Source organism: Oratosquilla oratoria, chromosome 42 (genome assembly GCF_046742065.1).
Source record: "Oratosquilla oratoria isolate Oo_2021 chromosome 42, ASM4674206v1, whole genome shotgun sequence".
NCBI lineage: Eukaryota > Metazoa > Arthropoda > Malacostraca > Stomatopoda > Squillidae > Oratosquilla > Oratosquilla oratoria.
In genome coordinates, this window is record NC_134818.1 from 35,245,901 (window position 1) to 35,317,989 (window position 72,089).

At 38.3% G+C, this 72,089-nt stretch overlaps 3 protein-coding genes across 5 annotated transcripts in view; 1 reads left to right on the forward strand and 2 right to left on the reverse strand.

The window, feature by feature from the left end:
* The first annotated feature begins 7,084 nt into the window (after positions 1 to 7,084).
* Positions 7,085 to 48,097, forward strand: LOC143021617 (uncharacterized). The gene is made up of 5 exons (XM_076179219.1): positions 7,085 to 7,239; positions 7,429 to 7,441; positions 7,558 to 7,676; positions 18,847 to 18,886; positions 44,477 to 48,097. Exons 1-5 carry the CDS (start codon positions 7,085 to 7,087, stop codon positions 46,055 to 46,057), a joined length of 1,908 nt encoding a protein of 635 aa, XP_076035334.1. The 3' UTR covers positions 46,058 to 48,097.
* LOC143021748 (uncharacterized) lies at positions 12,252 to 16,440 on the reverse strand. 2 transcript variants are annotated; one of them, XM_076179450.1, is made up of 5 exons: positions 15,624 to 16,440; positions 15,181 to 15,370; positions 14,609 to 15,062; positions 12,624 to 13,601; positions 12,252 to 12,417 (listed from the first exon to the last, which is right to left on the reverse strand). In XM_076179450.1, exons 3-4 carry the CDS (start codon positions 14,987 to 14,989, stop codon positions 12,639 to 12,641), a joined length of 1,344 nt encoding a protein of 447 aa, XP_076035565.1. In that variant the 5' UTR covers positions 14,990 to 15,062; positions 15,181 to 15,370; positions 15,624 to 16,440; the 3' UTR covers positions 12,252 to 12,417; positions 12,624 to 12,638. The 2 variants fall into 2 exon arrangements, with proteins under 2 accessions (XP_076035565.1, XP_076035566.1); XM_076179451.1 differs by lacking the exon at positions 15,624 to 16,440 and having other exon boundaries at positions 15,181 to 15,558.
* Positions 48,098 to 70,223: 22,126 nt separating the features above from the next.
* Adsl (adenylosuccinate lyase) overlaps positions 70,224 to 72,089 on the reverse strand; it is an 80,332-nt gene continuing 78,466 nt past the window's right edge. For both annotated transcript variants that reach the window (XM_076179448.1, XM_076179449.1), the window contains exon 10: positions 70,224 to 70,687. In XM_076179448.1, coding sequence (XP_076035563.1) covers positions 70,601 to 70,687 — 87 coding nt within the window. In that variant the 3' untranslated portion in view covers positions 70,224 to 70,600. The remainder of the gene's footprint in view (positions 70,688 to 72,089) is intronic.

A 72,089-nucleotide genomic window follows, 5' to 3' on the forward strand; every position in this document is an offset into this window, starting at 1 on the left:
GATTGGCCAAGAACGCTGATGTCACAGCAATGGAGATGATTGATTGGCCATGAGCGAAGGGCAGGGCGTGAAGCGCCCTCTCACAAAGCAGTCCAAGCGATACCAAGAGAGCGTAGACAGAGGCATAGACAGAAGCATCTATGGAAATGGCTAATGGCTACGAAGGGTATAATGAAGAAGACGTTCCAAGAAGATAAGGTGTTGTATGCTCATACCAAGACCTTTAAGGTGAAAGCATCTATACACGAGTTCCAAAGGAAGGTGATTGCCTTCAAATAAACTCTAGAGAACTAAAAACAACTTGAATACAGTGACAATATGTTTGACAAATTAGAGTTTTCGGACGATATGATATCCGATGAGGATTGAGAGGCATTCATGCAGCACTACTTCTCAGGATATAAGAAGTTCGTTAAAAATGGTGCAAAGCCTGATCACAGGAACTCATTTCAAATGATTCTGAAATGACCTCAGTGGTGACAGTGTTTGGGGGACACTTTCATAAGGCTGACTGACTATACAATATCGACTACCGATACGATGCCACATTCATACCCAAGTATCTAAAACACTTATGCCTTTACTTTTTTTTAGGAATGTCCCCTTTGGAGCTACAGGTAGCAGGATTCCTAGTCCTATCCCTGTTCCATTTTTTGTCACCTTGTATGACACATTTGGGAAGACTTGGTGGCAGCATTCTTTTCCCCCACCACAGGCTAGGCAAAAAAGGAAATGAATATTCAGAGAAATGGTACAGGACAGTAACAAGGGGTGGGGGGACAGCATAACAGAGCGACAGTCACAGTATAATAAAAGTGTCATCACATTCTCTATGAACAGAGACTTCCTCTATCACAGACAAAATGATGTGTTGCTCTGGTCCATAGGGGTACCCCATATAGACCCTAAAGTATCAACTGCATGCTACTTTGCCACAATAACATGCAGCCAATACCCCAGACAGAGTGTGTGTGTGTATATATACATGTATTTACCTAGTATTATACAGGAAGGGAGCTGTGCTCGTGGTGACCCATCTTTGTATCTTTCAGCCTCAAGGTTTTTATTAAAATCTTGAATAGTGTTTGCACACACTATTTCTCTAAATTATTCCAGGTATCCATTACTCTGTGTGGGAAGCTATTTCCATTGTCCTATTTTAGTAAATCATTCCTATCTAGGATTTCCATTCCTTTTATGATTCTATAGATAGGCAGCAGATCTCCTCTTTCTCTTCTTTGTTCCAGAGTTGGTAATTCCAATTTGGACAATCTTTGTATGTTAATTTGGAAAGAGTTGGTGCTAATTTTGTCATTGCTCTTTATATTCTTTCTAATTTCTTTATATTCTTTTTAGTACTGAGTGTCCATAGTGTTGCTGCATACTCCAGTTTTGATCTTATTAGTGTAATTAATATTTTTTAATCATTTCCTCATCCAAGTAGTCAAATACCACTTTCATTGACCTTAATAGGTTGGAGGTTTCTCTGACTATTTTATTGATATGTTTGTCTGGTGTCATGTCTTTGCTGATTGTTACTCCAAGGTCTCTTTCCAAGTTGACTTTTTTGACTTCTTCACCAATTTAATAATTGATATTCTGTTTTTACTTTTTCCAAACTCCATTATACTACATTTCTTGATATTGAAGTTCACTTCCCACTTTTGAGTCCATTTCCAGATTTTGTCCAGGCCCAACTGTAATGATTCACAATCTTCCTCTGTTCTTGCTTTCTTTAGTATTTTTGCATCATCTGCAAAAAATTCATATAACAATCTACTTCATGTCATTTATATATACAGGTAAACGTCGACTTACGATGGCATTAGGTTTCGATAGAGCCATCGTAAGACGATCTCATCGTAAGTCGATCCCCACTCTGTTCCGTGGTCACTGTACCTAGCCTACCTGTATATTAACCACCAGAGATACTGAATATAGCCTATTAAACATGTACAGTAGTTTATTTAATTATTTTTATCCTTTTTACCATATTCAAACACTATAATATGTATTTTCAGTACGGAACTTAAATCTCGCGGGCAGCAGCCAATGCCAGCCGTACGACGTGACGTAATAATACTCGCATCATAAAATATAGTCACCTCTTATATCGATCGTTCTCTCTTTCACCCGCGAATTTTGAAAAACACAGAGAATGGGATTTAGGGCACATTTGAGAGAATGTAAAAACACAGGGGCGACTACAATAAATATAATCAAGACGCCGATATGGCAGCGTCGCGAATCTACTTGCTCCTCATGACGCCTACGTGTGCGGCACCGTATGGAAGGGGTTAAATTATCATATCGTCGTCGTCGCCATCGTAAAGTCGAACAATCGTAAGTCGCGGCCATCGTAAGTCGACGTTTACCTGTATATGGCAAACATGATTGGAGCCAGTACGGAACCTTGATGGACCCCACTCATCATTTCTTCCCAATTCAAGTATTATCTCTAATTACTACCCTCATTTTTCTCCCAGTCAGGAAGTCTTCCATCCATTCCAATAATTTTCCTCTGATGCCACCTATTGATTCTATTTTTCTTATTAGTTTCTTGTGTGGTACCTTATCAAATGCTTTTTGTAGGTCTAGAAAGGCACAGTCTGCCCATCCATCCCTCTCTTGTATTATTTCTATTAGTCTCAAATAGAAGCAGATCAGGTTTGTTGTACATGATCTTTGTTGTCTAAATCCAAATTGATTTGGATTCAGAATAGTTTTTTCTTCCAGATGTTTAACCCATCTATTTTTGATAACCTTTTCACATATTCTTGCTATTATGCTTGTTAGGGAGACTGGTCTGAGTTGGATTTTCCTTGTTTCCTCCCTTGTATACTGGTACAATATTTGCATTTTTCCAGTCCTGTGGTACCTTTCCTTCTTTGAGTATTTAGTTATATTGTATATTTTATCTGTGTATTTACCTAGTAGTATTTTACAGGAAGGGGAGCTATGCTTGTGGTGTCCCGTCTTCATATCTCATTTTATCTATACTGTTTTTGTGTGTGTGTGTGAGTGAAGAAAGACTAGTAAAGGAGGTATGGAAGGCAGATGTGGGGGGAGTGAACATGAGGGGACGTCCTAGGATGAGATGGATGGATGGGGTGAAGGGGGCTTTGGGGAAGAGGGGAATGTCTGTTGAGGAAGGACGGGAGAGGACAGAAGACAGGGGTGAATGGAGAATGGATGTATATGGAAGATGTTGTGATGCATGAGGTGGAATGGACGGGGGGGATGGGGGGTGAGGTAGTGTGTGTGAGCAAAATTTTGACGCAGCCCGTAGGGCTTTCTCCCCATCCTCTCCTTTAAATGTGGGGACGGAGAGGGGCGGTCGCCGATTTAATGAAGCAGCCTTGCTGTGGATGTGCTGTGTCTTGCGACACTGCTTCTGACCCATGGCAGTGGACAGGGTGCAGGGATGACCCGTCATCTAGGAGGTGCTAAGATGGGAGGGAGGGTGGAGTGTTTTCAGGGATGGAATGGGTGGGAGTGATTTTATGCATTTTCCTTTTTGGCTATCTCCCTAGTAAGGGGGGAAAAGCCTTGGTATATGTATGTATGTGTGTACAAGGGGACAAAAAAAGGAGGACAAGTGTGAGTGAAGTAGTTTCAGAGGGGTTAGTTTGTTAAGTGTAGTTGGGAAGGCTCATTGGAGGGTCTTGATTGAGAGGATTAGGAAAGGAACAGAGGGAGTAATTGGTGAGAAACTGTGTGGTTTTAGGAAAGGTAGGGGTTGTGTAGATCAGATTTTTGTGGTAAGACAGATATGTGAGAAAGGTAAGGATTTTTGGGGGCTTTTATGGACTTGAAAAAAGGCTTATGACAGGGTAGACAGGAAGGCACTGTGGGAGGTATTGCAGATATATGGGATAGGAGGAAAGCTGTTAAGAGTAGTCAAGAGTTATTACAAGAGTAGTAAAGCTTGTGTTAGAATCAGAAATGGAGAGACTAAGTGGTTTGAGGTGAAGGTGGGACTTTGTCATGGATGTGTTATGTTGCCTTGGCTGTTCAATTTATACATGGATGGGGTGGTGTGAGAGGTAAATGCAAGGGTAATGGGTCAGGGATTGGAGGTGGTTAAAGAAAATGGAGAAAAGTGGGAAATAAGCCAGTTGTTTGCTGACAACACTTGTGGCAGGATCAGAGGAGGGATTGAGGAAGTTAGTGACAGAGTTTGGGAAGATGTGTGAAAGAAGGAAGTTGAAGAAAAATGTAGGTAAAAGTAAGGTGATAAGATGTATAAGGGGAGAAAGTGGCAGCAGACTGGAAATGAGTATTAAAGGAGAGAGACTGGGGGAAGTGGATAGCTTTAGATAATTGGGTGCGAATGTGACAGGAAAGGGAGGAGTGGAGGTAGAATGCAGATTGAGAGAAGCAAGTTAATGCCCTGGGGGACTAAAAAGTGTAATGAGAAATAGACATTTGGAAATGGATGCTTAGAGGAGATTGTATGGAGTGATTGTGCCAACAGCACTGTATGGGGCAGAAACATGGAACAGAGAGGTGGAGTGTGAATGTGTTTGAGATGAGGTGTCTGAGAAGTGTGATAGGGGTTACTAGGCAAGATGGAGGGAGAAATAAGGTGAGGAGGAGAGCAGGGATGGAAAGGGAGTTGGGAGATAGGGTAGATGAAAAAGTATTGGGATGGTTTGGACACATGAAAAGAACGAGTGAAAAAAGATGAGTAAAAGAGGTGTGGAAGGAGTGAACATGAGGGGATGATCAAGGATGAGATGGATGGATGGGGTAAAAGGGGCAACGGGAAAGAGGGGAATGTCTGTTGAGGAAGGACTAGAGAAGACAGAAGATAGGGGAGAATGGTTGTTTATGGTTGATGCTGTGATGCATGAAAGGGAGTGGGTGGGGAATGGGGGTGAGGGAGTATGTGTGAAAAATAAATTGATGCAGCCCGAAGGGATTTCTTCCTGTCTTCTCCATTTCTGCATGAGAGGATGGAGAGAGGCTCACCAATTTAATGAAGTGGCCTTGCTGTGGATGTGCTGTATATTGAGACACTGGTGACCCAGGACAGTGGGCAAGATGCAGGGATGACCCGTCATCCAGGAGGAGCCAAGATAAAAGAGAGGGGGGTGGATGGGTGTGGAGTATATGGGGATGGAATGGGTGGGAGTGTTTTTTTTTTTTTTGTTTTTTGCTACCTCCCTTGTAAGGAGGAAAAAGCAGCCTTTGGTATATTTACGTAATTGTATCTTAAAGGAAGGGGAGCTACGCTCATGGTGTCCCATCTTTGTATCTCGCAGTGGCTAGTTTGCTCTTAAATTTGTGCATAGTTTTTTCACTATTGTTTTGTCCAGTATAACTGACCTTCTTGAGTTTCTTTTCATGTCCCCTTGTAATTCTCTTATACCAATTTAGTAAGTATTTTCTATCAAGGACTTCCACATCTTTCATGATTCTATAGATCATTACCAAGTCCCCTCTTTCTCTTCTTTGTTTCAGTCTATAATTTCATTTTTAACAATCGCTCCTATTACAGTTTTGAAAGTGTTGGGGTTATCTTTGTAGTTGCTCTCTGGATTCTTTAATTTTTTTTTTATTCTTTTTGGTACTGGATGACCATAGTGTCACAGCATAGTGTCTAGGCCTTATCAGTATGACTAGTATTTTCTTCATTTCTTCATCCAAGTAGGTAAAACCCACCTTTATTGATCTTAGCAAATTGTAGGATTTTCTGACAATTTTGTTTATCTGTTTATCAGGAGACATGTCATTTGTGATGGTTACTCCCAGGTCGTTTTCAGATCCCACTTCCTTTGTACCAATTTTATATTGTCCTGATATTCTTTTTTTACTTTGTCTAAATTTCATTATGCTACACTTCTTAATATTGAAGTCCACTTCCCACTTCTGACTCCATTTCCAAACTTTGTTCAGATCTCTCTGCAGTGATTCACAATCCTTTTCAGTATTAACTTTCCTCAACAATTTTGCATCATCTACAAAGAAGTTCATGTAACATTCCACATCTTCATCCATGTTATTCACATAAATAGCAAACATTATTGGAGCCAATACTGATCCCTGTGGAACTCCACTAATCATATTTTCCCAAGTTGAACTCTTTTCTCTGAGCACTACTTTCATTCTTCTTCCATGCAAGAACTCCTCATTCCAGTTCAGTAGTTTACCTTGTATTCCTCCTATGGTTTCCAGTTTTCTTAATAATTTTTTGTGGCACTGGCTTTTTGTAAGTTAAGGAAAGCACAATCAGCCCATCCGTCCCTTTCTTGTATTATATATATGTATATGTATATATGTGCAGAAAAACCACCAAGGAAAATAAATGACCGAGCACTTAATTTGTCAACAGCTTAAATTCAAGTCAAGGAATGTACAAACTTGATCATTTTATTGTTAAAAAAGTGGTGGCCCAAATATCCACTGCCGTGATCAGTATAGGTTAACCATGAATGTCTCCCTCACAACCTTTTCCTGTTCACATCCATGACCTCCCACTTTGTATATATACTCATGTTTGTATCATCATTGTATATACCCTGAAGATGTCTAAAAAGACAAAAGCACTTAGTTATTATCTCATTATTTTCCTTGGTGGTTTTTCTGCATATTTAGAATCATGAGTTCATGTGATTTCTCATGCAGTATATATTGAGGACCCAAATATATCATATTAAAAGGGGACAAAGTCTGTCTGATAGAGATGAAGATATGATACACTGGGTTCTCAAAATTTGATAGGGTTAAGGTAATTTTTGAGGCATCAAAAAGCACCTTGTGTTGAATTTCGAGACCCCAGTGTATATAAAAAAAATTCCCAAGAATTACTAAAATGCTTCAAAAGCACAAATAAACATCATTTGTGCATACAAAAATTATTCAGTAGAGTACAGTATATCATCATGTATTAGATTAGAAAAAAACTGTATAGTTTATCTAGTACTTATAAGTACTACTAGTATCATCACTGTTCAGATTCTTATGAAACTCAAGTACTTGTCAACATGTGTGTGGGGCACTACTTGAATGCCTGGTAAACAGTGGAGTGTAGTCCACCAGCTGCTGTCTGCAACTGCTGTGCATGGGGGATTTGAATACCATGCCAATACCTATTGGACTTTTTGTAACCTACCAGCTAGAGTACACCAGTGAGGTGTATGAGCCAACATCTATTGTGTTTCTTGCTAAATTCTGTTGGTTGAAATATTTTAGTCCTGAAACTTATGCTGCAGACAGCATCCCAATAGGTAACAGGTTTGTAAATAAACTTTATGACTATTCCTGTCACTTAAATGCTATATTTTATATCAATATTTTACTTTATTATGACATTTCCAATTTAGCCTCTATGTCACAATCTTATTTCACTCTGCGTGCTTCTTTCCTACTCCTTTGTGTTTCTCCATTTTCTGTATTTTCTTAATATTTCTCTCTGAATTTCAGGTTTGAGGGGATTGTCTCACAATAACTTGTAGCTCCAGCACATTTCTCACTTACCTGTCACATTCTGTCCAATAATAATTATATAATATTTCTCATTAATTATCTTAACTGATTTTGGTTATCCCATAGATGGATGAAGTACCACTGTTTAAGCAACCATCAAAGATGTTGTCAATTTCATCACAGTCCATTGCTCGTAACCTAGTGAACTGCATGGGATGTCATATTGGAAACATCGCCTTTGATTGGTATTTTTTCAGATAATTTTCTTAGTACTTTGTATGTTTCACATACTTCATTAAATGAAGTTGAGCTTTTTATGAGTGGATAATTTTCAAAGTATACTGTGGTGCAAAATCTCATTTTAATGAAATATATCTTTTCTATATACATATATATATTAATAGTATATATGGGCAGGAGATTTTCTTGAAAGTGATGGCTAGTTGTGCATTTATTATTTTCTTGAATGTATTTTCCATATGTCTTACTATGGACTATGTTCATTTGAAAGGAGGTTTATGACTTCACTGTAGGTGATCATCTTTGCTATATCACAATTTCAGGTTCAAGAGACCCTTCATTAGGAGCTCTAAGGAATATTCTATCAGGTCAAGATAAGAATTATTCTGGTGTTATATTTAAATATGTTACTTTATATACTTAAATTTCTAAACTTGTTCTTCACTGGGGGAGGTCACTGGTCACCTGGGAGAGGTTACCTGGTAACTCAGGCAGTGATGAAATGTCACGTGCTAGGGGAAGCCTCCAACTTCATGTTGTGACATAATGTCCTGTGCTTGGGATTGTGGCATTTTTGTCTCAGGCTTTGATTTGTGGGGTTATGTCTCATGCTTGGGTTTGTGGCAATTTGTCTCATGCTTGAGAGGGCCCTAAGGTCATCTGCTTATATATTTAGATTTGGGCTTAACTCTTTAATGTATAATGCTTCTAAGATTGGGAGGCATCTATCATCTGTACATATTTCCAAAATCTCAGAGTTTTCTAGGATGTGTCTTGTTAATGTTGTGTCATGGATTTCTCTTAAATGATTTTAAGGGGCTCTTGATGTCAGGTGGTATGAGGCAATGGGGTAACCTCATTGTCATCATGCCAATATAGGTGGAGGGGAGGGCTTCACAGTTCCATCGTGCACAAGTAAACCTATAGGTGACATGTGATTTCTGAAGTTCCTTTATCTCTTGGTGGGGGCTGTTTTTCAGAAGGAGATGGCTGGTCTTCTTTGTCTTGTAATAGATCACCAATTTTATTAGTTTCTCTGGGTTAGTGATAAAAATATTAAATATTGAATACTCATGCCTTTTAAACAGTTACATTAATTTAACCAATAAGATTCTCACCCCTGTCCAAGAGAAGCTATTTAACTTGGGGCTTAACTGCCATATTGTGTCTAAACCAAAAAAGTTCCAAAAAAGAACATAATGTGAAGTCCTTATCGATGACGTAGAGAATTTAAGAATAAAAGATGAAGTAACTGTTGAGCCTTCCTTCAAACAAGAAGTAATTGCTGAAGCTAATAAATCAAGAGGAAATCACAACAGCAATTTGATCGAAAAGAAACATATCGAGGCTGCAAAGTAGTTAAAATCAGGCCCTAGTATTACCATCAGGAAAGCAGACAAAGTGGCAGCTTATGTACTCATGGACACCTCCGAGTACTTGGACAAGATTGAGACCATCCTCAGTGATACTACAAAGTTTAAAAAGATCAACAAAGACCGCTCAGAATTTACCAATGAAAAAAGTAAACAAACTAATAGAGGGGAATAATGCTGCCAGTAAAATAAAATTTTATCAACTTTCAGGCAAGTATGGTGTGGGTAACTGCTATCGGACAGTCAAAAAATACAAACCTGGTAATAAACTTTGATCCATTATCTCTGAAATCCCTGCATCAACATACAAACTTGCCAAGAAACTATGCACCATACTGACCCCTTACACTCCTACCACCTACAGTCTGCAATCTACATCCTACTTCCTAGACATCTTGAAGACAAACTTTGCTAAAGGAAGAATTGCCTCTCTCGATGTGGAAGGGTTATATACAAATGTTTCCATAAACCATACAATCAATTACATCATCAACCAAGTGTACCATGATGACACTACACCAAAACTAGATATCCCAGAATCTACACTACGTGGACTGCTTGAATGCTGCACTAAAGAGGTCATTTGCCCCCGTGGAAACAAGTACAGTACTGTCAAATTGATGGAGTGGCAATGGTATCCCCCCTTGGTGTTTTAATGGCAAACTTCTTCATGGGCAGCATAGAAGAAGAAGCGTTCAGAAAAACAGAGAAACCAGACATTTACTGTTGCTATATTGACATTTTCATAAAGACCAAGAACACTGATGAAGCTGAAAAACTATGACACCTACTACAAGAGACCTCTGAACTCACCTTCAATATGGAAGATAGTGTTGATGGAGCTTTGCCCTTCCTTGACATCTTAGTGAAACAAATTGAATATTCTTTTAACACAGAAGTTCACACTAAACCCACAAACCCTGGACGCTGCCTTAATTCTAGTGAGTGCCCTCAGCGATATAAGGACTCTGCTATCGGTGCCTACATCCAAAGAGCACTCACCCACTGTAGTACATGGTAACAAGTACACAATGAAATTGAATGCTCCACCCAAGTACTAATCAATAATGGCTTCAATGAGAAAGGTGTCAACCACCAGACCAAGAAAATTATGGATGGCTGGTACAAAGATAATAAAAATAATCAAAATGTAGAAAAAATTATTCTATTATAAATCTATATTCTCATCAGCTTGTAAAGAAGATGAACATATAATGAAACATATTGTAAAGAGGAACATCAAACCAACTAACCCAGAGAAAATAATAAAATTTATCTATTAGACAAAGAAGACCAGCCACCTTCTTAAAAACAGCCCCCATCAAGAGATAAAGAAACTTAAAAGATAACGTCATCTATAGGTTTACTTGTGCACGAGGGAACTGTGAAGCCCTCCCCTCCACCTATATTGGCATGATGACAATGAGGTTATCCTGTCACTTTTTATACCACCTGACATCAGGAGCACTAGAGAAGTCCATGGCACAACATTAACAAGAAATATCCTAGAGGAAAACTCAGAGATTTTGGAAATATGTACAGATGACAAATGCCTCCCAATCTTAGAGGCATTACAGTATACATTAACCCCTTCGATACGATGATGCCTACGTAGGCGTCATGAGGAGCAAGTGGGTACACGAGGATGTCTTAATTATATATATTGTAGTTGTACCTGCGTGACCCCCATACTCTGTAAACTGGCTTCATCATATTTTCTATGGTTATCAAAATTCACGGGTGAAAGAGAACAAGCAATACAGCAGTAACTTTATTTTTTATAATGCGAGTATTATGACGCAACATCGCACGTCTGACAGCTAATGCTGCCCCCGAGATTTTGGCCTGGAGTGAAGGGGTTAAAGAGTTGAGCCCAAATCTAAATATACAAGTAGATAACCTTAGGGCCCTCCCAAGCATGAGACAAATTGCCACAAACCCAAGCATGAGACATAACCCCACAAATCAAAGCCTGAGACAAAAATGCTACAATCCCAGGCACAGGATATTTTGTCACAACATGAAGTTGGAGGCTTCCCTTAGCACGTGACATTTCATCACTGCCTGAGTTACCAGGTAACCTCTCCCAGGTGACCGGTGACTTCCCCCAGTGAAGAACAAGTTTAGAAATTTAAGTATATAAAGTAACATATTTAAATATAACACCGGTATTATTCTTATCTTGACCAGATAGAATATTCCCGAGCTCCTGAAGAAGGGTCTTGAACCCAAAATTGTGATATAGCTAGCAGAACCACCTACAGTGAAGCCATAAACCTCCTTTCAAAAGGAACATAAGTCCATAGTAAGACATATGGAAAATACATTTAAGAAAATAATAAATGCACAATTAGCAGAGCTGGGATTCTGTAGAAAAAAATTTACCACCGGTATTGGTAGACGGTAGCGAGCCGCGTCCAATCAATATCGGTAGATTTTCAGAAATCTACCGATTGAAGGTGGTATTCGGTAGATTAAAAAAGCTCTATATATAATAAAAAATGCTTTTAAAGGCCCATAACACACTTTTTAAGTTATTTCTCTCTTATTTAGGTTCACTTAAGAATAGAAGTAAATTAGAGTTTTTTAATACCTTATTTAAGTTAAAAGATACATAACTTATTTAATAAATGAATTTCTCCCTCAAAAAATAAACATCAAACTGAAAAAAAGTTAAATTTAAACAAACTAGACAATACAGCATTATTTATTAACTTTTAAACATTTTATTAAACTATACAAAATGAATCACAAAATAAATTTCTTCCCAACACAAAAAAAAATACAACTGAAGCAGTCTTGAGCCTCCTGCTCCAGGTCGGTGTCGGCGCCCCTCTTGTGGTCCTCCTTGAGGAAGGTCTTGAACTTCTCGCTGTTGCCCTTCAACATCAACTGCTCAAAGTTGTTGGCAGTCAGGGAGGACCTCTTGGGGCGGAGGATGTTGATGGCGGTGCTGAACAACCTCTCAGCGGCAGCGGAACTGGGCAGGGAGGTGTTGTATTTGACAAACAACTTCACCCAGGCGTCGCGGTGGCCGGCAGGAAACTGCTCCTTCCTGACGACGTGGTCCCTGGCCCTGGCCCAGTTGATGACCTCCAGCTTGATGGCCTCCTCCAGCGTAGAGTTGTTGGCTGGGGTGGTGGAAGTAGAAGGCCCATAGAGGTCATCATAGCAGAAGTACTGATCGCCACCCTGATCAGCAGCTGCCTCCTGTGTAGGGGTTGGACTGACGATGTTGACCAACTCCCTGACAAGCCTCTCCTTGATGGTGGTGTAGTCCTGCTCCGCAAGGCAGTAGATGGCCTGGAGAGTGTGAGCTGGGTGGGTGGCGGTGGCCATCAACAGGTGCTCCTCCGCGAACAGGTGACCAAATCTAATATAAAAAAGCACATATAAATTTTTATTTATAAAAGTTCTTTAAAATCAATCATTTCTTTCAAGTTTTATCTAAGCGACTTAATTATAATTTTTTTTTTTTTTTAATTTTAGTTTTGAATAAAAGATAAAATTAAAAATGCTAAGGATTTTTTACAAGTTTTTAAAAGTTTATAAAAGTTTTTACAAGGGGTTTTATCTTACCTGTTGGCAAAGCCATTAGTGAGGTTGTCCTGGTCGAGGAGGTAGTCCACAAGCTTCTTGGCGTGCTTGAGGTTGCTGGAGCTTCTTCTTGAGGAGCATCAGGTCGGGCAGGAGGTTGCCCATGTAGGCCCACTTGTCTGACTGCATCCTGTCCAGGCAGGTGGCGACAGGCTCCATCATGTCCAGGTACTCCTTGATGATCTCAGCATCCTTCATGTCGAAGCCGGCGGAGCCCTGGTCGGCGAGGATGCGGTTGATGGCAACCTTGATGTCCTGCTTCTCCAGCACAAGCTCCATGAGGGCCTTCATGGAGTTGAAGTAGCTGTTCCACCTCGTAGCTACAGGGGTGACGAGCCTTCTGCCACCCAGAGCCTCCTTGATCTTGTTGGCGTAGACAAAGGACCTATTCTGCAGGTACCACAGGGCCTGGGCCTTGGCCCCAGGCCTCCTGAAGACAGCCCTGGGCCCCTTGTTCCACTCAGGCACCTCTGCTACGTCTGTCGTGGCCAGCAGGTTGAGGGTGTGAGCACTGCATCTGAAATGTGGCGGAAGCTGTGACTCATCATCCCCCCTGTTGCGCAGCATGTCCGAGACGTCGACGACCTCGCTGTTGACGATCGCCTCGTCGGTCTGCTCCTCGAGCTCCTCCTCTGTCAACTCTGGCCTGGTGGTGGTGTCGGCGGCAAAGTGCTCGAAGGCTGCCACGTAGTTGCGCCTGTTGTCGGTGGTGCAGTGGGTGATCTTTTTGCTGATGTCGAACTCTGCGAAGATGTCAGACAGGTTCCTTGCCAGAACTCGTCCTGTCTGCTTCTCCATCAGTTCCCTGCACGCAAGAGTTGCTGCCTTCCTCTCCAAAGTGATGGGGTCGATCCAGTGCACCGTGCAGCTGAGGAAGGCCCTCCTGTGGGACGTCCAGGAGTTGGCGGTGGTGGCCACAAGGTCGACGTCCTGCAGGGTGGCCTTGACCTCATCCTTGACCTGCCAAGGAAATTAGGCTTGATAGAATACTCTTTAAGAAATAAAAAGTTTTACTTTTAGTTATCATCCATATACAACCATTCTCCACTCACCTCTGTCTTCCGTCCTCTCCCTTCCTTCCTCAACAGACATTCCCCTCTTCCCCAAAGCCCCCTTCACCCCATCCATCCACCTCATCCTAGGACGTCCCCTCATGTTCACTCCCTCCACATCTGCCTTCCATACCTCTTTTACTAGTCTTTCTTCACTCATTCTTTCCATGTGTCCAAACCATCCTAATATTCTTTCATCAACCCTCTCTCCCAAATCCTTTTTCACCCCTGTTCTCCTCCTCACCTCCTCATTTCTCACTCTATCTAGCCTAGTAACCCCTACCATACTTCTCAGACACCTCATCTCAAACACATTCAAACTCCTTCTCTCTTCTTCTCTTATGTTCCACGTTTCTGCCCCATACAGTGCTGTTGGCACAATCACTCCTTCATACAGTCTCCTCTTTGCATCCATTCCCAAATGTCTATTTCTCATTACACTCTTTAAACCACCAAGGCATTTACTCGCTTCTCTCAATCTACATTCTACCTCCACCTTCACTCCACTTCACTGTGGATGTACTGTGTCTTGCGACACTGCTTCTGACCCAGGGCGGTAGGCAGGGTGCAGGGATGACCCGTCATCCAGGAGGTGCTCAGATGAGATGAAGGGTGGGAGGGGTGTGGAGTGTATTTAGGGATGAAATGGGTGGGAGTGTTTTTATGCCTTTCCCTTTTTGGCTACCTCCCTTGGAGGGGGGAAAAGGCCTTGGTATATGTATGTATGTACTTTGTTATAAATTATTAAATTAAAACTTAAGTTAAAACAAAAAAGGAATACCTTTAACTTTTAAAAGTTATAAGTTAATAAATAACATGTTAATAGTTGTTTTAAATTAAAAAAAAATCATTTTTAAAGTTAACTTTACTTTCAACTAGCTAGTTTCAATCTTAATTCTTGAATAAAAACTTTACCTGTACAGCGTACTTGTTGAGCCGCTTGGTGAGGGTCTTCCTGCAGGCCATCTTGAACTCGGGCTTGAGGAAGTTCAAGAAGGTCCTCGTGGCCTCGTCCTCGGTGTCGCAGAAGGGCTTGAGGCCCTCCGCAAACCAGACCACGTACGCCTGCTGGGCCAGCTGCTGCGACCAAGCCTTGGGCCTCTCCGTCGCCTCTTTCAGGGTGATCTGGCGGCTGGTCTTCTCTATCTTGGTCGTCGGTTTGAACCTGTTGAGAGACAGGGCTGCCTCCAGAGACGACAGCATGGAGGGGTGCTTGGTCTTGTAGTGCTTCTTGAGGTTCCCCCTCGACTCGCTGTCGAACTTTATCTTCTGGGGGCACTTGCAGCAGCTGGCCATCCCCTTGTGCAGTATCTTGTCCTTGAACTTGCTGCTCTTCTGGGAGCTCTCCAGCTTGTAAAACTTGAAGAACCTTAAAAAGAAATGATAAAGATTAAAGAAGTTAAAGACTTAAACACTTCTTAAAAGCAGTGGCATAAAGATAAAACTTATAAAAGTGATAAAACCTAAGTAAAAAAAATTCAACTTACTCGTTAAGGCCGTGAAGAGAGCCCTTTAGCTCCTCCTCAGCGTTCAAGGCCTGTCTCCCCTCCCTGGGTCTCCGCGCCACTGGCGCTCACCATGTCCACACTGCTGCTGGCCAAGGTGTCCAGCCTGCTGGTGGACATGGAAGATGCCCTGGAGAGGCTCCTGGTGTCCTCCAGGGGGTGGGCTGGGTCACTAAAACCAAATTAACATTTTTAGTTAAATTCCAATTTTTTTTACAAAGTAAAAACTGTCAATCAGAAATTTTCAGATAAAAAGGAAAATGCCTTTTATTTTTATTTTTTTAATTTAAATTTAACAAAGTGCCTTATGAAAAGCAAGACACAAAACTATTTAACAGTTTCAACAAAACGTCTTTTGAAAAAAGGCCTTTTTTAACAGATAAAAGATTTTAGATTAAAAAAAAAATCATTTAAGTTTTAACTACCTGATGATTGAGGCATCCGAGAGGCTGCTGCGGCTGCTGGTCCTCTCTTCCTGGGCCTGGGACTGCCTACTGGGGCCGGGGACCGGGCTACTGGTCAGGAACCTCCTCATGTTGATGGCGACTAGAACCTAACCTAACGAGCTACACAGAAACGATTAAAGCGAGAGAAACAAGTTTATATGATTAAATACTAATTCACTGACTTGATCAAAACTTTTTGAAAACTTTTTTTAATGTAAAATAAAGTTTAAAAAAGGAAAATCACTTGGAAAGTTAAAAGCACAAAATGATTAAGTGTTGCTGCCGCAGCGGGCGGACTTACAAACACTGCCACTTAAAACACTAGGCGATGAGGCTGAGTACGTGGTCGAGAGCATAGGTGTACTCGCGTCGGCAGGCCAAACGAGAGTGGGGCTCCCGCCAAAACTTTTGGCGGGAGCAAGAATCTGCTAGGTGGTGGCGGCCTCTGATTGGCTGAGAACGCCCAGAATGGCCGGTGATTGGCTAAGCATGATGACGTCAAAGTAATTCCTGGAATTTCATGCTAACTGCTTCCCATAGATGCACTCGAACGTGTTGAAACTTGTCCGTTTCATTTTGCCGGGGTCGTCTTCTCTTAAGTCTTAACAAAAAAGTCCCGTGCTCGCTTTTTCAATCTACCGATACCGATTGACTGCCAATCATGCAATCGGTAGCAGTATTCGGTAGTTTCTTCAAAATACTGAATGATCGGTATTGGTAGCAGAAATCTACTGCCGGTAGTACCGATCTACCGACTACCGAAGGTGAATCGGTAGTCCCAGCTCTGACAATTAGCCATCACTTCCAATGTGTGTATATATGTGTATATATATATATATATATATATATATATATATATATATATATATATATATATATATATATATATTGTGTGTGTAGAGTTGAAGACAACAGCATTTTTGTAGTTATTTAATTTTTTTCTAGCATTCTCAATTTTTAATGATGGTTTTTCCTTCAGGCAGATGAGGAAAAACTAAATTTGCATAATCATTCATTTTTTTCAATGTTTTGTCTTTAATAAGACACCTTCAGGATTGTAATTACATAAGGCTATTTATTACAAATGATGTGTTGGAAAAAATATATATTACAGAAATGAAAAAGTAAGAAACATTGTGAGGCATCTTCCTCCTCCTCTTCCTCCCCCTTCCCTCTCCTCCTCCCCTCCCCTCCTCTCCCTCCAAATCCCCCTCCACCTCACAACCGACCACCTAGACCTCACTTGAGGCCCAGTCCTCCACCTCCAGATCTGACTGGATCAAGGCATGAACCCCCCTCGTCCCCCATTCCTCCAAATTCCCTCTTCATCTTCTTCTTCTTCCTCCTCTTCCTCACCCCCCCACCACCCTTAAAATCTGACAGCATCAGAGCTAGATGCACATTTAAAAAGCTTGAACCCTATTAGTTGTCCCATTGTTAATTTTAGATGTAAGCACCAACCACAATATGTATTACTTTTTTATTTCTGTTATATAATTTTTTTCCCAACAAGGTTTTGTAGATATACGAGATAGGAGGAAAGCTTCTAGGAGCTGTCAAGAGTTTTTATGAGAGTAGTAGAGCATGTGTCAGGATTAGAAATGAAGAGAGTGGTTCGAGGTAAAGGTGGGACTTCATTAGGGATGTGTTATGTCACCCTGGCTGTTCAACTTATACATGGATGGGGTGGTTCAAGAGGTAAATGCAAGGGTGGTGGGACAGGGATTGGAGATGTTTAAAGAAAATGGAGAAAAGTGGGAGGTGAGCCAGCTGTTGTTTGCGGACAACACTGTGCTTGTAGCAGGATCAGAGGAGGGATTGAGGAAGTTGGTGACAGAGTTTGGGAGAATGTGTGAAAGAAGAAAGCTGAAGATAAATGTGGGTAAAAGTAAGGTGATGAGATGTACAAGAGGTGAAAGTGGGAGCAGACTGGAAGTGAGTGTTAAGGGAGATCAACTGGAGGAAGTGGATAGTTTTAGATACTTGGGTGCAAATGTGGCAGGAAAAGGTGGAGTGGAGGTGGAGGTAGAATGTAGATTGAGAGAAGCAAGTAAATGCCTTAGCGGATTAAAAAGTGTAACGAGGAATAAACATTTGGGAATGGAGGCTAAGAGGAGACTGTATGAAGGAGTGATTGTGCCAACAGCACTGTATGGGGGAGAAACATGGAACATAAGAGAGGGAGAGAGAAGGAGTTTGAATGCGAGATGAGGTGTCTGAGAAGTATGATGGGGGTTACTAGGCTGGATAGAGTGAGAAATGAGGAGGTGAGGAGGAGAACAGGGGTGGGAAGGGAGTTGGGAGATAGGGTTGATGAAAGACTATTAGGATGCTTTGGACACATAGAAAGAATGAGTGAAGAAAGACTAGTAAAAGAGGTGTGGAAGGCAGCTGTGGAAGGAGTGAACATGAGGGGGCATCCTAGTATGAGATGGATGAATGGGGTGAAGGGGGCTTTGGGGAAGAGGGGAATGTCTGTTGAGGAACAACAGGAGAGGACAGAAAATAGGGCTGAATGGAGAATGGTTGTATATGGATGATGATGTGATGCATGAGGTGGAATGGGTGGGGGATGGGGGGTGAGATAGTATGTGCAAGAAAAATTTGACGCAGTCTGAAGGGATATTTCCCTGTCTTCTCCTTTTCTGCATGGGGGGACGGAGAGGGGGATCACTGATTTAATGAAGTGGCCTTGCTGTGGATGTGCTGTGTCTTGCGACACTGCTTCTGACCCAGGGCAGTGGACAAGGTGCAGGGATGACCCGTCATCCAGGAGGTGCCAAGATAAGAGGGAGGTTGGAGGGGAGTGGAGTGTTTTTAGGGATGGAATGGTTGGGAATGGTTTTTATGCCATTTTCTTTTTGGCTACCTCCCTTGTAAGGAGGAAAAAGCCATGTTATACGTATGTATGTACCATTTGTAGTTATTTGCCTTATGTAATTACAGGTAATCTTGAAGATGACTTATTAAAGACAAAATGTTGAAATAAATAGAAGATTATGCAATTTTAGTTATTGTTGATCTGCCTGAAAGAAAAACTATCCTTAAAAAAATCAAGATTGCTATGAAAAAGTTAAACTACAAAAATGCTGTTGTCCTTAGCTCTACATGTCTTAGAGAGAATCTGCTCCCTTCTTTTACAAATATATATATATATATATATATTTGTAGATTTTAATGTCATTTTCCTTTACATCTACAGGAAGGCTGACAATGCAACAGAACACTTAAATGCATTAACAGTAAGTTGATTTAATGATAGAAAAAAAGTGGATTGTTATATTTAATATTTGCAGAATTGGCAAATTTCATTCTGGTATATCTTTTTTGAGATTAGTACAGGCTGAGAATCCTATATTCAAAATTCTGAAATAATTTTTTTTGAGAAAGTGCCACAAATTGAAAATTTCAGGTGTTTTTAACTAGAGTGCAGTTTAAGAACCATGGAAACTTCATATAACGTATCATATCAAGTAGTGAAGAAATAACAGAAATTTAATTTTTTGTAATCACAAAAATTGTGCACTAAAAGAAGGCAGTGAAAGAGAATGAACAAAAATACATATATTCTAATATGTAAAAGCTGCTACTTCCATTATATCTTAAGCTTGTTTTGAGTCATGGGCCCACTGATCACTCAAGGAAGAATTTTTATGTTGTTGAGAGTGGATGTAATGAACATGAGGGGGCAACCAAGGATGAGATGTATGGATGGAGTAAAAGGGGCATTGAGAAAGAGGGGGATGTTTGTTGAGGAAGGAAGGGAAAGGACAGAAGATAGGGGTGAGTGGAGAATGGTTGTAGATAAATGCAAAGATAAACCAAAACTGTTTACAGGTTTATAAATGTAAATTGAGACAGGGAAGTAATCACCAAGTTAATAGTGGGTAGTGAGGTCTTTGAAGAAGCCTCAGCTCAGGCAGAAATAATGAATGAATGTTTCAAATCGGTCTTGACAAAAGAGCGCACTTTTTTAGAGAAAAGTGAAGGGAGCAAAAATCCAGGTTTAGAAGATATAAATGTAGAAATGAAGGAAGTGGTCACTCTTGGGATTATTGGGTGTGACAAAAGTTTCAGGACCTGATGGGATCTCAAACTGGATACTTAAAGAATGTAGGGAACAACTAGCAGACAAGATTCAGTCTTATTACACGTTCATTGAAAGACAGCATTGTGCTGTTTAATTAGAAAAGGGCAAATGTGGTGCCAATTCACAAAGGTGGAATTAAAGAGAGACCAATAAATTATAGGCCAGTATCACTGACCAGCACAATAGTGAAATTATGTGAAAGGATTGTGAATGATCAATGGACTGAATATCTTGAAAAGATGAACATTCTGACAGAAAGTCAGTTTGGCTTCAGATCTGGAAGGTCATGTGTGTCGGACCTTTTAAGCTTTTGCATGAGAGTGATTGATGTGCTGCTGCAAGAGAGAGAGGGATGGGTGGACTGTGTGTACCTCAACCTAGAGAAGGCATTTGATAGAGTTCCACACAGTTGACTTGTGTGGAAATTGGAGTGTGCTGGAGGAATGAGATGCAAACTACTAGAATGGATAAAAGATTTTTTAAAGGAAAGGGAAATGATAAGATGTCAAGATGGAGAGCAATAATGAGCAGAGTTCCACAAGATTCAGTGCTTGCATCAATAATGTTTCTTGTCTATGTCAGTGACATGATGTGAGGGACAACAAGCTATGCCAACATGTTCACAGATGATGCAAAAATCATAAGATTGAAGAAAGAGGAAGACGGTTGACTATTGCTAAAATATTCTAGCTAGGAATGGGAAATGAAGTTCAATACCAAAAAATGTAAAGTACTGGAAATGGGCAATAGTGGCAAAAGACCATCCTTAAACTCCTTTGGAAGCCCATTATAAAAGCAAAACAGGCCAGAAATTTGAGAGTTGATGAAAGACAACCTGTCACCAGACAGACATATCAGCTGGATTGTGGGAGACAGACAAACTATTGTAGAAGATCAGTCACAGTTCACACAATGGATGAAGAGATGATGATCTGACCAAGGCTGGAATATGTGTCAGTGGTATGGTCCCCACACAGAGTGAAGGATATAAGCAAGATTAAGAGAATACAAAGGAGAGCAACCAAACTGGTCCCCAGGCTGGCAGATCAACCAAATGAGGAAAGACTAGTAGCACTGGTTCTGCCAACTTTGAAAGACCGAGGAGAAAGAGGAGGTATGATTACAATATTCAGATCACTAAAGGGGATAGATTGTATTAATAGAAGAGATCTGGTCAGAGATGGGAAGGCTTTCTAAAAAGTCTTGGGAGCAAATTAAGAAAAACACATGTCTAATGGATGCAAAGAAATACAGTTTTCCATATAGACACATAAATACTTGGGATAGCTTAGGAAGTGATATAGCCCAGGCTCAAACTATACACGAGTTCAAATCTAAATATAATTGGAAATCAAAGATATAGATCAAATTGGAACTGTACATGAATCAAGGCTAGGTATGATGAAAAATAGAGTATAGGGAACATGTTTCAACAAATGTTGCTCCTTTCCTGTATACTACAATTAGGTAAATACAAAGGTGTGCACCTATCATTTTCAAAGGATATACTATGGGAAGGATTTCAACCCATGTGTGCAGGTGTCCTACCAGGGTGGCCTTGGTGCATCTTGCTCTCACTCTCAATGCGTTATTTTGTAACGTTTGTAAAGTGTTCAAATGTGTCATGATGAAATATTTTGCATCGCCAATTTTTTTTTTTTTTTTTTTATTTCAAACACATTATTGGAAGAAAAAACTGAACAGAAAAGCTATTATTTGCACAGTACTGAAGGTTAAGTTTCAGTTATATAATGAAACATTTCATGCACTCGGAAATTTTAAGATATTAGTGGTTTGATTTTAAGCATGTCATTAGACTGTAATTGTTATAAATGATCAATAAAAATTTCATGAAATGTTTACAAGACTTCTGTGGCTTTGTATATATTATACATACATATATCAAGGGCTTTTAACCCCTTACAAGGGTGAAAACCAAAGTTAAAGGTATAATTCCACTCCCATTCACCACCCCTCCCTCCCTCTTTTCTTGGCTCCTCCTGGATGAAGGGTCATCCCTGCATCTTCCCTACTGCCCTAGGTCAAAAGCAATGCAACAAGACACAGCACATCCATAGCAAGGTCATTTAATTTAATTGGCAACCCCCTCCCCCTCACTCTCTGTCCCTTCATGCAGAAAAAGAGAAGCTGAGGAGAAATCCTTTTGGGCTGCATCAAAATATCATTCACAGATACTCCCTCAACCCCCATCCCCCATCCACTCCTATGCATCACAGCATTATCTATACACAATCATTCTCCACTCACTCCTATCTTCTGTCTTCTCCCCTTGTTCCTCAAACACATTTAAACTCTTCCTCTCTCATGTTCCATGTTTCTGCCCCATACAGTGCTGTCAACACAATCACCCCTTCATACAATCTCCTCTTAGCATCCAGTCCTAAATATCTGTTTTTTATTACACTTTAATCCACCAAGGCATTCACTTTATAAAAGGATTATAAAGGAGGAGCAAGCAAACAGGAGACCTTTTGGTCCATAACTAGGTCAGATGCAAAAAAATTATGATATAAAGAAAAATTATAATATAAATAATAATATATAAATGCATCGGTATAGTTAATTAATAAACAAACAGGAAAATAGTAAATAATAATAAATTGACATAATAATATATAAAGATCAAGCAAATAATAATAAACAGACAAATATAAAATAAATGGCAGGCATTACAGCATCTTGCTTAGGTGTTTATCTAAACAAATCTTAAAGCTTCAAACTGAACTACATTATACTGCCTCTGCAGGAAGTTTATTCCATTCATTAGCTACACAGTTGGCAAAGTTGTTTCTACTCACTTCCAAATTAAATCTATTTCTGTCACTTTTGATGCCAATTCCTTTTAGAATCTTAAAGACACCTCTGAGTCTATGTTTTTTTAGGGAAAACAGATTCATATGTTTTAGTTGATTTTCGTATGATTTGTTATATTTGGAATCAGTTTTGTAGCTCATTGTTGTACTTTTTCCAATCTGTCAATGTCTTTAATGAGATCCGGTGACCTTACAGAAACAGCATATTCCAGATGTGGATTCGATTTATATAGCTTGTTAATGAGAGATGGACTTTTGAAGTCAAAATATCATGCAGTCAGTCCTAGAATATTATTTGCTTTCTCAGAGGCTGAAATACACTGCTTGGATGATTTGAGATCATTACTCATAATTACGCTGAGATCATTTTCACTATCCACTTTTGTTAACGAATTTCCAAATAACCTGAAATCACTGTTATTTTTACCTATGTGCATAACCTTGCATTTACAACAAAACAGACTTTACAAAACTAAAGACATTCTTCCGGAATGCAAACTGGGAAAATTTTTACAGGGAAGAGACAACAGTGGAAGAGAAATGGAATATATTGATGGAAAACTACAATGAAGGTGTAAACAGGCATGTACCAAGACAAAAGCGAGAGAGAGAGTACATTAAATGTTGGTTCAACAAAAGATGCAGTGAGGCAAAAGACAGAAGGGACAAAGCTTGGAAAACGTGGAGAAAAGACAAAAAACAAAGCAAATGGCAAATTTATGTTAACTGTAGAAATGAGTATGTTAATGTGAGAAGAGAGGAAAAAAGGAACCATGAGAAGGATATTATAGACAAATGCAAAGAGCAACCCAAACTATTCTATCGGTATGTGAATGGTAAACTTAAAAACAAACAGGAAATGGTGAAACTATGCCAAGGAAACATAGAATACACAGAAGATTTAGAGATGGCTGAAGTCATGAACAATCACTTTAAATCTGTTTTCACCAGAGAGAAAATACCAAATTGTGACATAGATAAAAACAAGAAATCTCCCCTCATGAATGAGTTTACAGCATCACTAAAGGAAATATCAGAACATCTATCAAGGCTGGATGTCAGAAAATCACATGGCCTGGATGGTATTGCAAATTGGATTCTAAAGGAGTGCAAAGAAGAACTAACAGACAAAATACACATCTTAATAAACAGCTCACTCAAAGAAGGAAAGATACCCGAGGACTGGAAAAACGCTAACATTGTACCAATATACAAAGGAGGAAACAAGGAAGAACCCACCAACTATTGGCCAGTATCACTAACAAGCACCATAGCCAAAATTTGTGAGAAAATAATCAAGAATAGATGGGTAAAACATCTGGAAGACAATGACATATTAAACCCAAGACAATTCGGATTCAGACAAGGAAGATTATGCTCCACAAACTTAATATGCTTTTACTCAAGGCTAATAGACATAGTGCAAGAAAGAAATGGATGGGCTGATTGTGCATTCCTAGACTTGCAAAAAGCCTTTGACAAAGTACCACACAGAAAACTACTAAAAAAACTGGAACACATAGGAGGAATACAAGGAAACCTACTAAAATGGATAGAGGACTTTCTGACTGGTAGAAAGATGAGAGTAGTGCTCAGAGAAAAATATTCAGATTGGAAAGAGGTGATCAGTGGAGTACCGCAAGGATCTGTGCTGGCACCAATAATGTTTGCTATCTATATGAATGACATGGACGAGGACGTGAACTGCTACATGAGCTTCTTTGCTGATGACACCAAACTGCTAAGGAAAATAGAAACTGATGAGGACTGTGAAGCACTGCAAGAAGACCTAAATAGGGTATGGAACTGGAGTCAGAAATGGGAAGTGGACTTTAATACTAAGAAGTGTAGCATAATGGAGTTTGGAAAAAGCAAAAACAGAATATCAGGAAAATATACAATTGGAACCAAAGAAGTAAAGAAAGTAGGATCCGAAAAAGATTTGGGAGTAATTATCACGAAATACTTGTCCTATGATATACAGATTAACAAAATTGTCGGGGAGACTTACAACTTGCTAAGATCAATAAAAGTGGCATTTACATACTTGGACGAAGACATGATAAAAAAAATATTGGTTACACTGATAAGGCCTAGATTAGAGTATGCGGCAACATTGTGGTCCCCCAGTACCAAAAAGAATATAAAGAAAATAGAAAGAATCCAAAGAGCAGCTTCAAAAATGGCACCTGCACTTGCAAACCTATCATACGAGGAGAGATTGGCTAAACTGGAATTACCGACACTGGAGCAAAGAAGAGAGAGAGGTGACCTATTGACCATCTACAGAATCATGAGAGGCACAGAGGTACTCGATAGAGAGAACTTACTTAACTGGGACAAAAGAAACACAAGAGGACATGGAAAGAAAATCAAAAAACATAGCTATAGAAGAGAACTGAAGAAAAACAGTTTTCCTCATAGAGTTTTGGACACTTGGAACAAACTGGACAATGAAATAGTATGCGCAAAAACCATTCACGAGTTTAAAAACAAACTAGACACTGCGAGATACAAAGGCGGGACATCACGAGCATAGCTCCCCTTCCCGCAAAATACAACTAGGTAATACATGTGTTTAATTTCATTTGCCACTTCTCAAACCACTGCTGTAGTTTATCCCATCTTTATCTCAAACCACTTGCTCTCTCCATATCTAATTCTAACACCGGCTCTACTACTATTGTGAAAATTCTCATCTGCTCTTAACATCTTTCCTCCTATCCCATATATCAGCAATACCTCCCATAGTGCCTTCCTGTCTGCCCTATCATAAGCCTTTTCCAAATCCTTAAGGGCCCAAAAAACCTCATTACCTTTTCCTAAAGCTTTCTCACATATCTGTCTTACCACAAAAATCTGATCTACATAACCCCTACCTTCCCTAAACCTGCACTGTTCCTCACCAATTACTCCTGCTCCTCTCTTGATCCTCTGAATCAATAAACTGATCCCTCTGAAACTACTACACTCACACATCTCCCTTTTTCCCTTGTAAAGCAGAACTATATAGGCATTCCTCCAGTCCTCAGGCACTATATCCTATTTCAGAGAAACATTAAATAATCTCGCCATCCAGTCCATCACTGTACCTCCTATTTTTAGGCTTTCTGTATGAAATCCATCTCACCCAGATGCCTTAACTGCTCTCATCATCTTGATAACTGCTTTCACCTCATCTTTTCTTATTGTATATATTGTAGTTACTGTATATAGTCAAACCTCAGTTTTCAAACATAGTTCATTCCAAAAATCTGTTCTAAAACCAAACTGTTTGAAAACCAAATCATATTTTCCCATTACAAATAATGTAAAAGAGATTAATTCATTTCCAAGCACCAGATGAATTATTTACCTAATTACACTTTATATATCATATAATAAATAAAACATAAAAGTGCAAATCAAACAAAAACATAACAGAAGTAAATTTAATGACAAAACACTGTACAGTTATTATGTAATGTATGTACTGTACCCTTCTGGCTGCAATGTGATGGCATAGGTGGATGGAGATGAGGGAGGAATAAGGGTGAGTTATTGCTCGGAAATGGAATCCCCTTCTATAAAAACTTCTGGTGATTCTTGTTTGGGTGTTTCTTCTCTTTCTCTTTGGGTTTCTTTCCTTTTTTCTTTCACTAAAAACCTTTCCAATGTTGTTTTAGCCTGTGCTGTAAAATTTTTCTGAAATGTGACATGACATTGAAAGTGAAAAGATTTACTGCTCTATGTGCTACCATGGTGTCTGGGTGGTATTTTTCTACAAAATTTTGAGCATCACCCCATTTAGCACAAATATCTTTGATTAAAGAACTTGGCATATCTTCAATTCTTTCCTCTTCCTCAGAAGACTGTTCCTCAACCAATTTCTTTTGCTGTTCATTTTGAAGATGTACAAGCTCTTCATTGGTAAGCTCAGTATTGTGGTCTTCCACCAGCTCTTCAATACCTTCACTGTCAACCTCCAAGCCCATACTTTTTCCCAATAAACAATCTCTTCAACAATAGCATTGTCCTCAACAGCAGCAGCAGATCCAGCAGTTTCAAACCCCTCAAAGTTATCTCTGGTACACAGCCTGGCCAAAGGTTCTGCCATGCTGAATTCATGGTTCTAGTACTCACTTGGTTCCATGCATTATCAATAAGATTAACACAACTCAGGATATTGAAATGGTCTTTCCAAAATTCTCTCAAAGTTAATTGAGTGTCATTAGCAATTTGGAAACATGAAACACGGCTTTAGCATAATGTTTCTTAAAGTTAGCTATGATCTGTTGATCCATAGGTTGGATTAGAGGTGTTGTGTTAGGTGGCAGGAATTTGACCTTAATGAAATTAGATTCACCAACTAAGTCATCCTCCAAACCTGGAGGGTGAGCAGGAGCATTATCCAACACAAGAAGGCATTTTGGTTGCTTCCCCCCCCCCCCAAGTATTTGATTGTTTTTCTCAACTTTTCCTTGACCAGTATCACTTTTTGCTTTCTTTGGAGCCATGAAGAGGGCTAGTGTAAGAAAAGTAAATGCTGAATACAATCAAATTGATAACGAAAGCACAGCACAACTATGGTATTCAGCTCAGCGTTCAACAGAGAACTGTTTATATTTCATCAGTGGCCATATGTCAACATCGTTCAAGAACCAAAATTTTGTTCAAAAACAGGTATTTCCAGCTTGAATTATTTGTTTGAAAACCGATTTCTTCGAGTTCAGATGTTCAGAGATATTGCAAAATTATGAAATGTTCTAAAATCACTAAGCAATATTGATATGGTAGAGGTTATGGTGTTTTTTCACTGTTTTAGATTGGAATAAAAATTTCAAGATTTTAATATACTGGTTCCATGTTAATGGTGGGACCATCAGCATCATAATCAACAAATCACACTTCACAGTACTATCAACAAACTGTCTTAATTTATGTATGAAAATATCCAATTATTTTGAAACCTGAAAAAATCCAAACTTTAAAAGACTTCTGGTCCCAAGCATTTTGAGTAAAGGATTCTCAACCTGTTATGAACAACAACTTGTTAGAATTGCACTGGCTAATTGCAGTGCATTTAAAAAATGGTTGGAACACTGGTGGGAAAATTACATCACTGTGGACCCCTGCTCACCCATGCATGAAACCATGAAAGGTGCTATCATGAAGGCTGCTGTAGAGAAGTGGAAGAATAAGAAGATAGCATGGTCAGCTTTGTGAATTTCATATTTGTTTGACAGCATAACTATTAACTGCATCTATTGGTCCACAGATGAACCATAGCATGAAGTGTATGAGGGAATTTATTAGGAAGTGCTTACACGGGTTAGTCCTTTGGCTTTAAAGAGGCTGAAATTGGTGAGCAACAAGTTGTGTATACCCGACAAACTAGGATAGTGAGGGACCTGTTGCATCATTCTCCCAATGTGATGAGTAGAGGTTCCAGTGCTCAGCCTTTACATTTTAGATGGCATTTCTAAAACTCTGAACCTTAAGGAGCTTGAGATCATTGTTGATATGTATTAATCAGTTTTTGATGAATATGAAAATGTTCTTTCAAAGGCAGCTCAAGTTTTTCTTGGAAGTGAGGACTACTATGATTAGATGGAAAAAAACTGAGGAGGAAAGAAGAGGCCAGTTGTCTTTCCCAAGGTTAAAGAAGGTTTACGTTGATACTTTTGACGATCACAGAAAATTTTGAAAGTAATAAAAATATGTTTTGGAAAGAAATTAAGAGAGGAAGAGGAGGCAAATCAAGTAGAGAAGAAAAGGTAAAAGGTGCAGATGGAGAGATGATAATGGAAGAGAAGGCAGTAAGGGGAAGATGGGCAGAATACTTTAGGGAGTTGCTAAATGTGAAGGAGGATAGGGAGGGAAAGATAGTTGTAGTGGGAAATGCTAAGAAAATGACCGTGATGAGTGAGGAAAATGGAGGAGAAATAAGGAAGGATGAAGTGAAGGCAGTTGTTAAGATGATGAAAGCAGGTAAGGCACCTGGTCTGGATGGATGCCATGGAGAATGTCTAAAAAAAGGAGGTACAGTGACGGTGGACTGGCTGGTGAGGTTATTTAATGTTTGCTGGAGAGAGGGTAGAGTGCCAGAGGACTGGAGGAATGTCTGTACAGTTCCACTTTACAAGAGAAAAGGGGACAAGTGTGAGTGTAGTAGTTTCAGAGGGATTAGCTTGTTAAGTGTAGTTGGGAAGGCTTATGGGAGGATCTTGATTGAGAGGATTAGGAGAGGAACAGAGGGAGTAATTGGTGAGGAACAGTGTGGATTTAGGATGGCTAGAGGTTGTGTAGATCAGATCTTTGTGGTAAGACATATGTGAGAAAGCTATAGGAAAGGGTAAGGAAGTTTTTTGGGCTTTTATGGATCTGGAAAAGGTTTACAACTGAGTAGACAGGAAGGCACTATGGGAGGTTTTGTGGATATACAGGATAGGAGGAAAGCTTCTAGGACCTGTCAAGAGTTTTTATGAGAGTAGTAGAGCTTGTGTTAGGATTAGAAATGGAGAGAGTGATTGGTTTGAGGTAAAGGTGGGACTTCGTCAAGGATGCGTTATGTCCCCCTGGCTGTTCAACTTATACATGGATGGGGTAGTGCAAGAGGTAAATGCAAGGATAGTGGGTCAGGGATTGTTAAAGAAAATGGAGAAAAGTGGGAAGTGAGCCAGCTGTTGTTTGCTGACAACACTGCGCTTGTGGCAGGATCGAAGGAGGGATTGAGGAAGTTGGTGACAGAGTTTGGGAGAGTATGTGATAGAAGAAAGCTAAAGATAAATGTGGGTAAAAGTAAGGTGATGAGATGTACAAGGGGTGAAAGTGGCAGTAGACTGGAAGTGAGCATTAAGGGAGAGCGACTGGAGCAAGTGGATAGTTTTAGATACTTGGGTGCAAATGTGGCAGGAAAAGGTGGAGTGAAGGTGGAGGTAGAATGTAGATTGAGAGAAGCGAGTTAATGCCTTGGTGGTTTGAAGAGTGTAATGAGGAATAGACATTTAGGAATGGATGCTAAGAGGAGACTGTATGAAGGAGTGATTGTGCCAACAGCACTGTAAGGGGGAGAAACATGAAACATAAGAGAGGAAGAGAGAAGGAGTTTGAATGTGTTTGAGATGAGGTGTCTGAGAAGTATGATGGGGGTTACTAGGCTGGATAGAGTGAGAAATGAGGAGAACAGGGGTGGAAAGGGAGTTGGGAGATAGGGTTGATGAAAGAGTATTACGATGGTTTGGACACATGGAAAGAATGAGTGAAGAAAGACTAGTAAAAGAGGTGTGGAAGGCAGATGTGGAGGGAGTGAAGATGAGGGGACATCCTAGGATGAGGTGGATGGATGGGGTAAAGGGGGCTTTGGGGAAGAGGGGAATGTCTGTTGAGGAAGGACGGGATAGGACAGAAGACGGGTGAATGGAGAATGGTTGTATATGGATGATGTTGTGATGCATGAGGTGGAATGGCAGGTGGATGGGGGGTGAGGTAGTGTGTGTGAGCAAAATTTGATGCAGCCCGAAGGGATTTCTCCGTCTTCTCCTTTTATGCATGGGGGGACGGAGAGGGGGGGTCGCTGATTTAATGAAGCGGCCTTGCTGTGGATGTGGTGTGTCTTGCGACACTGCTTCTGACCCAGGGCAGTGGACAAGGTGCAGGGATGACCCGTAATCCAGGAGGTGCTAAGATAAGAGGGAGGGTGGAGGGGTGTGGAGTGTATTCAGGGATGGAATGGGTGGGAATGATTTTATGCCTTTTCCTTTTTGGCTACCTCCCTTGTAAGGGGGAAAAAGCCTTGGTATATGTATGTATGTACTCCTTATTTTACCATGCCATGGCGTACATGTATCCAGATGTCAAACTCAAACCTATTTATCTATCTGGACATGAATATTTGCTCCGCTTCTTAGAAGGAGTAAAGGTTACCTTCTGGGGTAGTGGAAGTCTCTTATGAATGTTGAAAATTTCATTGTAGACTTTACACTTTTGATGAATTGTCCATCTGTTCAGGACTGAAACCAACTAATTTAATAATTTTTTAATGATCTTTTGAAGACCTGTACTACTGTAGAAAAATTAAGTGTAAAAAATATTCAATTTCTTGAAACCACAATGGATTCATATGCATCACAAATCCTTTGCATAGAACTGGAAGGGGCTACTAGTGTTCGAGAAGCATTTGGTTCTCTTGCTCACTTTCCTAATCTGAAACATCTCATGTTTGCATATCCAGCATGTCCAGATGAGAGATGAATAAAATACAGAGAGGGACCAATTTAGTAGTGAAGGAATTGACAGCATTCTAACAAGAGGTAGGCAAGACAGACCCTGAGTTGTTACATTTGATTGTGGCCTCTTTTCTGAATGTATTGACACTGCACTTGAGAGATGTCACTTGTTTAATGTGGACAAATGATTACTTGAAGTATTGTGGTCATGCATCAGTTAGAAAAGCAACTTTGATAACAACAGAATAGATTCACACATACTCCCTTACCCCCTCCATCCCACTCCCTATAATGCATGACAACATCATCCATACACAGCCATTCTCCACTTACCCCTATCTTTTGTCTTCTCCCTTCCTCAACAGACATTCCCCTCTTTCCCAATGCCCAATCCATCCATCTCATCCTTGGTCACCCCTAAGGAAATGTAAGGTGGATAAAGTTTTTACACATCTTGGCCTCAACCAGGAAAAATAAAATTATGTACAGTAGAATAAAGTAACTGATCAGGTTGACCTTTTCAGTCAGGTCATTCCTTGGGTGAAGAAAGTTTTTGGGGTTTGGTCACAAAAGAAATTGTCACAACAAGTAAAAAATGATTGCTGCCATTAGTGAGTTAAGAAATGTGATAATTTTCCCAAAACTAAATTAAATTACCTGTTTGCAACAAAGAAGGAAAAAGTGGGAAATGGTCCATGGGTTAACTACTGATCATTCTTAGATGAAAGTAGGACAGTATGTACATACATACATATACCAAAGGCTTTTTCCCCCTTACAAGGGAGGTAGCCAAAAAACAAAGGCATAAAAAGCATTCTCACCCATTCCATCCCTAATGCACTCCACTCCTCTCCACCCTCACTCCTATCTTGGCACCTCCTGGATGATGGGTCATACCTGTATCTTGTCCGCTGCCCTGAGTCAGAACCAGTGACTCGAGCCACAGCACATCCAAAGCAAGGCTGCTTCATTAAATTGGCGACCCCCCTATCTGTCCCCTCATGCAGAAAAGGAGAAGACAGGGAGAAATCCCTTTGGGCTGCATCAAAGTGGAATCTTCAAAATGTTCTTTATTTTTCTACACAATGGCTAATGTACTAGAACAGTATTGGTAGAAATTAAATGTTGATTGTTTAAAGGCTCAATATCTTAGGGACTCTAATGACAACCCTACATTAGACAAATAGATCTACATAAGAGCCCTTGAAATTATACTTTCCCTTTGCATTAAATCACAAACTTTTCCACCCATATGCAAAATAGAAATAAACCCAGCAGTTCTTTACTCAGACATGTATTTACCTAATTGTAATACAGGAGGAGCAATGCTCGTTAGGTCCTGTCCCCTATTCTCTAATTATTTATCCTACCTAGCCTCAAATTCATGTATGGTTCCAATGTAATCTATATCCTTGGTTTCCAGTTATTATATTTAGATTTGAACTTGTATATTGTTTGAGCTTGGGCTCTAACACTTCCTAAGCTATTCCAGGTATTTTTGCATATACATTGGAACCTCATATGATGAACATAATTTGTTCCCGAATTTTACTCATAATGCAAAACACTTGTTAAGCAAAATAATTTTTCCCATAGGAATCAATGTAAAATATAATAATGCATAGCATGCTTATGAAAAAATACCCCAAAATAATTTGTAAAAAATACCTAAAACAGTTTTTTTTTTAAATATTAACACAAAAATATTTTAAAGTACAGTAAATGAACCTGGGAAAGAATAAATAATTAGTCAAATAAAATAGAAATAAATATAAATACTTTTGTAAATTATTAAAAAAAAAAAAGTAGCTCTTAGTACAACAATGGAGACAGGGTAGGATAATTGAGGTGAAGGAGAAGAATCTTCCACCAAGGGAGATTCCACTTCACTTGCTACTATAATAGCCTCAGCTGATTCATTAGCTTTAAATATTTTAGAAACATTGGCACAACTGGCACTTTCTTTAGAATCCTTTTTCACTAGAAAACTGTCTAGAGACATTTACTTTTGTTGACACATCAAAATTTGGCAAAAATGTGAAAGCATTATGAGGGAATCATATAAGAGGTACAAAATAAAGAGAAAAGTAAAACACAAGATAAGGGAGGCAAAGAGGAGAGGTGTGAAGTGGGGTAAGAGTATGACAGAATTTTTTTTTAAAGTAATAAAAAAATGTTTTGGAAAGAAATTGAGAGGAAGAGGAGGTGAATCAAGTAAAAAAGAAAAGGTAAAAGGGGCAGATGGAGAGATGATAATGGAAGAAAAGGCAGTGAGAGAACAGTAGGCAGAGTATTTTAGGGAATTCCTAAATGTGAAAGAGGATAGGGAAGGAAAGGTAGTTGCAGTGGGAAACACTAAGAAAATGACCGTAATGAGTGAGGAAAATGGAGAAGAAATAAGGAAAGATGAAGTGAAGGCAGTTGTTAAGATGATGAGAGCGGGTAAGGCACCTGGGTTGGATGGATGCCATGCAGAATGTAAAAAGGAGGTACAGTAATGATGGACTGGCTGGTGAGGTTATTTAATGTTTGTTTAAGAGAGGGTAGAGTGCCAGAGGGCTGGAGGAGTGCCAGCATAGTTCCACTTTACAAGGGATCAGCTTGTTAAGTGTAGTTGGAAAGGCTTATGGAAGGATCTTGATTGAGAGGATTAGGAGAGGAACAGAGGGAGCAATTGGTGAGGAACAGTGTGGGTTTAGGATAGGTAGGGGTTGTGTTGATCAGATTTTTGTGGCAAGACAGATATGTGAGAAAGCTACAGGAAAAGGTAAGGATGTATTCTGGATTTTTATGGATCTGGAAAAGGCTTATGATGGGGGCAGACAGGAAGACACTGTGGGAGGTATTGCAAATATATGGGATAGGAAACCTTTAAGAGCAGTTAAGAGTTTTTATGATAGTAGTAGAGCTTGTGTTAGGATTAGAAATGGAGAGAGTAGCAGCTTGGGGTAAAGGAGGGATTTCATCAGGGATGTGTTATATCGCCCTGGCTGTTTGATTTGTACATGGATGGGGTGGTGCGAAAGGTAATGCAAGGGTAGTGGGTCAGGGATTGGAGATAGTTAAAGAAAATGGAGAAAAGTGAGAGATAAGCCAGTTGTTGTTTGGTGACAACACTGCACTTGTGGCAGGATCATAGGAGGGATTGAGGAAGTTAGTGACAGAGTTTGGGAAGGTGTGGAAAAGAAGGAAGTTGAAGATAAATGTGGGTAAAAGGTGATGAGATGTACAAGGGGAGAAAGTGGCAGCAGCCTGGAAGTGAGTATTAAGGGAGAGAGACTAGAGGAAGTGGATAGTTTTAGATACTTGGGTGCAAATGTGGCAGGAAAGGGAGGAGTGGAGGTGGAAATAGAATGTAGATTGATAGAAGCGAGTAAATGCCTTGGTGGATTAAAAAGTTTAATGACAAATAGACATTTGGGAATGGATGCTAAGAGGAAATTGTATGAAGGAGTGATTATGCCGACAGCACTGTACAAGGCAGAAACATGGAACATAAGGGAGGAAGAGATGAGAAATTTAAATATATTTACCGAGTTGTATTTTGTGGGAAGGGGAGCTATGCTCGTGGTGTCCTGCCTTTGTATCTCGCAGTGTCTAGTTTGCTCCTAACCCTAGAACACGGTTGTGGGTCAAATTTACCCACGCCCTTTGTTTCACGTGGGCACAGCCCGCGTGGGTTGAGGCAGTCACATGGGTCTTAGGGTAGCTTCAATTGGCTGTGAGCTCTTCCGGTAGAAGATAGTGTGTCCGCACTCGCGCCTTTGTGGGGCCACATACGGGGTGCGTTGGGTAAATTCTACCCCAGTGCCGTGATAACGTGCAAACTTGTACGTTATCACATGAGACACTTACAGTTGATGAGCAGCTGTTGGGGTTCTGTGGGAACTGCCCATTTCATATGTATATCACCAGCAAACCAGCAAAGTATGGAATGAAGCTGTTCCTCATCAATGACAGCAACAGCAAGTACATGTTGGGTGCAATTCCCTACCTGGGGAAACAGGGCACAAGACCCCATGATGGCATAAACCTTGGCCATCATTTCACCAAGGAACTCATTAAACCTTGCCATAAAACCAACAGGAATGTTACCACAGACAATTGGTTTACCTCAGTGGCCCAATCAACTGATCTCCTGATCAACTGTGGCATGACCCACGTTAGTACTGTGCGTAGTAACAAGAAAGAGATACCTTGGGAAATGAAGGACACAGCAAATCGGAGGGCAGGGTAAAGTGCCTTCTTATTCACCATGGACATAACTTCAGTGTCCTACTGCAAAGAAACATCAAGAAGAAAGAAGAAATTGGTGCACCTCATGTCAACAATGCACACGCATCCTGCTATCATGCCTAATGGGAAGCCTGAAATAATTAATTTTTATAATGAGACCAAAGGTGGGGTCGATACATTCGACCAGATGTGCTCAGTCTATGCAGTGGGTCGCAAGACAAGAAGATGGCTCATGTGCATTTTCTATGGGATGATAAATTGCTGTGTACTCGTGGATAATATACAATGAAAATCAGCAGAGGACAGGGGCTTTTTTCACTAACAAAAAACCCTTTTTTTTTTTACATTCTCCCGTATAGTGTGTGTTGCTACTAGGAGGCTGTGTTTCTTAGACCTGAGGCTCCTGTGACCTGGGTGTGGTGTGATCATCACTCAAGACTTCAGTTCCAATATTAGATTTTTTTTTAATATTTTTTGATTGCCCATGTAGTAAATTTTCATATTTTTAGTACTTTTTTTAAATTGCCCCTAAAAGATTCACTTTGCCTTAGTAATAAGTTAGATATCAGAGAAATTGAAAGTATAGGCATTGTATTTTGTGTCAATTATTTCAGATTTATTAAATTTTGATTAAAACTATTTTTATCTTATTTTCCAAAATGGGGTGAAATTTACCCCACGACCGTGTTAACATAAGTATTACCCACGACCGTGTTCTAGGGTTAAACTCATGAACGGTTTTTGTGCACACTATTTTTTTGTCCAGTTTGTTCCAAGTGTCCATTCTGTGTGGAAAACTGTTTTTCTTCAGATCTCTTCTGTAGCTATATTTTTTTTTATTTTCTTTCTACTTCCTCTTGTCCCAGTTAACAAGTTCTCTCTATCAAGTATTTCTGTGCCCTTCATGATTCTGTAGATGGTCAATAGGTCACCTCTCTCTCTTCTCTGCTCCAGCGTCGGTAACTCCAGTTTAGCCAATCTTTCCTCATATGACAAGTTTGCAAGTGCAGGGGCTATTTTTGTGGCTACTCTCTGGATTCTATTTTCTTTATATTCTTTTTGGTACTGGGTGACCACAATGTTGCCGCATATTCTAGTTTAGGCCTTATCAGTGTGACCAATATTTTTTTAAGAATTTCTTCATCCACACCTTCATCCATGTCATTTATATATATGGCAAGCATTATCAGACCCAATACAGAACCTTGTGGAACTCCACTTATCATTTCTTCCCAGGTCGAGTTGTTGTCTCTAAGTACCACCCTCTTTTTCTCCCGCTCAAGAAATCTTCCATCCATTCCAATAACTTTCCTTGTACTCCACCTATTATTTCAAATTTTCTTAGCTTTTTGTGTGGTATCTTATCAAATGTTTTTGTAGATCTAAGAAGGCACAATCTGCCCATCAGTCCCTTTCTTGCATTATTTCTATTAGCCTTGAGTAAAAGCAAATCAAGTTTGTGGCACATGATCTTCCATATCTAAATCCAGATTAGTTTGGATTTAGTATATTATTCTCTTCCAAATGAGTGTGTATTTACCTAGTTGTATTTTGCAGGGGGAGAGCTATGCTCATAGTGACCCACTGTTGTATCTTTCTGCATCCAGTTTTTTCTTAAAATCATGTACAGTTGAACCTCGAAAGCCTGGACTAATAGGGGGGAAGGGTGGTCCGGTCATGCCAAAAGTCCAGTCATCGAAAATATCGCCCTAACACCCGTAGATTTTTGTAGTGGTATACGTATAGGTATGATATGGCATAGAAACACATAAGAATAATACTCTAACACTGTAATAATAACAATACTGTAACAATAATGCTATAATACTAATAATTCTGTAATAACTGTAATACAGGCATGTAAATGTACTGTAAATACAGTGTACTGTACTGTATTTTTTATTAAGTACACCGTAAATATCGGAAGGTATGCACGTGGGACAGTGGTGGCGGCCAGGGTTGCCGCGTTTTCTACACTGCCGTCTAGAATGGGAGTGTTGCCATACCGGGGCATACATTTTTCTTGGGCGTGTGCAGACTTCCATAGCAAGATATACTTGTCAAACTTTAACAAAATGTTGGTTCTAGTTTTTTTTATTCTTGAGTGTATATAATGCCCCCATGCCCTAACATATTCAGTAAGATAAAAAAATTTTTTTTTTTATATTATTATCGCTAAAAGAAAGCTGAAACTTTAGCGTAGAAATTTTTTCTACATGGTAAAAACGTATCTTTTGGGGTATGATATTTTATAAGTAACACAATTACCAATAAAAGTCATTTTGATATACCATTTATTATTTAATAAATATTTCTATGATTTTTAAACAAAAGTTTGAGTTTTTGAATGTTTTTAATAGCCCGCTGATATGTAGAAAAAATTTCCTTATGTCCTTGTGCAGTTGCCACATGCCGCTATTTTACTACATTTTGGTACAAAATTCTACGAAACAGCAGCCCTGGTGGCGGCTCGACTAGGCCGGGTTTGAGTACACGTGTATGGCCGTCGCTGCCACCTACCGGACAAATAGGGAACTTTCCTTGAAAAGTCCGCCCTTTGTTCATTTCGACCGGTCATACGAGGGTCTGGGCATTCGGGGTTCGGGCTTTCGAGGTTCGACTGTATAGTTTTAGTACTCACCGTTTCCTCATTCAGTTTGTTTCAGATATCTATCACTGTGTGGAAAGCTATTCATTTTCAGATCTCTTCTGTAACTGTCTTTCTTAGGTTTCTTCTTGTGTCTTCTTGTATTTCTTCTGTCCCATTTTAGTAGGTCATCCCTATCAAGAATTTCCATCCCTTTCATAATTCTGTAAATTTTTATTAAATCACCTCTCTCTCTTCTTTGGTCTAGGGTTGGTAAATTTAGTTTATCCAACCTTTGTTCGTATGTCAAATTGCAGTGTTGGTGCCATCTTTGTTGTTGCTCTTTGAATTCTTTCTAGTTTTTTATAGTGTTTTTGGTACCAGGTGTCCATAGAGATGCTGCGTATTACAATTTTGGTCTTGTCAGTGTAACTAGTATTTTCTTTACCATTTCTTCATCCATGTAGTCAAAGGCCATTTTCATTGATCTTAATAAGTTAAAAGTTTCTCCAACTAATTTGTTGACATGTTTATCTGGTGTCATGTCATTTGAGATAGTTACTCCTAGGTCTCCTTCTGAGTTTACTTTTTTTTACTTCCTTTGTACCAATTTCATATTGACCAGCTTTTTTTTTTTTTTTTTTTTTTCTTTTTCCAAATTCCATTATACTGCATTTCTTAATGTTGAAGTTCATTTCACTCTTTTGACTCCATTTCCAGATTTTGTCCAGGTCTTCTTGAAAAGATTTGCAATCTTCCTCTGTACTTACTCTCTTTAATAGTTTCATATAACATTCCACACCTTCATCCATGTCATTTATATAAATAGCAAACATTATCAGACCCAATACAAAGCCTTGGGGGACTCCACTTATATCTTTCTAATTTGAGTTCTTGTCTCTAAGTACCACCCTCATTTTTCTTCTGTTCAAGAAATCTTTCATCCATTCCAATAATTTTCCTTGTATTCCACCTATTGTTTCAATTTTTCTTAGTAGCTTTTTGTGTGGTACTTTGTCAAAAGCCTTTTGTAAATCCAAGAAAGCACAATCTGCCCATCTGTCTCTTGTATTATTTCTATTAATCTTGAGTAAAAGCATATTAAGTGTGTAGTACATGATCTAACACTTCTAAATCCAAATTGTTTAGGGTTTAGTATATTGTTCTCTTCCAAGTGTTTAATCCATTTGTTTTTAATAACTTTTTAGCTATTTTTGCAGTTGTGCTTGTAAGGGATACTGGTCTATAGTTTGTTGGATTTTCTTTGTCTCCTTTGTATATTGGTACAATACGTATTTACATTTTTCCAATCTTGTGGTACTTTTCCTTCTTTGAGTGAGAAGTCAATTATCTTGTGTATTTTGTCTATAAATTCATCTATACATTCTTTCAATATCCAGTTCGATATTCCATCAAGCCCATATGACTTTCTGACGTCAAGGTTCTTTATTTGGTTCCTTATTTCTTTCTGTCACCATTATTTCTTTCATTTTGGGGGATCTTCCTCACTGTCCTTCATCCCAAATTTGTGAGCTTTCAATTGTAAATACAGATCTGAAATGCCTAGTCATTAATTCAGCCATTTCTATATCTATATATTCTTTGTTTTCTTCATGCAATTTCACTATTTCACCTTTGTCTTTTAGTTTGTCCTTTACATATCCATAAAATTGTTTAGGTTGATCTTTGCATTTATCTATTATATCTTTTTCGTAGTTTCTTTTTTCCCCTCTATATAAATCTACATATTCTTTTCTCAGTTTGATGTATGTTTGCCACTTGGTGTTTTTTTTTTCTTTTCTTTTCTTTCTTTTTCTTCTTTTTTCCATCCTTTCCAGGCTTTGTCTCCTCTGTCTTGAGCATCACTACATTTTTTTTCATAGCAACACTTTATTTAAACCCTTTTTTATTTCTTCTTAGGTATATATTCATCTGTTCCCTCCTTGTATTTTTCTTTAAGTATGCTCCATTTCTCTTCCATCTTTGTTTCATCATTTGAAATTTTTTCCCAGTTAGCGTTTTGATTTTTTTTCTAAGTTTTACAAAGTCTGTTTTGTTGTACATTAATCTTCCTTCTCTGTTTCTCATTTCTTCTCACATCATTTTGTTCCATAAGTTTGAACTCTATTAGTATGTGGGCACTCTTTCCAATTGGTGTCTTACAATTCATTTTGTCCATAATTTTAAGTCTCAGAAGTAAATATCAAGTCTAGTCTCAATGGTTCTTTATTGTTTCTATATCTAGTGTTTTCCTTGACCCATTGAGTCAATGTATAATAAATGGTCAAACCCAGTAGAATGTTGCCCCAGATTCTCTACCTTTTATTGTCAATTCTTCCCAATTTATTTCCTTTGGGTTAAAGCCACCCATACCGGTAATTGTTTCCTCCATCAATCAGTATCTCAGATAATTCATTCTTTGTGTCTTCCTGTAATTTTGAGTGATCGCTATTAGACCAAGCCTTTGTTTTTGGTGGCACATATACTACAAATTTTCTGCTGTTCATAATGCTATTTTCAACTTTAATTGTGATCATTTCCATATTGTCTTTACCTTCTGTTATCTTTATCACATTTAAGCACTTTCTAGTCAATAACATGACTCCTCCCCCCTGTTTATCCATTCTATTTTTCAACCAATGGTTGTATAAATCTTGTCCCACCATACTTGATATAGGACCTTTCAATTTTGTCTCTGCAATTCCCATTATGTCTGGTTTCTCTATTAACAAATAGTCATTTAATTAATTTATTCCAGAAATCACACCATCCATGTTTTTGTATGCCACTTTTAATTTTTTCTTTTCTCCTCATTTTTGGTTTATGTTTCTATTTTTCTTATGTACCATTTTCTTAGCATTTCCCACTGCAACTATCTTTCCCTCCCTATCCTCCTTCACATTAAGCAACTCCCTAAAATATTCTGCCCATCTTCCCCTTACTGCCTTCTCTTACATTATCACCTCTCCATCTGCACCTTTTACCTTTTCTTCTCTACTTGATTTGCCTCCTCTTCCTCTCTTAATTTCTTTCCAAAACATCTTTTTATTACTTTCAAAATTTTCTGTCATACTCTTACCCCATTTCACATCTGCTCTCCTCTTTGCCTCCTTTACCTTATGCTTTACTTCTCTTTTATTTTCTTTGTACCTCTCATATGAAATGCTAAGAAAATGACTGTGATGAGTGAGGAAAATGGAGGAGAAATAAGGAAGGAGGAAGTGAAGGCAGTTGTTAAGATGATGAAAGCAGGTAAGGCACCTGGTCTGGATGGATGCCATGCAGAATGTCTAAAAAAAGGAGGTACAGTGATGGTGGACTGGCTGGTGAGGTTATTTAATGTATGCTGTAGAGAGGGTAGAGTGCCAGAGGACTGGAGGTGCCTGTACAGTTCCACTTTACAAGAGAAAAGGGGACAAGTGTGAGTGTAGTAGTTTCAGAGGGATTAGCTTGTTAAGTGTAGTTGGGAAGGCTTATGGGAGGATCTTGATTGAGAGGATTAGGAGAGGAACAGAGGGAGTAATTGGTGAGGAACAGTGTGGATTTAGGATGGCTAGAGATTGTGTAGATCAGATCTTTGTGGTAAGACAGATATGTGAGAAAGCTATAGGAAAGGGTAAGGAAGTTTTTTGGGCTTTTATGGATCTGGAAAAGGTTTACAACTGAGTAGACAGGAAGGCACTATGGGAGGTTTTGTGGATATACAGGATAGGAGGAAAGCTTCTAGGACCTGTCAAGAGTTTTTACGAGAGTAGTAGAGCTTGTGTCAGGATAAGAAATGGAGAGAGTGAGTGGTTCGAGGTAAAGGTGGGACTTCGTCAAGGATGCGTTATGTCCCCCTGGCTGTTCAGCTTATACATGGATGGGGTAGTGCGAGAGGTAAATGCAAGGATAGCGAGTCAGGGATTGGAGATGGTTTAAGAAAATGGAGAAAAGTGGGAGGTGAGCCAGCTGTTGTTTGCTGACGACACTGTGCTTGTGGCAGGATCGGAGGAGGGATTGAGGAAGTTGGTGACAGAGTTTGGGAGAGTATGTGATAGAAGAAAGCTAAAGATAAATGTGGGTAAAAGTAAGGTGATGAGATGTACAAGGGGTGAAAGTGGCAGGAGACTGGAAGTGAGCATTAAGGGAGAGCGACTGGAGCAAGTGAATAGTTTTAGATACTTGGTTGCAAATGTGGCAGGAAAAGGTGGAGTGAAGGTGGAGGTAATGTAGATTGAGAGAAGCGAGTAAATGCCTTGGCGGATTAAAAAGTGTAATGAGGAATAGACATTTGGGAATGGATGCTAAGAGGAGACTATATGAAGGAGTGATGTGCCAACAGCACTGTATGGAACAGAAACATGGAACATAAGAGAGGAAGAGAGAAGGAGTTTGAATGTGTTTGAGATGAGGTGTCTGAGAAGTATGATGGGGGTTACTAGGCTAGACAGAGTGAGAAATGAGGAGGAGAACAGGGGTGGAAAGGGAGTTGGGAGAGAGGGTTGATGAAAGAGTATTAGGATGGTTTGGACACATGGAAAGAATGAGTGAGGAAAGACTGGTAAAAGAGGTGTGGAAGGCAGATGTGGAGGGAGTGAACATGAGTGGATGTCCCAGGATGAGATGGATGGATGGGGTGAAGGGGGCTTTGGAGAAGAGGGGAATATCTATTGAGGAAGGACGGGACAGAAGACGGGTGAATGGAGAATGGTTGAATATGGATGATGTTGTGATGCACGAGGTGGAATGGGTGGGGGGATAGGGGGTGAGGTAGTATGTGTGAGAAAAATTTGATGCAGCCCAAAGGGATTTCTCCCCATCTTCTCCTTTTATGCATGGGGTGGATGGAGAGGTGGGGGTCACCAATTTAATGAAGCGGCCTTGCTGTGGATGTGCTGTGTCTTGCGACACTGCTTCTGACCCAGGGCAGTGGACAAGGTGCAGGGATGACCCATCATCCAGGAGGTGCTAAGATGGGAGGGAGGGTGGAGGGGAGTGGAGTGTATTTAGGGATGGAATGGGTGGGAATGATTTCATGCCTTTTTCTTTTTGGCTACCTCCCTTGTAAGGGGGAAAAGCCTTGGTATATGTATGTATGTACCATTTTCTTAGTCTCAGATCCAGTACTCTCCAAAAAAACTAATTTTTTTCAGTCTCCAATCTATTCTTGTTTTTTTCCTTAGCTTCATTTCTTAGTGCCCTATCTTTCTCTGTTTCTTCAACGTTTATTTCCTTTTTATCCACACATTTTTGTAATTTTCGCTATTTGTTAGTTTTGCCGCTTTTGATAGTATCTCTTCAGCTATCATTTGAGTCCTTAGTTTGATTTTCTTTGGCCTATAGTTTTTTTTATTTAGAGTATGTACCCATCCTATGCACATCATCAATTTCCTTCTTCAACTCTTGACCCTCATCCTGAACTGCTTTCAGTATTTCCTTTGCAATTTCTTTCTCTTTTTCTGTTTGGTATTTGTGTACATTGTTTTTCTTTGATACTGTACACCACAATGCATTTCTTTTTATCCACTGTGTCTCTCACCCAGTTTTCCTTTTCTTTGATTACCTTAATCACTGTTTCCTTTGCATTCTCTTCTACCTGCTGTTGTACTATTTCTTTGAAAGAGATTTTTTTTATTTTTACATTCCTGTTTCCACTGATTTTTTATTTCAATGAGATCTGTCTCTTTGATTGATTCTCCCATCTTTTCAGTCACTGCTTGTAATTGTTCTTTGACCTCTTTCTTTAGTTCTTCATTTTTGTTTCTATCCTCATTTTCCTTTCATTTTCTCTTTTAATCATACTTTTTGTGTGTGTGTATTTACCTAGTTGTAGTATACAGGAAAGGAGCAATGCTTGTTGGGCCCCATCTCCTGTTTTCTAATTTTCTAAAATACTTAGGTTCAAATTCATGTATCTATATCTTTGATTTCCAATTATCATATTTATATTTGAACTCATGTATTGTTTGAACTTGGGTTATATCACCTAAGGTATTCCACATATACATATACTGTATATTGAAAACTGTATTTCTTCATATCCTTTTGATATGTGGTCTTTCTTTAATTTACTTCCATGACCTCTTAAAGCCCTCCCATCTTTGATCAGGAGATCTTTTCTATCAATGCAGTCTATCCCCTTTAGTGACCTGAACACTGTAATTATGTTATCTCTTTCTCTTCAATCTTTCAACGTCGGAAGACCCGGTACTTTTAGTCTTTCTTCATATGATTTATCTACCAGGCTGGGTATCAGTTTGGTTGTTGCCCTTTGTATCTTCTCAATCTTGTTTATATCCTCTCTGGGGACCATACTACTGACGCATATTCCAGTCTTGAACACATCAGAGTTTCGATGACATGACATTTTCCATCATCTCTTCATCCATATAATGGAACACCACTTTAATCTTCTGCAGTAGTCCATATGTCTCTCCCACAATCCTGCTGATATGTCTTTTAGCTGATAGGTTTTCTTTTATCAACACCTCCAAGTCTTTCTCCTCATTTGCTTTTGTTCTTTTAGAGTGATTTTAGTGTGCCCTGTACTTACTATTAATGCATTGTTTTGAGTAATTTGTATGGTATCTATGTCTTCTCAAGTGTCGGGAACCATGCCAAGGAAGTACAGTTGTGTGTAGTTCTTAGTGAACTGTATGTAAACTAATTAACACCTGTATGAGTCCATCTCTTGGGTATGATATTATCTCCATAGATAGAGCCACTGATTATTGGGAAATAGCCACTAAATACTAATGTTTTTTAAATATGTATTTTGAAAACTGAAAAAATCCAAACATTAAAAGACTTCTGGTCCCAAGCATATTAAAAGATTCTCAGTCTGTCATGGACAACTGCTTATCAGAAATACCCTGACTAATTGCAGTACATTTCAGAAGTGGCTGGACACAGTGAAAGACTGGTGGGAAAATGACATCACTGTGGACCCCTGCTCACCCATGCATGAAACCATGAAAGGAGCTATCATGAAGGCTGCTGCAGAGAAGTGGAAGAATAAGGACATAGCATGGTCAGCTTTGCTAATTTCATATTTGTTTGACAGCGTAACTATTGACTGCATCTGTCAGTCCACAGATGAACTGTCACATGAAGTGGATGAAGAACTTTATCAGGAAGTGCTCACACGAGTTAGTCCTTTGGCTTTAAAGAGGCTGAAATTGGTAAGCAACAAGTTGTATGCCTGGCAAACTAGGATAGTGAGGGACCTGTTGCATCATTCTCCCAATGTGATGAGGGTAGAGGTTCCAGTGCTCAGCCATTACATTTTAGACGGCATTTCTAAGACTCCGAACCTTGAGGAGCTTGAGATCATTGCAGATATGTATTATTCAGAGATTGGGAAAGATGGAGGTGTTCTTGCAAAGGCTGCTCAAGTTTTTCTTGGAAGTAAGAACTACTATGATTTGATGGAAAAAATTGAGGAGGAAGGAAGAAGGCAGTTATCTTTCCCAAGATTAAAGAAATTTTACATTGATGTTGTTGACTATCATTCCTCATTTTGTCATGCCATGGTGTACATGTATCCAGATGTCAAACTCAAATCTTTTTATCTACCTGAAGAAGAATATTTGCTTCGTTTCATAGAAGGAGAACATGATGCCTATTGGGGTATTGGAAGTCTCTTTGCAGAAGCTGAAAGTACCAGATTTGGTAAAGGTGTTATGAATGTCAAGAACTTCATTATAGGGGATTGCCTATTTTACAATTTTGAAGATGATTTGTCCATCTGTTCAGGACTGAAACCAACTAATTTAATCATTTTTTATGAGATTAAATTTGGCTATGAATTTATAAACAATCTTTTGAAAAACTGGACTACTGTAGAAAAATTAGGTGTAAAAAACGTTAAATTTCTTGAAACCATAAAGGATTCATATGCATCACAAATCCTTTGCATAGAACTGGAAGGAGCTACTAGTGTTCTTGAAGCATTTGGTTCTCTTGCTCACTTTCCTAATCTGAAACACCTCATGTTTGCATATCCAGCATGTCCAGATGAGAGATGGGTAAATACAGGGAGGGACCAATTTAGTCAAGTAAAGGAATTGACAATAACATTCCAACAAGAGGTAGAGAAGATAGACCCTGAGTTGTTACATTTGATTGTGGCCTCTTTTCCAAATGTAGAGACACTGCACTTGAGAAATGTCACTTGTTCAATGTGGACAAATAATTACTTGAAGTATTGTGGTCATGCATCAGTTAAAAATGCAACATTGATAGCAACAGAACAGTTATATTCTTGTCAATATTTTTGGTTGGATGCCTTCCCCAGCTTAGAGGGACTCACCATTAAATCAACAGTTCCTCAGAATAATCATTTCAAGGCCACATCCAGATTAAACATTAAGTATGAAGGTATTGTAGTTCCTCATGATGAGTGGCAAGGAGATTATGAAAGCAATAGTGATTTGTACCCTGAAGATGAATTGGTCTCCATTGCTAAATTTTGTTAGAGGAATGCCAGGTCCAAGAATCCATAAGGAATGTCTTTATTTGTCAACTTCAATACACAAAAAAACATTACCAAAAGGAGCACAAGAAAGTGTTAGAAAACCTGGAATGCCACAGTAGTTCTCTAGATTTAACAAGTTTCATTAACTTAAAATAAGGAGTGGAGTGGAAACACCTTGTAAACAGTAGGTAGCCATCTATCAAGTTCTAATGAAATGCAAGGTGGACAAGATTTTACACATAATGGCCCCAACCAGAAACTGACCCAGAATCTGCTTCATTGACAGATGGACAGACATAGCAAAGACATGACACCAGACAAACATATCAATAAAATAGAGAAACCTTCAACCTATTAAGGTCAATTGAAGTGGCATTTGACTACTTGGATGAGGAAATTATTGAAAAAATATTAATTACACTAATAAGACCAAAACTGGAGTACACAGCAATACTATGGACACCCAGTATTAAAAAGAATATAAAGAAATAAGAATACAAAGAGCAGTGACAAAGTTGGCACCAACTCTTTCCAAATTAACATACAAAGATTGTCCAAATTGGAATTACCAACTCTGGAACAAAGAAGAGAAAGAGGACATCTGCTGATTATAGAATCATGAAAGGAATGGAAATCCTAGATAGAAATTATTTACTAAAATGGGAACAAGGTAAAACAAGAGGACACGAAAAGAAACTCAAAAAGGATAACTATAGAAGAGATCTGAAAAAATAGCTTCCCACACAGAGTAAGATACCTGGAATAATTTAGATAAAGAATCAATGTGTGCAAACACTATTCAAGATTTAAGAAATAAAAATTGATGCTGAAAGATATAAAGACGGGTCACCACGAGCATAGCTTCCTTTCCCATATAATACAACTAGATAAATACAATCATGTTTCTCGTGTGACCAATAAGGTATAATCCAGTTCTTGAAATGAGTATAGTTGGCACAATGGAAAAAGATGAAAGGATATTGAACGAACCAATGAAGAGAGGCCTGGACATAAGTAAGGTGGAATCACCAAGAGGCGTCATCCTCAAAAAAACATGTTTAATTGACACTCCAAGGATAAACCAAAGGTGGGAGAACAAGAGTTTTCCAGGTTTTCAAAGAAATCCAGGAGAAATAGGTAAAAGCTTAGATATAGATAGAGAAGTTAGATATAGTAATGTATTAAGAAATTGTGAAGTAAACGAATTATTGGAAGAAATCATATTTAAAATTGGACTACTGAGCTATACTTAGGGAATTGATTACCTTGCGTAAGAGTAACAATCAAATGATTAGAGAGTTGAGTGACCCAAAGAGCGAAATTGATATTCTCAAAAGAGAAAACGAAAGAATGAAAAATGAGGACAAAAGTAAAAATGAAGAACTGAAAAAGGTCAAAGAGCAATTACAGGTAGTGACCGGAAACATGGAAGAGTCAATTAAAGAAACAGACCTCATTGAAATAAAAAATCAATGGAAACAAGAACAGGAAAATAAAAAAATATCTTTTAGAGAAATAGTACAAAAGCAGATGAAGGAAAATACAAAAGAAACCATCATGAAAGTAATTAAAGAAAAGGAAAACTGGGTGAGAGATACAGTTGACAAAGGTAAGTGAATTGTGGTCCATGGTATCCAGGAAAAACATATGTATAAATACCAGAGAGAAAAGGAAAAGGAAATAGCTAAGGAAATTTTGAAAGAAATACAGGACAAAGGGCAAAATTGATCAAGAAATTGACGAAATTCACAGGATAGGCAAATATTCAAAAGAAAAACAACATAGACATCTGAAAATAAATCTAAGAACTCAAATGATAGTTGAGGAGGTATTATCAAAAGTGGTCAAATTAGCAAACAGCAAGAAATTCAAACATGGATAAAAAAGGAAATGCGTGATGAGGAAAAAGAGAAAGACAAGGCTCTCAGAATTGAAGCAAATGATAGAAATGAGAAAAGAACAGAGATGGAAATTTTTTTATTTTTTGGAGAGTAATGGACTTGAGACTGAAAGAATGGTACATCAGAAAAATGGAAACTTAAACAAAAAAAGAAGAAAATATGAAACTAAAAGTGGCATACACAAATATCGATGGTATGATCTCTAGAATTAATGAACTAAATGACTACCTAGAAATAGAGAAACCTGACATTATGGGAATTGTGAATACAAAACTGAAAGGATCTCTATCAAAAGTATAGTGGGACAACAAATCTGATCTGCTTTTACTCAAGATTAGTAGACATAATAGAAGAAAGAGATGGATGGGCAGACTGTGCTTTTCTGGACCTGCAAAAGGCATTCGATAAGGTACCTCATAGGAAACTAATAAATAAGATAGAGTCAAAAGGTGGCATCAGAGGAAAATTATTGGAATGGATGAAAGACTTTCTGATTGGGAGGAAAATGAGAGTTGTAATTAGAGAAAAATTCTCCAACTGGGAAGAAGTAAAAAGCGGGGTCCCGCAAGGATCAGTACTGGCCCCGATCATGTTCGCTGTATACATTAATGACATGAATGAAGGCGTGGAGTGCTATATAATTTTTTTTGCAGATGATGCAAAATTACTTAAGAAGGTAAAAACGGAAGAGGACTGCAACTCATTGCAACAAGATCTGGACACAATATGGAATTGGACTCAAAAGTGGGAAGTAAAATTCAATATTAAGAAATGCAGCATAATGGAATTTGGAAAGAGTAAAAATAGAATATCAAAAGATTACAGAGTTGGGGAAGAAAAAATAGATAAAACAAACTATGAAAAAGATCTTGGAGTGATGATTGGAAAGGACATGAAACCAGATAAACATATAAACAAGATGTTCGGAGAAACCTACAACTTATTGAGAGCAAGCAAAGTGGCATTTACCTATATGGACAAAGAAATGATAAGGAAAATACTTACTACACTAATAAGACCAAAACTCGAGCACGCAGCATCCCTTTGGACACCCAGTACCAAAAAGAATATTAAGAAACTAGAAAGATTACAAAGAGCGACAACAAAACTAGCACCGACACTCGCTGAACTAACATATGAGCAAAGACTATCCAAATTGAACCTACCAACTCTGGAACAAAGAAGAGAAAGAGGAGATTTGCTAACTATCTACAGAATAATGAAAGGAATGGAAGTTTTAGACAGGAACGACCTATTAATGTGGGACAATGGTAAAACAAGAGGACACGGAAAAAAATTGAAAAAGGATACTTATAGAAAAAACTTGAAAAGGAACAGTTTCCCACACAGAGCGATAAATATATGGAACAAATTAGACAACAAAACAGTATGTGCTAACACTATACAAGATTTTAAGATAAAACTTGATGCGGAGAGATACAAAGACGGGTCACCACGAGCATAGCTCCCCTCCCGTATATTACAACTAGGTAAATACAAGGTCTATACAACCACTGGGCAAAAAATTGAACAGACAAGCAGGGAGGATGTGTCATGATATTGACCAAAAAGGGTTTAAATTTGACAAAGATAATGTGGAATTAATTATGATTAAAATCGTAAACAAAAATATGAAAAGCAGAAAATTTGTAGCACTGTATGTGCCACCAAAAACACAGGCTTGGTCTGATAGTGACACAATGAATGTGCTAAATGAGTTACTGAAAGAGGGTGGTAACAGTAATTATGGGTGATTTTAATGCAAAGGATATAATCTGGGAAGAAGAACTCTGGAGCAACATTCTACTGGATATGACCATCAAATAGACCTTAACACAATGAGTTAAGGAAAATACTAGATATAGAAATAATGAGGAACCATCAAAACTAGACCTAATATTAACTTCTAAACCAAATATTGTGAACAAAATGGAGTATAAAACACCAATTGGAAAGAGGGACCATATACTAATGGAATTTGAATTATAAGTACAAAACAATGTAGGAAGGAATGATAAACATAGAGAAGGAAGATTAATGTACAACAAAACGGATTTTGTAAAACTAAGAACATTTTTCCAAAATACAAACTGGGATAAATTCTCTAAAGAAGAAACAAAGATGGAAGACAAATGGAACATATTCAAAGAAAAGTACAAAGAAGGAATTGAAAAATATATACCAAAGAAGAAGCAAAAAGAGATTTATATAAAGTGTTGGTATAACAAAATGTGTAATGAGGCTAAAGACAGAAGAGACAAAGCCTGGAAAAGATGGAAAAGAGACAAAGAACATCCAAATGGCAAACATATATAAAATTTAGGAACAAATATGTGAATATACGCAGGAAAAAAGAAATTATAAAAAAGATATTATAGACAAATGTAAGGATCAACCTAAACTCTTTTACAGATATGTAAATGATAAATTAAAGGATAATCACGAAATTGTAAAACTACATGAAGGAGATAAAGAATATATGGACGACACAGAAATGGCAGAAGTTATGATCAGACATCTCAGGTCTGTTTTTACAATTAAGAGCTTAAAAATTTGGGAAGATGGACAACAAGAAAGACCCCCTAAAATGAAAGAAATAAAGGTAACACAGAAAGAAATAAGAGACCAAATAAAAAATCTAGATGTTAGGAAATCGCATGGACCGGGTGGAATTGCAAATTGGATACTGAAAGAGTGTATAGATGAACTGATGAACAAATTATACAAGATAATAGACTTTTCACTCAAAGAAGGAAAGGTGCCGCAAGATTGGAAAGATGCAAACATACATACATACATATACCAAGGCTTTTTCCCCCTGACAAGCGAGGTAGCCAAAAAGGAAAAGGCATAAAATCATTCCCACCCATTCCATCCCTGAATACACTCCACACCCCTCCACCCTCCCTCTCATCTTAGCACCTCCTGGATGACGGGTCATCCCTGCACCTTGTCCACTGCCCTGGGTCAGAAGCAGTGTCGCAAGACACAGCAAGGCCGCTTCATTAAATCGGCGACCCCCACCCCTCTCCGTCCCCCCCATGCATACAGGAGAAGACGGGGAGAAATCCCTTTGGGCTGCATCAGAATTTGCTCACACATACTACCTCACCCCCCATCCCCCCGCCCATTCCACCTCATGCATCACAACATTATCCATATACAACCATTCTCCATTCACCCATCTTCTGTCCTCTCCCGTCCTTCCTCAACAGACATTCCCCTCTTCCCCAAAGCCCCCTTCACCCCATCCATCCACCTCATCCTAGGACGTCCCTTCATGTTCACTCCCTCCATATCTGCCTTCCATACCTCTTTTACTAGTCTTTCTTCACTCATTCTTTCCATGTGTCCAAACCATCCTAATACTCTTTCATCAACCTTATCTCCCAACCCCCTTTCCACCCCTGTTCTCCTCCTCATTTCTCACTCTATCCAGCCTAGTAACCCCCATCATACTTCTCAGACACCTCATCTCAAACACATTCAAATTCCTTCTCTCTTCCTCTCTTATGTTCCATGTTTCTGCCCCATACAGTGCTGTTGGCACAATCACTCCTTCATATAGGAGAAAAGGAACCATGAGAAGGATATTATAGACAAATGCAAAGAGCAACCCAAACTATTCTATCGGTATGTGAATGGTAAACTTAAAAACAAACAGGAATTGGTGAAACTATGCCAAGGAAACATAGAATACACAGAAGATTTAGAGATGGCCGAAGTCATGAACAATCACTTTAAATCTGTTTTCACCAGAGAGAAAATACCGAATTGTGACATAGACAAAAACAAGAAATCTCCCCTCATGAATGAGTTTACAGCATCACTAAAGGAAATATCAGAACATTTATCAAGGCTGGATGTCAGAAAATCACATGGCCCGGACGGTATTGCAAATTGGATTCTAAAGGAGTGCAAAGAAGAACTAACAGACAAAATACACATCTTAATAAACAGCTCACTCAAAGAAGGAAAGATACCCGAGGACTGGAAAAACGCTAACATTGTACCAATACACAAAGGAGGAAACAAAGAAGAACCCACCAACTATAGGCCAGTATCACTAACAAGCACCATTGCCAAAATTTGTGAGAAAATAATCAAGAATAGATGGGTAAAACATCTGGAAGGCAATGACATATTAAACCCAAGACAATTCGGATTCAGACAAGGAAGATCATGCTCCACAAACTTAATATGCTTTTACTCAAGACTAATAGACATAGTGCAAGAAAGAAATGGATGGGCTGATTGTGCATTCCTAGATTTGCAAAAAGCCTTTGACAAAGTACCACACAGAAAACTACTAAAAAAACTGGAACACATAGGAGGAATACAGGGAAACCTACTAAAATGGATAGAGGACTTTCTGACTGGTAGAAAGATGAGAGTAGTGCTCAGAGAAAAATATTCAGACTGGAAAGAGGTGATCAGTGGAGTACCGCAAGGATCTGTGCTGGCACCAATAATGTTTGCTATCTATATGAATGACATGGATGAGGACGTGAACTGCTACATGAGCTTCTTTGCCGATGACGCCAAACTGCTAAGGAAAATAGAAACTGATGAGGACTGTGAAGCACTGCAAGAAGACCTAAATAGGGTATGGAACTGGAGTCAGAAATGGGAAGTGGACTTTAATACTAAGAAGTGTAGCATAATGGAGTTTGGAAAAAGCAAAAACAGAATATCAGGAAAATATACAATTGGAACCAAAGAAGTAAAGAAAGTAGGATCCGAAAAAGATTTGGGAGTAATTATCACGAACGACTTGTCCTATGATATACAGATTAACAAAATTGTCGGGGAGACTTACAACTTGCTAAGATCAATAAAAGTGGCGTTTACATACTTGGACGAAGACATGATGAAAAAAATATTGGTTACATTGATAAGGCCTAGATTAGAGTATGCAGCGACATTGTGGTCCCCCAGTACCAAAAAGAATATAAAGAAAATAGAAAGAATCCAAAGAGCAGCTACAAAAATGGCACCTGCACTTGCAAACCTATCATACGAAGAGAGATTGGCTAAACTGGAGTTACCGACACTGGAGCAAAGAAGAGAGAGAGGTGACCTATTGACCATCTACAGAATCATGAAAGGCACAGAGGTACTCGATAGTGAGAACTTACTTAACTGGGACAAAAGAAACACAAGAGGACATGGAAAGAAAATAAAAAAACATAGCTATAGAAGAGAACTGAAGAAAAACAGTTTTCCTCATAGAGTTTTGGACACTTGGAACAAACTGGACAATGGAATAGTATGCGCAAAAACCATTCATGAGTTTAAAAACAAACTAGACACTGCAAGATACAAAGGCGGGACAACACGAGCATAGCTCCCCTTCCCGCAAAATACAACTAGGTAAATACAACTAGGTAAATATGGTCTTAGCATCCATTCCCAAATGTCTATTCCTCATTACACTTTTTAATCCGCCAAGGCATTTATTTGCTTCTCTCAATCTACATTCTACCTCCACCTTCACTCCTTTTCCTGCCACATTTGCACCCAAGTATCTAAAACTATCCACTTCCTCCAGTCACTCTCCCTTAAGGGGATACACAACACCTGGGGGGGTGAATTTGGTCAAGATATGGCATTTTTCAAAACTGTGTCCAAATTTTCGTATACCATTTAGAAATAAATCCCGACAAATAATTTTCCAGCCGCGCGCAATTTAAAGGTCTTGGGTGAGGTTTAAAGGGACAGAGTTAAAGGTGCAACCCACACTAGAGGGAGGCGTGCCACTTAGGACCTTCAGGCGCATCGAATAACGTTGAAATTTGATTCAATTTATGCTCGCCCAGTGCTTCAACGGCCAGTACGATGGTGAAGGGGAAGGGAGGAAGGTGGAGGGAGAAGTTTTGCCAACTTTGAGCGAAGCTAAGCGTCAGTTACCGGCTAGCTCTGAAAGGGAAAATGTGCATGTCTCATGAGCTCTCATTGCAATCTATTACTTTAGCTAGTACATATTACTCTTTAGTACAGTCATCATGGGTAGCAAAAAGAACATCCACAATGACAAAAAACAGCAGTTAAAGATGGCAAGCAGTCAAAGACGACTAGCCAAGACCTTACCACCTCTCACTCCACCACTGCCCTCACCTGCACCTCTGTGACAGTGACAGAGGTAAAGGACAACATTAGACTAAACAATTCAAAGAGAAGGATTAAATCCAAAGAAGAAAGCAAGAGGAAAAAGATCAAGGCTATACAGGAAGAAGAGAGAAGAAGGGACATCATATGATGCTGGAGGGGGTGCCCTACCAACATAGATTGGTGAGGGGAATCTGATGAGGAAAGAGAAGGCGCCCACTGCTGGAAAATAAACCTCTTTCCAATGATTTAGATACCCTGAAGACCCCCAGCAGTGAGGTTTCATATGAAGAAACTGCCAAAGGTGCAAAAAAGCAAATTATATGATGGTGTCGTCTGTGCGTCGTCACTACTGTGATATACTTATACTTTAGTTTCTCAGTATTTAAAGTACTTATAATTAAAATATGTTGATTTTTACTGTACTTACTCATTATATAATAAGAATTAAACCATGAAAAAATCAGTCAAATTGGTGAAACTATAAGCAAGTTACAGATATATTTATATTTCAAGTTGCCATATCTCCGTTCGATATTTTTTTACTTTTTTTTTAATCATAAAAAATCTAAAATACATCAGATTTAGTTGAAACTTACAGGGAATATTACTTTTAGTAACGGCTAGGGCCGATCCTTTGAATATTTGAATAGGATGAAAGAGTTCGGAGTATTAATGGAAACAAGACCAAACTTTTTTTATTTTTCACGATTTTTGCTGGACATTAAAATTGAAATGCCTGCATGCAAAAGTATGAAGGAAATTGTCCAATTACTCAATGACCGGCCCTAGGTGTGCCTACTGACTAATCATAGCCAAAATATAAAACATATTGGTCCACGTATTATGGCGCTGTGCAGTTTTAGATGTCGCTACTGGTATACGTACATGTGTACATACATCATTCTGTTTCACCTAAAATGTAGGCAACATGGATACCTATTTACCTGAGAAGTTTCAGCTCTTTACTCTAAATAGTTTAGAAAATGACCTCCAGGTGTCGCGTACCCCCTTAATGCTCACTTCCAGACTACTGCCACTTTCACCCCTTGTACATCTCATCACCTTACTTATACCCACATAGTACCAATATATAAAGAGGAAAAAAAAAGAAGATCCTACAATTGTCAGACCAGTATCCCTTACAAGCACAGTAGCAAAAATATATGAAAAAGTTATCAGAAACAAATGGATCAAACACTTAGAAGAGAATAAAATATTAAACCCTAAACAAATTGGCTTTAGAAATGGAAGATCGTGTACCACAAACTTAATATGCTTTTACTTGAAATTAAATTGAGATATACAAGAAAGAGATGGCTGGGCAGATTGTGCCTTCTTGGTTTTGCAGAAGGCTTTTGACAAAGTACCACATAAAAAATTAATAAGAAAAATTGAAATAATAGGAGGAATACAAGGTAAGCTACTGGAATGGATGAAGGATTTCTTAAGTGGGAGAAAAATGAGAGCGGTACTTAGAGACAAAAATTCGAACTGGGAAGATGTGAAGAGTAACATCCCGCAAGGCTCTGTATTGGCTCCTTTAATGTTTGCCATATATATAAATGATATGGATGAGGGAGTGAATTGTTACATGAACTTCTTTGCTGATGATGCCAAATTACTCAAGAGAGTAAGCACAGAAGAAGATTGCAGATCGCTACAAGACCTGGACAAAATATGGGAATGGAGTCAAGAGATGTGAAATGAACTACATTAAGAAATGTAGCATAATGGAATTTGGAAAAAGCAAAAACCGAATATCGGGTCAACATAAAATTGGAAATAAGAAAGTCAAAATAGTTGATTCAGAAAGGGACCTGGGTGTGATTATCTCAAGTGACTTGAAACCTGATAAACATGTCAATAAATTATTTGGAGAGACTTAACTTATTAAGATCAATGAAAATGGCCTTCGACTTCATGGATGAAGAAGTGGTAAAGAAAATAGAGGTTACACTAATAAGACCTAAACTAGAGTATGCTGCAACACTATGGGCACCTAGCACAAAAAAAAAAAAAAAAAAAAAAAAAAAAAAATTATATATATATATATATATATATATATATATATATATACATATATACAAAGAATTCAATCAGCATGCAAACAAAGATTGGAGAAATTACATCTACCAACATGAACAGAGAAGAGAAAGAGGTGATTTGTTGACCATTTACAGAATTATGAAAGGGATGGAAACTCTTGATATAGGCAACTTATTAAAATGGGACAGAAGAGAAACAAGAGGACACAAAAAGAAGCTAAAGAAGGACAGTTACAGAAGAGATTTGAAAAAGAATAGCTTCCCACATGAGTGATTGATGTCTGGAACAAACTAAACAGAGAAACAGCGAGTGCCAAAACTATACAAGATTTTAAGAATAAACTGGATGTGGAGAGATACAAAAACTAGGTAAAATATATACAGAGTGAATACACACACCAATTAGGCAAATACAAATAAATAAATGAATAAAAATAATAATAAAAAATAAGAAAAATAGAAGTGGGGGGAACAGTCTTTGATTAGTGGACTAATTTTGTATTATGTACAATAAAATGACTGATCAGGTTGGCCCTTTCAATAAGTTTTCTTGGATAAAGAAAGTTTCTGACTTTGGTTAAAAAAACGGCAACAATATCTAAGAATGATTGTCACCATTTGTGAATAAAGTAAGATTTTAACTTTCAAAGTGTGATTATTTCTCTGAAGTGATATTAAGTGACCTGTTAACAGCAAAGAAAAAAAATACAGACGCTCCTCAACTTACGTTTTAGTTACGTTCTGAACGGCCGAACGTAACGTGAAAATGAACGTAAGTTGTTACTGTACGTTCCAGTAATGTATGACCGTTCATACTGTACTATACATCCATAAATTCTATTACCGTATCTTATAAAACACCCCTAAATCATTAATTAGAAACATAACATTGTAAAATAATAATATCAATTTCAAATTAAATTCAAGCAACATAAAGTGAGATGGTGGAGTAGAAGGAGGAGGGGGAGGAGGAGGCAAGGCACGTTCAGTCTGTCATTTGTGCCATGTAAACAAGGGATGCAGCGTCATGTGTAAGTATCGTTTAAACGTCTCGTACTACGGAGAGCACGCTAAACTAAAAAATTCACTCAATTTTTTTTTTTTACAGTCAGTTCAAACGTAAAATCGAAAAAACGTAAAACGAATGAAAGTAGAGGAGCGTCTGTAATGGGTTAACTATTGCCTGTTCTTTGATGAAAGTAGGACAGTATATTATTTGGTTTAATGTCACAAATTATCAGGAAGCAAAGACAGTGACCCTTACAGAGGATTTTGTAGCATGAAATCAAATGAACCATGCCCTAAGTTCAACTTTCTGGTGGCAGGGTTCAAACTGCCATCACCTCAACCTTTGCCGCAAGTAATGGTACCCTAGCCTGCTTGTCCAGTGAGCATCCCATGTATGTGGAATCTTCTAAATGTTCTTGATTATTTTTCTACACATTGGGTAATGAACTAAAACACTACTGGTAGATATCAATTGCTGACGGTTTGAAAGTCCAATATTTTAGGGACTCTAGTAACAACTCTACAGACCCATAGAACAGCACATGAGACAAGTGGATCTGCACAAGAACACTTGAAATTTTACCTTCCCCTTGCATTACTTCACGCAAACACAGCCAACCATGTACAAAATAAAGCAAACCCAGCAGCTTTTTACTCTGATGTGTATGATAACCTACCTGACAATTTTCTCAATATAGATTGTGAAAGGATGAAGTGATGATGCAGAGTGAATGTTCTCATCTGCTTCTTGAATTATATTAAGTAGATGTGGTCAGTAGTGTTTTTGATGAGCATGGTTTGGTTGTTAACCTGGAGGATCAGGGGGAGTGTTTTTGAAGGTGATTTTTATTTCATATTTTGGACACAGGAGCTTGGGAGGTAGTTGTTATGCAAGTTTTCTATGAATATCAGCATGCTTGTTCCATCAGTCAACAGGATCATTTTTTTTTTTCTATGAAATGTAGCAAACAATATGTATTCCAGTAGGTAACCAAGCATTGAGATGTGGATGAAGTTTCTAGTAATAGGAATGCTGCAGGTGTTATGCAACTTCCAGCACATGTTGTATTATTGGAAAAGGATCTGGTTTCCTTATCCAAACAAATAATTCTTACTTTAGTTAAACTAATTCAAAATGAGAAAGTTCAATCTTACCTTCTTCTGGAATTTTAGATGTAATTTTTAGAAAAGGCGGATTTTCGAGAGACCGGTTTTAACTCGGCCGAGTTATACTTACGTCCCTTTCGCCTTTTTAAGTTTATCCGTTATTTTCAATTGTGTAGTGTTATGCTTTAAAGAGAGGTTTCTCTTTACAGTTGGGAGTAAATGTTCCTCCGAAATTGAATTTCTGTAGTTTCAGTTGACACAAATTCTAAGCGTCTTGACTTGACGAATACAAGTATTTGAATGAATCCGATCGCAGGCCACACGCAATATCTATAATTTTCGCGACCATTGTTTACTTTTCACCGACCAGAATTTTCGGTATTTATTTCAAATGTTCAAATTTTTTAATAGACTACACATTATCAGTAGCAATTGATCATTAACATTATTAATTATTCAGATTTTATCCAATAATTTAAATATACATAATTTATTACTTTAATGAAATTAAACTTCTAGAGTTCAATAAACGAGTTTAATATGACGTCACCTTTTACGTAATTTCTAATATACTCCAGACAAGAGATTGCATTTGTAACAAATGCGATGCAATGCAACCTTGTGTCCAAATCAATATAAATACAAATGATTCAATAAGATTTAATGCCTCTAATCAATCTTTAATAAAACATTTTGTTCTCACCCTTAGATTAAGGGTAAAGTATCTGAACCACCACCATGTATCCTCACCCCTGAACCAGGGTGTAGCATTTTACCCAACACCTAATACCCAATTTATAATTTATAAATAATCAAGTTTATTTTTCATAAGTTCACGCTGCTTTAATGCAGCCTTTCTTTTTGGTTTGAGATCTCTATTATTTGCAGATGGAGCTTGAGGATTTGTTTGATTTGAGTCGTTTCCAGTATCTACCTCTGAAGGTTGTGATGGGTTTTGACTTCCAAGAGTGATATTTAATTCCATGTAATACACATTCTTTATTGTATGGAAGGCAATTTCTCCATTATTTTGTTTCACTTTAACAATCCGAACCTTATTGTCATGCCCAATAATTATCTCTAATATTATTCCCATTAACCAAGAAGGTCTGGGTTTATTTGGATGTTTAATTAAAACTACATCTCCTTTCTTTATCTTGTCAGACCATTCTTTCTGGTAAAGATTTTTTGCATGATCCCTTAAACTCAGAAGATAGTCTTCATACCACAATCTTCTAAATTCCTCAAACATCTCATTCTGCTTGCAAAGTGCATTTTCAAGATTTTCCTGATTTTCATCATTAACCCAAATATCAGTTTCATCTTTGAACATCAATGAACCAATGTTGTTAAGTTTGAGGAATGAATTTGAAGTTATAAATTCAAATTCTTCTGAACTGGCTCTATAAGTGAGAGGCCTAGAATTAATGGCATTTTTTATGTTTGAAAGGACAGTGAGAAACTCAAAATATGTTGAATTAGATCTTCCAATTGCCTTATACAGGCAGTTTTTTACTGTTCTGACAAGACATTCCCAAGCTGCTCCAACCCATGCTGAATATACTGGGATTCTTACATGTTTGATTTTGTTTTTTGAGAGTTCATCCAAAAATTCATTCGACTCGAGAGTTTTCTCTAATATGTCTCCACCTTTCACAAATGATCGGGCATTATCACTGTACAAGTAAGTTGGAATAGTATACTGATTACAAAATCTTTGAAAGGCCAGAATGAAATTCTTAGTTGACATGTCAGGCAACAACTCAAAATGGACAGCCCTGATATTAAGGCAAGTGAAAATCAATATAAAATATTTACTCAAAGCATTAGTATTATCTTTCCTCAAAAACACATGACCTGTATAATCAACTCCCACATGATTGAAAGGTCTGATCAGATTCATGTGCTGCTTAGGCATACTGGTTACTTTAGGGTAATTATAGGCAAGTGCATTATACTTTTGGCAAATTTTGCAGTCCTTAATTGAAGCTTTAACAGAAGATCTACCCTTTGGGATCCAGAATCCTTGGGACCTTAGGAAATTTAAGGTATTACTGACTCCCATGTGTTGTACCTGAGCATGACAAAATCTGGTAAAAAGTACAGTGAAAAAGTGATCTTTTCCCAAAAGTACAGGATTGTGTACTTTATAATCAAAATAAAGTGATTTGGAAATCCTTCCTCGTGATCTCAGGATGCCCTTTTCATCAAGAAACAAGTTTAAATTCAATACTAAGGAAGGCACTTCTGAATTTTTAAAGTTACTTGACTCGAGTGTATCCACTTGTTTAAGGAAGCTAATTTCTTTAGCAAAACTGATTGACTGACTTATCATGATCCAATAATCCAATGCCTTCTCATGAGAGTTTTCACCACTTTTCATACAAACCCACTTGAAGAGATACTCAGTGATTTTCATAACTTTATTATAGTTTGAAAACTTATTAATGTCAAAAATAGGTTTGATTTCAACTTCCTTTCCTTGCATGGTATTGAGAGTATTGATATTTTGATTTATCAGATTAAAACCCACACTCAACAATGGGTATTTAGGCCAGGTATTTAAATCATATTTCATCCAATCTGGTCCCTTGAGCCAAAATTCAAAATTATCGATGAATTTGCTGTAGGTTAAGCCTCTAGTTAAGAGATCAGCAGGATTATTTTCAGTTTTGACATAATTAAAACTAATGGGAATGTTATAATCCCTTTCAAGCTGTTGTAGTTTACTATCCATTTCACCTATTCTATTTTTGACAAACTTAGATTTTAGTTTAGTCTGTCTGGTTATTAACCAGTTGAGCACAACTTGTGCATCAACAGCAATATTAATATAGTTGAATCTTATATTGGAATAGGCATTCAAAATAGTGGATATGCACTTTAAAGCAAGAATCACTCCAAGTAGCTCCAAGACTGGGATGCTATGTTCTTTTTCCTTGTTAGCAGGAGCCACTTTTGCTTTAGCAAATAAGAGGGAACTATTTTCCTTACTGGTACCATAAGCAACAAACCCAAAGCAATTTTGTGAGCTGTCACTAAAAATATTAAGTCCATATTCTTCATTCTAATTTAATGCCTGCCTATTAAAGGAGACCCGATTGGCTTTCTCAAAACCTGGTTTGATATTATCCCATTCATTTATTATGTCCTCAGGCAATTTTTCATCCCATCCTTTCCTTTGATACTAATGGGTAAGACTAACCCCAGTGGATCGAACAAACTTGAAGTCTCGGATAACAATTGTCTTTTAGTACTGACAGAGTGAAATTCAACAGGTGCAAGCTGCATCTCATCCATATTAGGATTAAATCTGTATCCAAGAATTTTCTCTGTCTCATTTGAATGTTCAACTAATTTGCCGTCCTTTTCTATCAGTTGTCTCAGTTCAAGTGAATTTGAATTCCAAGATCTTAAAATAAAACCACCAAGAGCCATTCTTTCATAGCAAAGCCGATAAAGGTCAGTCATTTCCTTAAAATTATTGCCTGTGAATATCAAATTATCAACATAGAATTGACTGGAAAGAATGTCAGTGCATTTGTCAAGTGGAAATTTACTGGCATGTTTCTTCATTACATAATGTAGAATGAAGGGTGATGATGTAAATCCAAATACTAGAGTTCTATATCTATAAGCAATCAATTTATCCCTTTCCCAAAGGAAACAAAAACGGTTCTTATCAAACTCTTGGCTGAGCCTAATTGACAGGAATGCCTGCTTGATGTCACTCAGCAAGATTATATCATTAGTTCTAAAGCAAAATAACAGTTTAAGCAAGGACTCCATTAGATCAACTCCAGTATATGCAGCCTCATTCAAAGAAGGTAGATTCTTATCAGTTTTCAGTGAGCAATTGAAAACTGGTCTAATCTTAGTTGAGACCTGCTCTTCCATCTTAATGACTGGCCTATGTGGAATCCAAGTGTGATTATTCACCTTTTCATCAGAAAAGTCTATTTCAATCTGCTCTATGATTCCATCCTGAAGCTGCTTATCAAAGACCTCTTCATATTTTTCATATAGATTTGACTTTTTAAGATTTTTTGAGACTCTCCCTAAAACTTTTCTGGCAACCTGAAAATTAGAAGGGACCAGTTCTATTTTTTCCGAATGCCAAGGAAGCTTAACTTGGTAATGGCCATCTTTAAATTGAATAGCTTCATTAAATCTAGCAATTTGTTCTTGATCCTCTGAACTATAAATTTAATTCTTACTAATTCCAATAGATTCCAAGCTAAAGAAATATTCTATCCCATTTTCAATATCTGAATCATTTAGAATGTTCTCTAGAGGATTAAAATAAGATTTAATTGGATTAAGTATCAGATTAACTGAGGTGTCAGGAACTTTAGAAGACTTCTGACATTGATAAATTTGAACTTTATTACTTGCCGGTTTTTTTTTACTAATTTGAGAAGCCTGTTTCCTAGTCAAAAAATGATTGACATTACCAATAGGAATTACTTTATTTCCAATTACCATGCAGCTCCCTTGCAAGCATGAGGCAAATGAACATTCTGGAAGTAATTGAAGCAAGTCTACACCTATCAGTGCATCCACCTCTATCAATTCATTATCCAGATTTAATCCAAAGGCTTCATCAGCCAATTCAAATCCTTGATCTTTTATATTTTCTAGGGCTTCATTCATACCCGGTACAACAAAACTTATGCTGAGTGAAGGGTCAATAAGAAATGGCATTTGAATTATCTTATTCATTTTAACACCTATTAAGGTTTGCTTAAAGCTCTTAACTTCAGCTCCAATGAATGTTTTTATATTGAAGTCTATCTTATTCAACGAGTCTAAATCCGTACAAAGCTCTTTAGCAACTCTTGCTGACATGTAGGATCGCTGACTCCCTGTATCAATTAAACATCTGATCTTCTTACTCTGTTTACCACGAATAAATTCCAAAGTTACAGTAGGGGAAATGTAATCATTTTCAGAATTTTGTTGAGATGTTAAACAAAGATGATTATTACTAGTATAAGGTCCTTTAAATTCAGGACAAAGGGGTGCTACATGGCCATAAGAATTACAGTGTTTACAACCATATCTTAATTTATTTTGCTTGCCAAAGCATTCATCTTCTTTATGACCAGATCCAGCACAACATGCACAGAGACCTAACTCCTGTACTCTCTCTGTCTTATCCTTAAGAGTTGAATATTTTTCACACTGTCCCAAGGAGTGACCTGATGCGCTGCACAATTACAAATAAAGTTTTTAGAGGGAGCAACCTTATTTTGACTGGTCTTGAAAATTTGAAGAGAACTTTTATTTTCTTTGGGTGCATTTTTTTAATTTTCTTTGGCCTTATTGATTTTATCAGATTTAGGCAAAGTAGTTTTACAGGTCTTAATTAGAGTCTTAATAATGTCATTATATGACTCAAAGATTTCAGTCAAGGTAGGATAGTTATTATATTTATGAACCAGTTCCCTTTTGAATGCTGTAGGCAACTTATTAAAGAGAATATGACTCAATAGTAAATTTCCAGGAGAATTTTTCATTGTAAAATCATAACCATAATTTGACTTTAATTAAAAAATGTATGCTCTTATTTCAATGATGAATGACTTTAATATAAAAAACTCCTCGTCATATCCTTGAGGAACTGTTGCGCTTAGAATCCTTCTGAAAGTTTCATCCACTATAAAGGGTACATCCAGAAATTCATCTTTCAATAATCTTAGTGCAATATCATAATTTTCATTTATGATAGACAAATGGCTAATGATTTTCAAAGCATAACCCCTAAGATAACTATGTAAATAACTAAGCTTCACTGCCTGGGACATACTCTCCTTATTACCTATGACATTATTAAACTGATTGAGGAAAGAATAAAAGGTAAATTTATCCTTTTCTGTTCCATCAAAAACGCCACAAGATAAGGGAGGCGGTTTAGTATCAAAATGGTCTAGCCTATTGAGTGTTTCAACAAATCTATCAGCATCTATAGAGCTTGTAGGGTGATTATTGGATTTATTCCCTGCCATTTTAAATTCCTGAAATTCTGATAGACTTTCATCTATTTCCATATGATAGCCTACTTGCTTATCTACTTCACTAGTAAATGTGTCAAAATTCTTAACATCTACTTAATTTTCCTTCAGAAGATCTAAAATCTGTTCATCTTTAACTTTAATTTCACTTATAACTTGATCAATAATATCTAATTGTTTACTACAGAAATTAATGTTTAATGTCCTTTTACCGAGTGAATCCTTTAATTTAATAAGAATTAGAGTAACTTTTCTTTTAAGTATACCCCTTTCTCGTTTCAATTTAACCAATGCAGTCTCAAATCCAGCTTCATCCTTATCCTCATTATCATTATCACTTGTCATGATTAGACTGTATTGATACAAAGTACAAAAAAATATTCAGGTTGTACTAGCCTATACATAAATTAAAACAATTCGATTTCACTAAACATAGGCCATAATTCAACTAAACAAACCAACCTGGACACAAGGTTTCCACTAAGAACAAATAGGCCCTAGTATATACTAGGCGAACTTGACAAACTCATTTAATTGAACTCTTGAAACTATTATATAAAACAACTCAATTTACTTACGAATATGTTAAGCCTTTTAATAATAATCAGCACAGTGAATCCACAATTACCTTTTTATTATAAACAAATAGGCCCACTTAAAAGGCTCGAATACTGAATCAATTCACGGAGGTAATGGCGAATTAGATTATGCCGAGTCTTGATGTTAATAAATCCTCTCTTTAAATATATTGGAAAAGGATCTGTTTTCCTTATCCAAACAAATAATTCTTACTTTAGTTAAACTAATTCAAAATGAGAAAGTTCAATCTTACCTTCTTCTGGAATTTTAGATGTAATTTTTAGAAAAGGCAGATTTTCGAGAGACCGGTTTTAACTCAGCCGAGTTATACTTACGTCCCTTTCGCCTTTTTAAGTTTATCCGTTATTTTCAATTGTGTAGTGTTATGCTTTAAAGAGAGGTTTCTCTTTACAGTTGGGAGTAAATGTTCCTCCGAAATTGATTTTCTGTAGTTTCAGTTGACACAAATTCTAAGCGTCTTGACTTGACAAATACAAGTATTTGAATGAATCCGATCGCAGGCCACACGCAATATCTATAATTTTCGCGACCATTGTTTACTTTTCACCGACCAGAATTTTCGGTATTTATTTCAAATATTCAAATTTTTTAATAAACTACAAATTATCAGTGGCAATTGATCATTATTATTAATTATTCAGATTTTATCCAATAATTTAAATATACATAATTTATTACTTTAATGAAATTAAACTTCTAGAGTTCAATAAACGAGTTCAATATGACGTCACCTTTTACGTAATTTCTAATAGTATCAATTGTTAAGAAGTTTACTGTTTTGGAAACCTATGATGCTGCTTGACATGTTTTTTCTGGGAGAGGATCAGGGTTGTGTCAGGTCACTATGGTCTAAGTCTGGTTTTAGCACATTCAAAGTTGAGCAGGAGGTCAGGTATACATATATAGGTTCATGGATTTGTAGGTTTGTGTTTGAAAAAATAAAGTGTGGGCTATATAAAGCTCAGGTTGTTGACCCCTGCTGTGGAAAAGCTATGCTTTACTGCATTGCCTTTAACCTGAGCAGTGTGATACAGGACAGGGACAGAGGTACTGAGATGGGAAGGGCAGTTAAATGGGATTTGTGTGTCATATGGGTGTATGCTTTGACTTGGTCTTTACCTGAGAAGGGGGGAAGGGATTTGATACATGTATGAGAGTAGTTAGAGCTTGTGTTAGAATTAGAAACGGAGAGAGTGAGTGGTTTAAAGTAAAGGTAGGACCACCAGGAATGTGTTATGTCATCTTGGCTGTTCAATTTGTACATGGATGGGTTGGTGCAAGAGGTAAACGTAAGAGTAATGGGCTGGGGATTGGAGACGGTTAAAGAAAATGGAGAAAAATGAGAGATAAGCCAGTTGTTATTTGCAGATGACACTGCACTTGTAGCACAATCAGAGGGATAAAGGAAGTTAGTGACGGAGTTTGGGAAGATGTGCAAAAGAAGGAACTTGAGATAAATGTGGGTAAAAGTAAGGTGATGAGATGTACAAGGGGAGAAGATAGCAGCAAATTGGAAGTGAGTATCAAGGGAGAGAGACAGAAGTTGAGAGCTTTGGATACTTCTGTGTGAATGTGGCAGGAAAGGGAGGAGTGGAGGTAAAATATAGATTGAGAGAAGCAAGTAAATGCCTTGGGGGATTAAAAAGTGTAATGAAAAATATTCATTTGAGAATGGATGCTAAGAGGAGATTGTAGGAAAGGGTGATTGTGACGACAGCACTGTATAGTGCAGAATCGTGGAACATAAGAGAGGAAGAGTTTAAATGTGTTTGAGATTAAATGCCTGAGAAGTATGGTAGGGGTTGCTAGGCTGGATAGAGAAATGAGGAGGTGAGGAGAGCAGGGATGAAAAGGGAGTTGGGAGATAGGGTTGATGAAAGTATTGGGATGGTTTGGACATGTGGAAAGAATGAGCAAGGAAAGATTAGTAAAAGAGGTATAGAAGGCAGAGGTGGAGGGAGTGAACATGAAGGGGCAACCAAGGATGAGATGGATGGGGTAAGAAGGGAATATCAGTTGAGAAAGGAAGGGAGAAGACAGAATATAGGGGTGAGTGGAGAATGGTTATGTATGGATGATGCTGTGATGCATGGAAGTGGGTGGGGGGTGAGGGAGTATTTACCTAGTTGTATTATACAAGGGAAGTTATGCTCGTAGTAACCTGTCTTTGTACCTCACAACATCTAGTTTGTTCTTAAATTCTTGTATGGTGTTTGCACACACTATTGTTTTATCCAATTTGTTCCAGACTCTTCTATAACTATACTTTTTAGTTTCTTTTCATGTCCTCTTGTTTTTCTTCTATCCCACTTTAATAAGCCTTCTCTGTCAAGGACATCCATGCCTTTCAAGATTCTGTAAATGGCCAATAGATCACTTCTTTCTCTTCTTTGTTCCAGGGTTGGTAGTTCCAGTTTAGACAATCTTTGCTCGTATATAAATTTTGAAAGTGTTGGTGCAATCTTTGTCATTGCTTTTTGAAATCTATTTTCCTTGTATTCTTTTTTGTACTGGGCGTCCATAGTGTCGCAGCATACTCCAATCTTGGTCTTATCAGTGCGACTAGTATTTTTTTTACCATTTCCTCATCCAAGTAATTAAAAGCCACTTTTATTGATCTTAGTAAATTGCAGGTTTCTCCAACTATTTTGCTTATCTGCTTGTCTGGGGACATGCTTTTGATGATAATTACTCCTAGGTCCTTTTTTAGAACCAACTTTCTTTACTTCCCTTTGCACTGATTTTATATTGTCATATTGTCCTAAAATTCTTTTACTTTTTTCAAATTCTATTATACTATATTTCTTAATGTTGAAGTTCACTTCCCACTTTTGACTCCATTCCCAGACTTTCTCGAGGTCTCTCTGTAGCAATTCACAATCTTTTTACATACTTTCTTTAGTAGTTTTGCGTCATCTGCAAAGAAATTCATGTAACATTCTACACCTTCATCCATGTCATTTACATATATAGCAAACGTTATTGGAGCCAATACTGAACCCTGTGGGACTCCACTCCTTCCCAAGTAGAATTTTGATCTCTGAACACCACTCTCATTTTTCTCCCATGCGAAGAAATCTTCCATACATTTCAATTATTTTCCATGTATACCTCATTTTGTTTCGAGTTTTCTTAATAGTTTTTTTGTGTGGTACTTTATCAAATGCCTTTTGTAAGTCCAGGAAAGCAGTCCGCCCATCTGTCCCTTTCTTGTATTACATCTATGAACCTTAAATAGAAACAGATCAGATTTGTGGCACATGATCTTCCCAGTCTAAAACTGAATTGTTTTGGATTTAGTATATTATTTTCCAGATGTTTAGTCCATCTACTTTTGATGACTTTTTCACAAATTTTAGCTATTGTACTTGTAAGGGTGACCGGTCTATAGTTTGTTGGGTCTTCCACATTGTCCCCTTTATATAGTGGCATGATTTTAGCATTTTTCCAGTCTTGTGGTACCTTTCCTTCTTTGAGTGAGCAATCTATTATATGTTTTGCCCATTAGTTCATCTATACATTCTTTTAGTATCCAGTTTGCAATTCTGTCCAGGCCATGTGATTTTCTAACATCAAGGTTCATTATTTATCCCTTATTTCTTTATTTTGTGAATGATATTTTGATGTAGCCTGAAGGGATTTCTCCTTGTCCTCTCTTTTTCTGCATGAGGGGACAGAGGAGGGCCACTGATTCAATGAAGTGGCCTTGTTGTGGATGTTCTGTATCTTGCTACACTGCTTCTGACTCAGGGCAGTGGACAAGATACAGGGATGACCCATCATCCAGGAGCCAAGAAAAGAGGGAGGGGTGGTGAATGGGAAAAAACTGTTGGTATATGTATACAAATATCTTATAATGGTACAGGGTGTTTGGGATAAATTTTACACTTTTTTGTAAAGAAAAAAAAAAAGGAGTTATATCTTGGCCAAAAATTTATGCATTCTCAAAATTCAAAGTGCATCTCTTCGAGGATCTTTTTCCAAATACAGCTCACTCAAAAAACATGCCCTGAGCCTCCATCACAACCTCCAGGCGGGACCTGAACCTGCAGCATGCGGCTTTCATGATGTCCTTCGAGAGATGCCTGAACACCAATTTGATCCTGGCAATCAGCTCATCCTTGATGTTGCAGGCATTACAATTGGCATCTTTTTCAACTGCACCCCACATATAATAGTCCATTGGGTTGCAATCAGGTGAGTTGGGGGGCCAGATGTTGGGACTGGTGAAGTAGAACTTCTCAGACAGCCACTTCTGAGTTTTCCCAGAGGTGCATGGAGCCGAGTCCTGCTGCCACACATATCGTCTTCCCACAGCCACCCTCTCCACCCACTGCTTGACAACAGTGGACAGCAACTCATTATAGCTATCTGAAGTGAGTCTGAGTCCCTCTTCAAAGATGTGGGGCAGCATGACATGGTTTTCGCTGGAAATACACTCAAGGACCATCACAGTTTGAGGAAACTTGGTCTTCATGGACTTTGTGCAGACTGTAGGCTAGCCACCTGTTCTGCACATTGTGCAACTGGTCCTGGCAGAAGTTCTTCTTGTCTGAGAACCAGAGCATCCCCAACTCGACTGGGTTTGACCTTGTTGAGGAGTTTCTTGGCTTTCATAAAGTGGTTCTCTTGGGCCTCTTGTACAAGGAGAAGAGAAGATCCTCATTCAGTGCTTTCTTCATAGTCACCACTCCAACACCCATCTCTCTTGCCATGGTCAGCATTGCCTTGCCTGGATGTTGCCACATCTTTTTTCTTTTTTGCAGCTTCTTGATGAATGTTTTTGTGTGGACAGAGTCAGAACACCTGCTATGATCCTTCCTACTAGACACTGCTTCCACATCTCTGTTGTAATTCTCCAGTTCACATCTCACAGCCTTCATGGTATTCAAGGAGCAATGAGCTTCAGCTAAGATTTCTGAATTTTTTTAATCCTGCACAAATCATCATGATGCAGGTCTCTCTTCCAATATTCCAGTGCTTTCCAGTCATCCATGCTCTCTAGCTCTCACACCCACCAATAGTACACAGAATCAGCTATCCGTTGCATTTTACCACTATTAAATCCTTCAAATGGTTCTGAAATGACAAATCATAATTATAAAATTTATCCCGAACACCCTGTATAGTGATGATTTGGTTTACCAGTGCAAAACTGCCCCATATCAGGAGGCTAGGATGGTGCCCCTTTCAGAGGACTTTGTAGCATAGAGTTTAGTGAACCATGTCCTTGGTTCAACTTCCCAGTGACAGGGTTCAAAACATCATCACCTTACCCTCTGTTGTAAGTAGCTATGCCCTAACCTGCTCAGCCAGCAAGCAGATATAATACATGAGTTAATTACCTGTACTTGTAATGAAAGGATAGTTATACAAACACATTAATAGCAACTTTATTTGAAAATAAATCTGCCCATGGTTTCTGTACAAAATGTCCAGGTTTTTAAGCCTCATTTAGACAGGATGAGTTGAGAGGCAAGTCAAGTGAGTAAGTTACTACAAGTTACTGTGTGTAAACATGCTTCACAAAAGATTGGGCAGGTTGCCCAATTTTTTTATGCAGGTGTTTGCACACGGCAAGTAATTGGTACACTTAACTTACCTCTAAACTTGCCCTGGGTAAATTAGGCTTTACAACTGATTACTCTCATGGCACTCATATCATATCCCTGCACTTCCTCTGCTATGGGACAGAGGAAAACTATATGCATAATGGCCTTGTGACTTGGGGCTGATACTTAGTGTTTTTCTGTTGAGGCTAAATAACTAGGCTGACTTCACCTTCCAGTTGGCCTGTGTACATGTCTAAAATTGGCTTAACCTCTGCCTCTATGAACTCTGAAACCTGGAAGAAACAAAAATGGAAGTGTATTACCAAGGTAATATCCCGTGTGAGGTATTGGCTGCATGTTATGGCAAAGTAGCATGCAGTTGATACTTTAGGGTCTATATGGGGCACCCCTACAGACCAGAGCCACACATCATTTTGTCTGTGATAGAGGACTTTGCTCACAGAGAAATTATGAAACTTTTATTATACTGCTACTGTCCCTCTGTTATGCTGTTCCCCAACCCCTTGTTGCTATCCTGTACCATTTCTCTGAATTTCATTTCCTTGTTTTGCCTACCCTGTGGTGGAGGAAAAGAATGCTGCCACCAAGTATTCCCACTTGGATCGTAAGAAGTGAGAAAAACAGGATGGGGATTGGGACTAGGCATCCTTCTCCCTATAGCCCTACAGGGGGCATTCCTAAAAAATAAAGGCATAAGAGGGTCTAGAAGTTTTCCAACCAGCACCCTAAGGTTTGGGTCTTTTAATGTGTGAGGATGTGGTACAGATGAGAGTAAAAGGGAAGATAGGTAGTATGTTTGTGAGAAGAAAGATGGATGTGTTGGCTTTGAATGAAACTAAGTTGAGAGGGAAGGGCGAGTGTGAGTTTGGGAGTGTAGTTGGGAGGTTCTCAGGAGTGAAGAGAGGACAAGGGAGAGAAGGGGTGGCTATACTAGTAAGTGAAGAGATAGGTAAACATGTAGTGGAGTGGAAGGAGGTTTCTTCAAGGTTAATGTGGATGAAGGTGAAACTGGGAAAGGAGATGTGGGTTATGGTAAGTGCATATGGGCCTGGTAGTGAGAAGAGTGTAGAGGAAAGGTAGCCTTTCTGGATAGATTTAAATGAGTGCAGAGATTAGGGAGGAATGTCAATGTAGTATTATTGGGAGACCTTAATGCTAGGGTAGGAAATGAACCAAATGACAGAGTGGTTGGTAAGTGTGGAGTTCCTAGAAAAAATTGTATTGGAGAGTTGATGATGGAGATGTATCTAGAGAGTTGATGATAGCAAATATAGTGTTTAGGAAGAAAGTCAAGCATAAATACTCATGGGAGAGGGTGGTGGATGGAAGGGTAGAGCGTTAATGGACTATATAGTGGTAACCAGGAGTATAATAGGAAGAGTTAAGGATGTACATGTTCTAAGGGGAGAGAGTGGGGGAATATAAAATAATTTTTTGGTGGAAAGTAAGTTGAGAGTGGAGGATAGATGGAGAAAGAAGAAAAGGATAGAAGGTAGGGAGGTACTTAAATTGAACTGCTTAAATGAGAAAGAAAAGGAGAAGTACAAGAAGCTGTGAGAGGAGTGGGAGGGAGTGCAGGATAGAGTAGAATTAGGAGTGGAGGAAGAATGGGACGGTTCAAGGAGGGAGTCACAAGGTGTTCAAAGATGGTGTGTGGAACAAGAAAATAGAAGG

Excerpts from the sequence above, each read along its gene's own strand:
- LOC143021617 (XM_076179219.1), top strand. The coding sequence starts at position 7,085 with ATGCCAATACCTATTGGACTTTTTGTAACCTACCAGCTAGAGTACACC. Across the intron at positions 7,677-18,846 it reads GGAAACATCGCCTTTGATTG|GAAGGCTGACAATGCAACAG; the intron begins GTATTTTTTCAG and ends TTACATCTACAG. Across the intron at positions 18,887-44,476 it reads AACACTTAAATGCATTAACA|AAGTGGCTGGACACAGTGAA; the intron begins GTAAGTTGATTT and ends AGTACATTTCAG.
- LOC143021748 (XM_076179450.1), bottom strand. The coding sequence starts at position 14,989 with ATGGCCAGCTGCTGCAAGTGCCCCCAGAAGATAAAGTTCGACAGCGAG. Across the intron at positions 13,602-14,608 it reads TCAACAAGTACGCTGTACAG|GTCAAGGATGAGGTCAAGGC; the intron begins GTAAAGTTTTTA and ends TTTCCTTGGCAG.